Source organism: Heterodontus francisci, chromosome 41 (genome assembly GCF_036365525.1).
Source record: "Heterodontus francisci isolate sHetFra1 chromosome 41, sHetFra1.hap1, whole genome shotgun sequence".
Taxonomy (NCBI): domain Eukaryota; kingdom Metazoa; phylum Chordata; class Chondrichthyes; order Heterodontiformes; family Heterodontidae; genus Heterodontus; species Heterodontus francisci.
The window spans coordinates 33544978-33617066 of record NC_090411.1 but is presented as its reverse complement, the minus strand read 5'-3'; the positions used below and the strand labels follow the sequence as shown (position 1 = coordinate 33617066).

General features: G+C 45.4%; 1 protein-coding gene and 1 pseudogene across 5 annotated transcripts; one reads left to right on the top strand and one right to left on the bottom strand.

Annotated features, from left to right (window-relative positions):
• Positions 1-19881: 19881 nt before the first annotated feature.
• Positions 19882-70579, top strand: zgc:92360 (uncharacterized protein LOC436988 homolog). Of its 5 annotated transcripts, none has more exons than XM_068019783.1 (11): positions 19882-19954; positions 35670-35800; positions 46198-46289; positions 47060-47142; positions 50262-50374; positions 53334-53480; positions 59167-59250; positions 59842-59904; positions 65840-65911; positions 67257-67488; positions 69023-70579. In XM_068019783.1, exons 3-11 carry the CDS (start codon positions 46201-46203, stop codon positions 69049-69051), a joined length of 912 nt encoding a protein of 303 aa, XP_067875884.1. In that variant the 5' UTR covers positions 19882-19954; positions 35670-35800; positions 46198-46200; the 3' UTR covers positions 69052-70579. The 5 variants fall into 5 exon arrangements, with proteins under 5 accessions (XP_067875884.1, XP_067875882.1, XP_067875880.1 ...); XM_068019781.1 differs by lacking the exon at positions 19882-19954 and adding an exon at positions 27964-28197; XM_068019779.1 differs by lacking the exon at positions 19882-19954 and adding an exon at positions 27964-28362.
• On the bottom strand, positions 60482-60624 carry LOC137354852 (5.8S ribosomal RNA; annotated as a pseudogene).
• Positions 70580-72089: the final 1510 nt, after the last annotated feature.

Here is a 72089-nt window from a genome sequence, read left to right as displayed (position 1 = left end):
TGTCAAAATAAATGGAAAAACCCTCCTTTCAGTCTCAGTCTCTCCCTCCTTGCAACAGTTGCACAGCTTCCTGCCTCAACACTCAGCACACAGCCACAGTCAGCTGAGCTTCATTATACACTCAGCAGTCCTCAATCAGGCAGCAGCTAAACCCAGTGCTGGAAGTGTTTGAAGGGACAGTGTCGAGGGAGCTTTACTCTGTATCTAATCCATTTTTTTTTTGTGTAGAGGGAACTTTACTCTGTGTCTAATCCCGTTTTTTTTTTTTGTTTTTTTTTGTTTGATGGGGGAAAGTGTAGAGGGAGCTTTACTCTGTATCTAAACCCCGTGCTGTATCTGTCCTGGGGAGTGTTTGATGGGGACAGTGTAGAGAGAGCTTTACTCTGTATCTAACCCTGTATTTTTTTTTTTCCACAAGGTGACCTTTATACCCCAGGCCCCTTTTATATTTTTCACATCGAGGGGGCCTTTATTCCTCAGGCCCCCTTTATGTACATATTTACAGTTTAAAAAAATCTTTATTAAAACCAGATAAATAAACAAAAAACTCAAATTAAAATGCCATTCTCGGCGTCAACAATGCACTCCAGTCCCTGCGGTGCCCACCGGTCGCGGAAGGCCTCAAGCGTACCGGCGGACACCGCATGCTCCTTCTCCAGGGACACCCGGGCGCGAACGTAACCGCGGAAGAGGAGCTGGCAATCGGGGAGGATGGACCCCCCGACGGCCCGCAACCTGGGCCTGTGAATTGCCACCATGGCCAGGCCCAGGAGCAGACCGACAAGGAGATCCTCCTCCCAGCCCACGCCCCTCCGCACCGGGTGCCCAAAGATCAGGAGCGTGGGACTGAAGTGCAGCCAGAATTTGAGGAGCAGCCCCTTCAGATACTCAAATAGGGGCTGCAACCTCGCACACTCCGTATAAACGTGGAACACGGACTCGTCCAGGCCGCAGAAAGTACAGGCGGCCTGGGAGTCCGTGAACCTACTTAAAAGCCTATTGCTATCTAACCCCGTGCTGTACCTGTCCTGGGAGTGTTTGATGGGGACAGTGTAGAGGGAGCTTTACTCTGTATCTAACCCCGTTTTTTTTTTATTGTCCAAAACTATTTTATTTATAAAAATGGCACAAAGTGACTGCACAGTCTATGCTCATGCACATTTCAATCACCTTGAACATACAACAGCCCTAACCTACGAATCTTTAGTTAATACCATTCAGAACTGCTAGAGGCACAGTAATTATAACTTGAAATACATCCAGGAGGGCTATATCAGAGTGGACAAATATTGTCCAATTAACAGACATTTAAATAGGTTTAAAGCTCTTAAGTATCTAACCCCGTGCTGTACCTGTCCTGGGAGTGTTTGATGGGGACAGTGTAGAGGGAGCTTCACTCTGTATCTAACCCCGTGCTGTATCTGTCCTGGGAGTGTTTGATGGGGACAGTGTAGAGAGAGCTTTACTCTGTATCTAACCCTGTGCTGTACCTGCCCTGGGAGTGTTTGATGGGGACAGTGTAGAGAGAGCTTTACTCTGTATCTAACCCCGTGCTGTACCTGTCCTGGGAGTGTTTGATGGGGACAGTGTAGAGAGAGCTTTACTCTGTATCTAACCCTGTGCTGTACCTGTCCTGGGAGTGTTTGATGGGACAGTGTAGAGAGAGCTTTACTGGAGAAGTGATTGAAAATCTAACATTTGTCAGAGTTGCTGGTGACTGCAGAATATGCTGAGCCTGGAAGCTTTTGTCATTTTTTTATATATAATTCTGTCACCTGTTCAAAACAATCAGACGAAAAGGATTTGGAAAATTAATTTTTTAAATCTTATCTTAATCAATTACCTTCATTGCCACGGGGAGTTTGTCAATGGCCTGGGGAGAATTTCAATTGTTGAAGATTGTTTCTGTTTTATTTTGTCTGATTGTTTCTCTTCAGTGTGTCCATCTCTTTTCAATCATAGTGCAATGATATAGCACAGAAGGAGGCCATTTGGCCCATTGTGCCTGTTCTAACTCTTTGAAAGAGCTAAGCAAATAGTTCCACTCCCCCATCCTTTCCCCATAACCCTGTAAATCTTTGCACTTCAAACATTTATTCGTTCATTTGTATAGCCCCTTTAAGGTGATTTCCCGATAAGTTGGATAGCACTCTCTCACCTCTGAGGCCAAAGGGCATAGGTTCAAGTCTCCACTCCAGAGAAATGAGTACAAAATCTATGTTAACACTTGCAGTGTAGTATTAAGGAAGTGCTGGACTGTCAGAGGTGCCAACATCCGATGAGATGTTAAACTGTGGTCCCACCTACCCTCTCAGGGAGATGTAAATGATCCCATGGTACTATTTCAAAGAAGAGCTGGGAAGGTCTCCCTGGTTTCTTGGTCAATATTTCATGCTCAAACATTACCTCTAAAACAGATTACCTGGTCTGTATCATGCTGCTGTTTATGGGATCTTGCTGTGCACAAATTGGCTGCTGTGTTTCCTACAGTGACAATGCTTCAAAAGTACTCAGTTGGTTGTAAAGCATTTTTGGACATCATGAGATTGTGAAAGACGCTATAGAAATGCAAGTTCTTTCTTCCTTTACAAAGGCACAAATGGACAATGAGCAAAGGAGATGATATTAGGACGGGGATGACCAAAGGCTTAAAGAAGAGACGGAGATGGCGAGGCTTAGAGACTGAATTCGAGTGTGGGGTCTGGGCAGCTGAAGACGCAGCCATCAATGGTAGGGCAAATTGAGGGGTGATGCGCATAGTCTGGAGTCAGAGAGTTTGGGGAGGGGAGGAGAGGTAGCAGTGGAACAGATTACAATGATAGGCCATGAAAGGAGTTAAACATGATGACCATTTTATATTTGAGGCATGTGTGGAACGGGAGCCAACATAGGCCTTTGAGTAAAGAGGTGATGGATGACAAAGGCTCATTGCAGAACAAGACTTCTCTTTTCCCATTGTGCCATGTCCCTTTCTCTCTTCATCTCCCCTGTCAGTGATTCATCGCTGGCATACCGTTCATCGGCTCTCAGCTTCCTCCAGTACTTTAGCTCAAGGTCACACTATCAGTAAAACATGGCAGCCAAGCACAATTCTATCCTTACTCAATTCATCTCCAATTCTTGTACACCTCCAAAGCTGGTTGCTGGATACCGTGCAGGAGAGGAGCCTGGCTGATTCCATTCTCCTTAACTCTGAGGAACTGAGGCCAGTTGCAACACTTTCACCGCTACAGCAGCCAACTCAAGCACTGATCAAGGATTGGTAAAGCTCAACCACTCATTGGATAACTATATTTCTTCCTTTGCATGTCACTCTTTTTGAATCGAGGAACAGTCAAGAGCATTTGCTAGTCCTTCTAGTGTCTATCCCAGCTTGGAGAAAACCTCAACTCCCTTTGCTGGTCTGTTTAGTTTGTTTTCAGCTGAAACACTTTGATCAGGAAACAGAGACTAACATTACAGTAATAAAACAGTCCAACAATAAGGAATTGTACGCTTAGAATATTACAGCATGGAAACAGTTTATTCAGCCCTCACTCCCCACAACTCAAGCATAACCCAACCTCACCCCCCCCCCCACTCAGCCTAACCCAACTCACGCAACCCAACCACACCCCCAGCCCAACCCAACCCAACTCACACAACCCAACCACCACCCACCAACCCAACCCTACCCAACTCACACAACCCAACCAAATCCCACTCAGCCCAACCCAAACCAATCACACAATCCAACCAAATCTCACTCAGCCCAACCTAGCCACACTCAACCTGACCCAATTCACCCCAAACAAACCCCACCCAACCTAACCCAACCCCACTCATCCCAAATGACTCCAAGTCAACTCAACCCTACTGCAACCCAAATGAAATCAACCCAATTCACACAGTCCAACCAAACACACACAATTCAATCCAACTCACCCAACCCAGCCCAACTCACCCAGCCCAACACATAACCAAACTTACCCAACTTAACCAAACTTATCCAACCCAACCAAATTCACCCAAAACAATCCAACTCACCAACACAACCCAACTCACTCAATGCAACTACCCCAACCCAATCCAACTCACCTAACCCAACACACCCAACCCAACTCACCTAATTCAACCCATCTTACTCAACGCAACTACCCCAACCCAACTCACCTAACACACCACTCCCAACCAAACTCACCCAGCTCAACGCAATCGACTGAAAACAATTCACCCAACCCAACCTAATTCACCCAACCCAACCCAATTCAGCCAACCCAACCCAGCTCGCAACCCACTGCACTCCAGGCAAGGTAAGATACTCGCTGTCTAGATACCTTCCTATCATCTCCAGACCACTTCCACTCAACTCCAGAGAGTTAGGGTGTCAGTGTACATCTGTGTAAACATGGAGTAAGCAAAATGTACAACAGCGAGTTCAATATATGAAATACTGACATAGGAACATAGGAGCAGGAGTAGGCCATTCAGCCCATTGAGCTGCCCCGCCATTCAATACCATCATGGCTGATCATCACTTCAATGCCTTTACCCCACACTACCCTCATTTCCCAAGTGTTTGACAATCATGCTGCTGATAATTATTTCTATCCTATATAATTCTTTCGATTCTGTTGGACAAATTTATTTTCTGATAATGACAGCAAGTCAAAAAGAAAATGTAGACCTGGCTTACCATTGACCTCAGCCAGCCATCACGCAGAGTGTTCCGTCTAGCAAGCTCCACCTGCTCGCGTTAATTCGCTGGATTCGGGAGAGTCTTAACAACCTGTCAGAGGCAGTGGCCTCGAAGGGGCAGCTCAAAGGGGGGACCAGGTGTTTCATGGTGACTAACGAGGCACAGGTACCAGGAGGAGTTCAAAGGTTCCCAAAAAAATGACACGATTAGATCAGAACATCACAGACTGCTGTCAGAACTTAGTTACCAGAAAAAAATTCCCATTGTAAAACAGAAGGTGCTTTCAACTGATTTTTAAAGGACTAATGAAAGACAGCCTGATAAGACATGCTCAGCAACAATTTTATATCTGTCTCATAATCTCTACTGACTCTATTTTGCTTTTACTTTCAATAAATCTTTTTAAATGTAAAAACAGGCTCGGCCGATGTGATTTTACTGCTGTTTGATACTGTATGGCTTGGTATGTGCCTTACTCAGTTCAGATCCCAGCAGAGACCAGCTCTTACCACAAAGGAATGGTGATTGAAATTAATGGTTTGATATTGCTACTTGGAAGGCTGAGGTCACACAGCAACAGTAGCGAGAACTCTAAAGAGAGGACCATTATTAAGGCAGAAGAAATGCAGTTTATCTCAGATTTTAACTGATGCTCTGCCTAACCTGGGAGTCCGTGATGGTCAGTGTAAAGGGTACACTAACTCCACGAACATACAAACATACGAATTAGGAGCGGGAGTAGGCCACTCGGTCCTTCAAGCCTGCTCTGCCATTGAATAAGTTCAGGCTGAACTGATTTCTCCACATTTCCACCTACCCCCGATAACCTTTCACCCCCTTGCTAATCAAGAATCTATCTCCCTCTGCCTTAAAAATATTCAAAGACGCTGCTTCCACTGTCTTTTGAGGAAGAGAATTCCAAAGACTTACCACCCACTGAGAGAAAGAATTTCTCCTCATCTCTGTCTTAAATGGGCGAACCCTTATTTTTAAACAGTGACCCCTAGTTCTAGATTCTCCCACAAGGGAAAACATCCTTTCCACATCCACCCTGTCAAGACCCCTCAGGGTCTTACATGTTTCAATCAAGTCGCCTCTTACTCTTCTAAATTCCAGCGGATACAAGCCTAACAGCCCAATAGAGGCAAAAACAAACTGATATGACAGATAATATGGGTGAATGCTACCAAAGAATTATGACCATACACAACCCTACGCCAAAAAAGTATCCTAACCCCGTTTTTTTTTAATTGATGGGGGAAAGAGCAGGGGCTGTACCTGTCCTGGAAGTGTTTGAAGGGACAGTGTAGAGGGAGCTTTACTCTGTATCTAACCCCGTGCTGTACCTGTCCTGGGAGTGTTTGATGGGGACAGTGTAGAGGGAGCTTTACTCTGTATCTAATCCTGTGCTGTACCTGTCCTGGGAGTGTTTGATGGGGACAGTGTAGAGGGAGCTTTACTCTGTATCTAACCCCCGTTTTTTTTTTTTGATGGGACAGTGTAGAGGGAGCTTTACTCTGCATCTAACCCCGTTTTTTTTTTTTTTTTTGAGCTTTACTCTGTATCTAATCCCGTGCTGTACCTGTCCTGAGAGTGTTTGATGGGGACAGTGTAGAGGGAGCTTTACTCTGTATCTAATCCCGTGCTGTACCTGTCCTGGGAGTATTTGATGGGGACAGTGTAGAGGGAGCTTTACTCTGTATCTAATCCTGTGCTGTACCTGTCCTGGGAGTGTTTGATGGGGGACAGTGTAGAGGGAGCTTTACTCTGTATCTAACACTTTTTTTTTTTCTTTTTTTTTAAATCCCCGTGCTGTACCTGTCCTGGGAGTGTTTGATGGGGGACAGTGTAGAGGGAGCTTTACTCTGTATCTAACCCCGTGCTGTACCTGTCCTGGGAGTATTTGATGGGGGACAGTGTAGAGGGAGCTTTACTTTGTATCTAACCCTGTGCTGGCACCTTTAGGAGATGTGGGGAGGGGATGTGTCGAAAATGTATCAAACTGATGAATGCAACAAATGGTCCTTAATTATCCAGAGTAAGGATGGAATGTGAGTTCAGTCCTGATCTTCCAAAACTCTTCAGTTTTTGGAGGGTTGCTGCTTGTTTATCTTAAGTCCCTTCTGGGGAAGAGAATACACACTGGAGATGGGGAGAGAAAATGGAATGTCACAAGTAATATTGCTTAAACAGCCCAGAAAGCACGAGATCCTGATTAAAGCCGACCATGTCGGTGCAGAGATGAGTAGACTTGAGTACCGTATAAAAGCTTTCTTTCTGTCACAGTGTCTGTGAACTGTCATTTGGGCAAGACAATGTGAAAAAAAAATAGAGACACAATCAATGCTCCCAAATCCCAACCAGAGTCTTTCTGCACATCTGCTCCCCTCCCCCACACCGTCCTCTCTTCCCCCCCACTGTCCTCCCTTCCCCTCCCCCACACCGTCCTCCCCTCCCCCATACTCCACTTACCCCCTCTACCCACACCACCCTCCCCCTCTCCCTCACACCACATTCCCCTCCTCACACCGCTCCCTCTTCCCCACTCTGTAGTCCCAAGGACAAAGCAGCCCGCTTGATTGGCACCCCATCCACCACCTTCAACATTCACTCCCTCCACCACCGATGCGCAGTGGCAGCAGCGTGTATCATCTACAAGATGCACTGCAGCAGCGCACCAAGGCTCCTTCGACAGCACCTTCCAAACCCATGACCTCTACCACCCAGAAGGACAAGGGCAGCAGATGTATGGGAACACCACCACCTGCAAGTTCTCCTCCAAGTCACACACCATTCTGACTTGGAACTATATCACTGTTCCTTCACTGTCACTGGGTCAAAATCCTGGAACTCCCTTCCTAACAGCACTGTGGGTGTACCTACACCCCAAGGACTGCAACGGTTGAAGGAGACAGCTCACCACCACCTTCTCAAGGGCAATTAGGGATGGGCAATAAATGCTGGCCTGGCCAGCGTCCCCCAAAGGAATAAAAAGGATGTTGAAAAATTGGTAACATTGTTTTCAGGTATGAACATTTTTGGAATGTTTTTGTCTGTTTTCTGAAGACAGCATTTTAAGTTGGACACTGAGTTAGAGGAACACACAGGAGGTTTGTACAGTGTATACTCACACTGATCTCTCCAAAGTAACCATCCAATCAAAAAAAATTTCAATCTCGGATTATTGCAGAGAAGTTTCCTCTGAAAGGAACACGATCCCGGATCCTTTATCACTGCATTGCTGATCAATATGGTGTTGTTTATGCTCAACCTACCCGCTTGTGATGTACATTCAGAGTCACCGTCCGTATCCCCACATTAGCAAAAATGGCTGCGATGTTTCAAAGCCGCGATGGCAAGTTTCAGAATCGTGGATGACACAAGGAAAAAGGCCTTACTTCTCCACAATGGAGGTGAAGAATTAGAAAATATCTTTGAGACACTTACACCTGGGCAAAATGACTACAACTCAGTAAAAAATGCACTGACAACCTACTTTATACCCAAGAAAAACACCATACATGAAACCATTGCAAGTAGCAAACAAGACAATTGACCAATATTGCACCCGATTGAGGCAACTAGCAACCAAATGTGACTTTGGTGATGTTGAACATGTTGAACGGGAAATCAAAACATTAATAACCAAAGGCTTTCTCTGGTCAACTACGCCTAAAAGCACTCGAGAAAGTCAGAAAACTGTCAGAACTGCTGGAGTTAGCAAGATCACTATCGCTCTCAGAGTCCAGAGCTACTGAACTACAGGCCACTAACACTAACTACCACACTCCAATCTCAACTCCTGTGAACACTTCGTCGCTCTTGTGCCAGGAAACCACCTGCAAAGCAACAACAGCCGTCTCACAAACAGAGCTGCAACTCATCCACAGAATCTTTCCACTGTGGTGGTGCTTACCCACACTGGACAGAGTGTCCTGCTACGGGTAAACAAGCCTATGGTCATGTTCGTCACTCACCAGCAAAACCAACTAATAAGACCACACAAAATGAAGGGTGTCACGTATGTGTAGCACAGCAAAAGGTGACAGAATTTAGCTAATGTACAGGTAGATGTCCCTGAACATACTTTTGTCTCTCTCTCAGACACAGCAAATAGCCACATGTGACAGTGACTATTGGCTGTTTAGACGTAGATACTCTCATAAACACAGGAGTTTTTTTCTTATTCATTCATGGGATGTAGGCGTCACTAGCCAGGCCAGCATTTATTGCCCATCCCTAATTGCCCTTGAGAAGGTGGTGGTGAGCTGCCTTCTTGAACTGCTGCAGTCCATTTGGGGTAGGTCCACCCACAGTGCTGTTAGGAAGGGAGTTCCAGGATTTTGACCCAGCGAGTGTCTGTCATTGTCATGGGAGACAAAACATTCAACAAAATTCAGGATTTCCCCACTCTCTGCAAACCAAGGAAGATGAAAATTTTCCTTTACAACAGTGACAAACCGCTGAAAATCCTCAGGAGGTTTGAAACACTAGTCTCATTCAAAGACACTAGAACGAATGCTCCATTCTATGTCATATCTGGAGAATGTGGCATGCTTATCAATCTCCACACAGCAACAAATCTGCCCATGATTGCTGTCACATACGCGATTTCTTTGCATAACAAAAACATTCTCGATCTGTAAGCTGAACGTTTCACTGGTAGCGGAAAATTGAAAGGTGTTACGTGCAAGCTGCAAGTTGACCCTAATGTGTCCCCAGTTGCACAGCAACAGCAATGAATACCATTTCATATCAGGAAACAGACAGAGAAAGAACTTGGTTTTATTCTTGCAGGAGATGCGGCATCACTGGCAAGGCCAGTATTTGTTGCCTTTCCCTCATTACCTTTGAATTGAGTGGCTTGTTGGGCCAGTTCAAAGGGGAGTTAAAAGTCAGTCACATTGCTGTGTGTCTGGAGTCACATGTAGGCCAGACCAGGTAAGGACGGCAGATTTCCTTCCCTAAGACATTAGTGAACCAGATGCATTTTTACAACAATTGATGATAGTTTCATAGCACCATTACTGAGACTAGTTTTCAATTCAGATTTTTATTAATTAATTGAATTTAAATTCCACCAGCTGCCATGGTGGGATTTGAACCCCAGTCCCCAGGGTATTAACCTGAGACACTAGATTATTAGTCCAACGACATTACCGCTACACCACCATCTCGGACTTACCATTATTGAGAAAGTTAGGGATGAGTCTACCCCTTGAGTCTCACCAATACAAGTTGTCAAGAAACCCAAGAGCAAGAATTAGATTAGAATCTGCACTGATATTCGATCACCAAACCAAGCCATACAAGGAGAAAGACATGGCACTGACAATCGATGATATTATAGAGAAAGTGAATGGTGCTAAACGCTTTGCTAAACTTGACCTCAATGCAGGCTACAATCAAACTGAGCTTGCAGAAGAATCAAGATATCTTACTGTATTCTCTACTCACATCAGACCTTTCCGACACAAGAGGTTCAGCTTTGGAGTCAGCTCAGCAGCTGAGGTATTTCAGCACTTGATTCAAGCTGCACTTCAAGGACTTGAAGGCACACTGAACATCAGTGATGACATTCTCATCTACGGTCGCACTGAAGGGAACTTGAGACACGACTACATGCATGTCTAAAATATCTCAAAGCATGTAACCTTACCTTGAACAAAGACAAGTTCTTGTTCAATAAAAGCAAAATTGAATTCTTCGGTCATGTGTTCAGTGCTGAAGGAGTATCATATGATTCGTGGAAAGTTGAAGCCATTGCAAGCACTGCAGATCCTACAAATGTACAGGAAGTCTGGAGTCTGCTCGGACTCGTCGTGTACTGCAGTCGCTTCATTCCAGACCTCGTCACTCTATCTGCCCTCCTATGTGATCTGACAAAAGAGATGACCAATTGGGATTGGACTTAATCACTAGTCATTATCATATTCCTGTTTATGGGAGCTTGCTGTGCGCAAATTGGCTACCGTGTTTCCTACATTACAACAGTGACTGCACTTCAAAAAGTACTTCATTGACTGTAAAGTGATTTGGGTCACCCTGAGGTTGTGAAAGGTGCTATAGAAATGTAAACCATTCTTTCATTCTTTGATAATCTTCGGTGCTACTTGAACCGTCCGGTCACATACAGGACGGTGAAGGGGTCTGTTCTGGTTGTCTAGAGGTTGAGTCTGGCCTAAACAAGGTTTGCAAGGACACAGTTAAGCAGCTGAATCTCTGCTCTCTGTTCCTTGCGGTCATCTTACAAGTCCCTCCTTATTGGACCTCAACTTGTTACTCCTCTCGTCTGAAAGTACAGCGCCTCCAACGAGGTAGCACTCTCTTCAGCCCTGTGCTGGAAAACCAACTGAGGTTGAACTGTGGTGTGCAGCCTCATACTGCAAACATGTGGCTCATAGTCCAATGTGATGCCAAGTTAGTTACTCAGACACATTTAATCATTGATGGCAAATTAAACAGCAAAAATAAAATTCACTGCTGTTCTAAAAGGGATAGGCACCATCTAGTGGTCACCAACAATGGAACCCACTCACATGACAAAAAGTAGCATTAATGTACCGGAGACAACGAAACAGCTGCAGAAATACCTAAGCCCCAATCTAGGAAGCTAAAGGTAAAAGAGTGACATTCAGGGAGAGGTAATATATGGAATGGTGAAAGGAAATGGAGGGGATGTTAGACACATATTTTTGTTATCTATTGAAATATAAAATTCTTAGTAGCCTTGGCAGGGTCGATGCTGGGAGGTTGTTTCCCCCGACTAGAGAGTCTAGATCTGGGAGTCACAGTCTCAGGATAAGTGGTCAGCCATTTAGGACGGTGAGGAAAACTTTCTTCAATCAAAGGGTTGTGAATCTTTGGAATTCTCTACCCCAGGGAACTGTGGATGCTCAGTCGTTGAATATATTCAAAGTTGCGATCGATGGATTTTTGGACACTAAGGAATTAAGGGATATTGGGACCAGGCCGGAAATTGGAGTTGAGGCAGAAGATCAGCCATGATCTTATTGAATGGCGGAGCAGGCTCGATGGGCCGAATGGTCTACTCCTGCTCCTATTTATTGTGTTTTAACTGAAGGGACAAGGCCCAGGCACTTTCTCCAGGAAATCTATCCACAGTTTAGGAATATTAGGGAGAAGGTGAAGTATTTCAGTGACATCAAACATTGATTTGAACAGTCTGTGGGAAGATCGAGGGCAGTTTTGAGGTGGCAGGAAAGAATAATTTAGATGGTGGAATTGACCTAGTAAAGCAAGCAAGAGAAAAGGGAGGGAGGAAAGTGATGGGATTGGTATTTGTATATTGTTTACTGGACACTGATGGCAGTAAGCACATCATGGCAACCACACACCAAGGTCCCTCTAGTGTTGCTTCTGTTCTTCTTTTATGGAAAGAGAGACTGGAAATAAACAAAAGCGTCTAGTTATTATCGCACCAACTTTAGTGTTTATTCAGATAAAACAGCAAGCTCAGACAAGCACTGACTTTAGTGCAATTCACGAAAGAGAGAGAGATCGGGAAGATTGCAATTGAGAGAAAAGTTGGAGACCAGAGATGGGAGAGGAATCAACTATCAGACGAAAAGCTTTTCCTTGTAATTGATGATTACACAACAGGGTGAAGGGAAGTAGGAGGAATAGCGGGAGGAGATCAGCTTTGTCAAATACTCAGAATTTAAATTTAAGGTTGTCTATAACAAAACAGCATTGAAAACAACAACAACTTTCATTTATATGGTGCCTTTAACAGAGTGTAACGTCCCAAGGTACCTCAGGAGCGATTATCAGACAAAATTTGACACTGAGCCGCATAAGCAGATATTAGGACAGGTGACTTAAAGCTTGGTCAAAGAGATAGGTTTGAAGGAGCATCTTAAAGTAGGAGAGAGAGAGAGAGGTGGAGAGGTTTAGCAAGGTATCTGAAATCACGGTCACCGATGATGGAGTGATTAAATTTGGAGATGTACAAGAGGCCAGAAATGAAGGAATACAGAGATCTCTGAGGGTCGTAGGGCTGGAGGAGGTTACAGAAATAGGGAGTGGCGAGGCCAGGGAGAGGTTTGAAAATAAGAATGAAAATTTTTAAACTTGAGATGTTACTGGACTTCGAGTCAATGTTGGTCAGAAAGCACATGGGGTGATAGGTGAATGGGATTTAGTGCAAGTTAGCATACAGGCAGCAGAGTTCTGGATGAGCTGAAGTTTAGAGAGGGTAGAAGCTCATAATGTGCTGTGTGATGACAAATGAAGGTATCTATCCATCTACAGTTTATTAACGGTCTTGCACATAGAAGGCACTTCAATTTAAATCATATTTATTTGCATCAGACTTTACCTGTCAGACCTTAGCATATTCTCTGACTTACTATGAGCAGAGTTAATGTACTTTTTTGAAATTCATTCATGGGATGTGGGTGTCGCTGGCCAGGCCAGCATTTATTGCCCATCCCTAATTGCCCTTGAGAAGGTGGTGGTGAGCTGCCTTCTTGAACCGCTGCAGTCCATGTGGGGTAGGTACACCCACAGTGCTGTTTGGAAGGGAGTTCCAGGATTTGGACCCAGCGACAGTGAAGGAACGGCGATACAGTTCCAAGTCAGGATGGTGTGTGACTTGGACAGGAATCTGCAGGTGGTGGTGTTCCCATGTATTTGCTGCCCTTGTCCTTCTAGTTGGTAGAGGTCGCGGGTTTGGAAGGTGCCGTCGAAGGAGCCTTGGTGCATTGCTGCAGTGCATCTTGTAGATGGTACACACTGCTGCCACTGTGCATTGGTGATGGAGGGAGTGAATGTTTGTGGATGGTGTGCCAATCAAGCAGACTGCTTTGTTCTGGATGGTGTTGAGCTTCTTGAGTGTTGTTGGAGCTGCACCCATCCAGGCAAGTGGAGAGTATTCCATCACACTCCTGACTTGTGCCTTGTAGATGGCGGACAGGCTTTGGGGAGTCAGGAGGTGAGTTACTCGCCTCAGGATTCCTAGCCTCTGACCTGCTCTTGTAGACACAGTATTTATATGGCTTCTCCAGTTCAGTTTCTGGTCAATGGTAGCTCCTAGGATGTTGATAGTGGGGGATTCAGCAATGGTAATGCCGTTGAATGTCAAGGGGAGATGGTTAGATTCTCTCTTGTTGGAGATGGTCATTGCCTGGCACTTGTGTGGTGCGAATGTTACTTGTCTCTTATCAGCCCAAGCCTGGGTATTGTCCAGGTCTTGCTGCATTTCTACACGGACTGCTTCAGTATCTGAGGAGTCACGAATGGTGCTGAACATTGTGCAATCATTAGCGAACATCCCCACTTCTGACCTTATGATTGAAGGAAGGTCATTGATTAAGCAGCTGAAGATAGTTGGGCCGAGGACACTACCCTGAGGAACTCCTGCAGTGATGTCCTGGAGCTCAGATGATTGACCTCCAACAACTACAACCATCTTCCTTTGTGCTAGGTATGACTCCAGCCAGTGGAGGGTTTTTTTCCTGATTCTCATTCACCTCAGTTTTGCTTGGGCTCCTTGATGCAGTACTCAGTCAAATGCTGCCTTGATGTCAAGGGCAGTCACTCTCACCTCACCTCTTGAGTTCAGCTCTTTTGTCCATGTTTGAACCAAGGCTGTAATGAGGTCAGGAGCTGAGTGGCCCTGGCGGGACCCAAACTGAGCGTCACTGAGCATGTTATTGCTAAGTAAGTGCCGCTTGATGGCACTGTTGATGACACCTTCCATCACTTTACTGATGATTGAGAGTAAGCTGATGGGACGGTAATTGGCCAGATTGGATTTGTCCTGCTTTTTGTGTACAGGACATACCTGGGCAATTTTCCACATTGCAGGGTAGATGCCAGTGTTGTAGCTGTACTGGAACAGCTTGGCTAGGGGTGCAGCAAGTTCTAGAGCACAGGTCTTCAGTACTATTGCCGAAATATTGTCAGGGCCCATAGCTTTTGCAGTATCCAGTGCCTTCAGTTGTTTCCCGATATCATGCGGAGTGAATTGAATTGGCTGAAGTCTGGCATCTGTAGTGCTGGGCACATCAGGAGGAGGCCGAGATGGATCATCGACTCGACACTTCTGGCTGAAGATTGTTGCAAATGCTTCAGCCTTATCTTTTGCACTGATGTGCTGTGCTCCCCCATCATTGAAGATGGGAATATTTGTGGAGCCACCTCCTACAGTTAGTTGTTTCATTGTCCACCACCATTCATGGCTGGATGTGGCAGGACTGCAGAGCTTAGATCTAATCCGTTGGTTATGGGATCGCTTAGCTCTGTCTATCGCATGCTGCTTACTCAGTTTGGCACGCAGATAGTCCTGTGTTGTAGCTTCACCAGGTTGAAACATCATTTTGAGGTATGCCTGGTGCTGCTCCTGGCATGCCCTCCTGCACTCTTCATTGAACCAGGGTTGGTCTCCTGGCTTGATGGTAATGGTAGAGTGGGGGATATGCCGGGCCATGAGGTTACAGATTGTGGTTGAGTACAATTGTTCTGCAGATGGCCCACAGCACCTCATGGATGCCCAGTTTTGCATTGCTAGATCTGTTCGAAATCTATCCCATTTAGCATGGTGGTAGTGCCATACAACACGATGGAGGGTATCCTCAATGTGAAGGTGGGATTTCGTCTCCACAAGGACTGTGCGGCGGTCACTCCTACCAATACTATCATGGACAGATGCATCTGCGGCAGGCAGATTGATGAGGATGAGGTCAAGTATGTTTTCCCCTCTTGTTCATTCCCTCACCACCTGCCGCATACCCAGTCTAGCAGATATGTCCTTTAGGACTCGACCAGCTCATAGTGGTGTCAGTAGTGGTGCTACCGAGCCACTCTTGGTGATGGACATTGAAGTCCCCCACCCAGAGTACATTCAGTGCCCTCACCACCATCTGTGCTTCCTCCAAGTGCTGTTCAACATGGAGTACTGACTCATCAGCTGAGGGAGGGCGGTAGGTGGTAATCAGCAGGAGGTTTCCTTGTCCATGTATGATCTGATACCATGAGACTTCATGGGGTCCAGAGTCGATGTTGAGGACTCCCAGGGCAACTCCCTCCCTACTGTATACCACTGTGCCGCCACCTCTGCTGGTTCTGTCCTGCCGGTGGGACAGGACATACCCAGGGATGGTGATTGCAATGTCTGGGACATTGTCTGTAAGGTATGATTCCGTGAGTATGACTATGTCAGGCTGTTGCTTGACTAGTATGTGGGACAGCTCTCCCAACTTTGGCACAAGCCCCCAGATGTTTGTAAGGAGGACTTTGCAGGGTCAACAGGGCTGGGTTTGCCGTTGTCGTTTTCGGTGCCGAGGTCAATGCTGGGTGGTCCGTCCGGTTTCATTCCTTTTTATTGACTTTGTAGCGGTTAGATACAACTGAGTGGCTTGCTAGGCCATGTAAGAGGGCATGGAAGAGTCAACCACATTGCTGTGGGTCTGGAGTCACATGTAGGCCAGACCAGGTAAGGACAGCAGATTTCCTTCCCTCAAGGACATTAGTGAACCAGATGGGTTTTTACAACAATCGACAATGGTTTCATGGCCATCATTAGTATGGCTTTTTATTCCAGATTTATTAATTGAATTCAAATTCCACCTTCTGCGGTGGGATTTGAACCCATGTCCCCAGAGCAATACCCTGGGTCTCTGGGTTACTAGTCCAGTGACAATACCACTACGCCACCACCTCCCCAGAGCAGTAACTTATTGCAACCAACGAGTTAACAGTCAAGTGGCTCTGACTCCAATAAGTGCCAAGGCTCGGAAAATATATTCTTCTCAGACACCATCATTAGAGACACTGCCTTAATTACTCAACACCAATATCCCCAGCCCAGCCTATTAACTCTGACTTGTCCCCAAAAACCTCTCAGACAATCAGCAGCTGAATTATTTAAACTTTAATCTTTTCAATCCCTGAGATAGAATGTTCTCAGACAGCTAAATATAACAAGTGTAATTATGATCCTCTAATTTTCCTTCTAGCATTGATAAAAGATTATCAATTTTTTGTGAATTTTTTTTAAGAGCTGAGAGATATAATTTAATGCAAACTTGCATTGAATTTTTAAACTCTTTGCCATTTAAGGGGCACAGTGTTCAGGGTTCGTGCAATGCCTCTGCAATGATCTGTAGGTGCCTCATAAAGTTACCATATATTTTTCTCAGTGAGCTCCATATTGTATTCATTAAGTTAGCAGTCAACAACATCAAGTCAATATACTCCAATTCAAAAGGGCACAATCGCGGCTTCTCTGAATCTTTCCCCTGAGGACTAAGAACAACACTGCAAGAGTCTTGCTCATATAGCTCCCTGGTGTAATCATTGTAATTGTATAGGCAAGTCACAATATTGTCTATCGACTTGTTCTCAGGATGTAGGTGAGGCTGGTACCTTTCATCACCCCAAGCCCAGTGGCCCTGTGCTACTGATGGCGTTGCCTCCTCGTGTGTTCCCTGACTACTTCAGCAAGATGTTAAAGTCAAACACATATTGTTGGATAGGGATAATATGCTAGGAGAGGCAGGTTCCCGTCCCTGAAGGACATTAAAGCAACTAGTTGGTGTTTGACAATTCAGTAATTGGGGAGGGCACCAGTAAATGGAGGCAATTGGGGAGGGCACCAGTAAATAGGACATTGTGGAGGACACCAATTTATTTATTTAGAGATACAGCACTGAAACAGGCCGTTCGGCCCACCGAGTCTATGCCGACCATCAACCATCCATTTATACTAATCCTACACTAATCCCATATTCCTACCACATCCCCTATATCTCCCTACCTATACTAGGGGCAATTTATAATGGCCAATTTACCGATCAACCTACAAGTCTTTGGCTGTGGGAGGAAACCAGAGCACCCGGCGAAAACTCACACAGACACAGGGAGAACTTGCAAACTCCGCGCAGGCAGTACCCAGAATTGAACCCGGGTCGCTGGGGCTGTGAGGCTGCAGTGCTAACCACTGCGCTACTGTGCCACACCAATAAATAAGGGAATTGGGGAGAGCACCAGTAAATGGGGCATTGGGGAGGGAACCAATAAAAGAGGGAATTGGAGGAGGAGTCCAATAAATTGGCTCTTTGCACCAAAATAGGGAAGACTGATAGAGATGTTCCAACTGATGATGGGGCGGATATAGGGATGGTTCCATTGGTGGGAGAATCCAATCACTAAGGTATTCAGGGAAAAGTTTATTACCCAGAGGGTGGTGAGAATGTGGAACTTGCTACCACAAAGTGTAATTTGGTCAAATAGCATGGATGCCGTGAAGGGGAATCTAAAGTACATGAGAGAGAAAGGAATAGAAGGATATTGTGGTGTGAGATCAAGTAATGGGGCATGAGGCTTATGTGGAGCATAAACTCTAGCAAGGACCATTTGTGCTGAATGGCCTATTTTTGTGCTGTAAATTCTATGTAATTCTCTGCTTTAGGTCCCAGTGACATTCCCAAGCTATATATCGGAATGGTGATGTAGTGAGTAATAATCCAGAGAAGCTGAAATTACAGCATGTCAATTTTAGAATTTGAATTCAGTTTAAAAATATCTAGACACAGTAAGCTGGTATCAGAGGCTGTCGGATTATACCAACCAGTTCACTATTGTCCTTCAGGTCAGGAAACCCAGTCTGGGCCTATAAATGACTCCAGTCCCACACCAACATGGTTCACTCTTACCTTCCCTCTAAAGGGGTCTCGCTGTACCTGTCCTGGGAGTGTTTGACGGGGACAGTGTAGAGGAAGCTTTACGATGTATCTAACCCCATTTTTGTTTGAGGGAGCTTTACTCTGTATTTAACCCCGTGCTGTACCTGTCCTGGGAGTGTTTGATGGGGACAGTGTAGAGGGAGCTTTACTCTGTATCTAACCCCATGCTGTTTATGTCCTGGGAGTGTTTGATGGGGGACAGTGTAGAGGGAGCTTTACTCTGTATCTAATCCCGTGCTGTACCTGTCCTGGGAGTGTTTGATGGGATGAAATGGTTGGTTTTCAAGTGCATGCTCCTTAGCAGAAGAAAATACCCCCAACAGAAAAATCATGAAACATGAACCTTTTCAAACAAGACTGTAAATAGTGACAGTGGTATAATTTTCCCAGGTCAGTAAGAGTGTTCCTACACAGAGTGGAATGAAGCAGGTGATTATAATAATCAGTTTCAAAGTGATCTTTTTTGCAACCTTGTGCATTCAACCTGGCTGTGTAGGATTCAGCTAACAACAGGGTAGAGTCACAGGCAGAAAGACTCTAATCATTCCATTACCCGTAAAATAAACAGCACTAAAAAACAAACGGATGTTGCGATATTGCAGTTCCTTGTTACCCTCCTTTGTGCCATCCATCAGAATGACAAAACGTAGATACACAACTGATGAATCCCTGAGTTTCTCAATCTCAACCTTTGTTTGCAGGGGAGGATTGCCAAATGATAAAAGTCAACCCAAAGCATTTGTGCATTGTGTCAGTTCAGCTCGGTTGGTAGCTCTGTCATCCTGTGAGTCTGAAGGTCATGGACGCAAGTCCCACTCCAGAGCTTGTGCACAAAATCTACTAGTGAAATGTGCTGCCTGTCAGGCGACATATTACACTAAGGCCCCATCTGCTCCCTCAGGAGGGCCTATAAGATCCCACAGCCACTGTTTTGAAGGTAGAGCAACGGGGTTATCCTTATTGTCCTGAGCAACATCAACCTGCATCACAGAAAACAGGTTATCTGGTCATTACAACATTGCTGTTTGTAGAAGCTTGCTGTGCACAAATTGACTGCCATGTTTCCTATATTACAACAGTGACTGTACTTCATTGGTCATCGAGGCAGCGTATGTGCAGGTACTTTCCCACCTAGCTTCCCATTCAATGCAATTTTTCTATTTGTCATGGGGTAGTGAGTTCCACATTCTCACCATTCCCTGGATAAAAAAATTTTCTGCTGAATTCCTTTCAAAATTTATTAACGACTACCTTATATTTATAGCCCCAAGTTTTGGTTGCTACACAAGTGGAAACATCTTCTCTGCGCCTACCCTGTCGAATCCTTTCATAATCTTAAAGACCTCTATTAGGATACCTCTCAGCCTCCTGTTTTCTGAAGAAAGCAGCCCCAAACAGTTCAGTCTTTGCCAGTAGTTATAACCTCTCAGTTCAGGTATCGTCCTTGTAAATCTTTATTTTTAACATGAAGTTATTTTGTTACATGCTGAGGTCACGGCCTTAGAGACTGGTTTACCATCAAATCTGTCAACTTGTGAAGTGAATTCGCTCCCAAGGGTGGGAAAAGGTAAGAAAAATTAAATTAAAATTACAGCAACCAAGAATGTACTTGCTAAAAGAGGATTTGATAAATAATTTTTTGATTAATCTTGGGCTGTCTCTCAGGAAATCAGTCTAGGCAAGATCACTAGACCTTTGTAATTCAAATTATATGAACCACTTGCCTGCAGTAATACATAACATTCATCAATGCTTTTTAGTTAACATTGAGTGTCATCCTTTACAATAGAGTCTAAAGGAATAGTGCCATTCTCTACATACCCTTATGTAGATTTACAAATATTGGTGGGTCGGGGCAGAGTGAGGTAGGGGCCAGAGGACGGGTTGAGAGAATCATAGAAATAATGGAAAGTTATGGCACAGAAGGAGGCCATTCAGTCCATCATGTCTGTGCAGGCTGAAGTACAGAAATCCAGCCTAATCCCTCTTTCCAACTCTTCGTCTGCAGACCCTGTAGGTTATGGTATTTCAAGTTCTATAGTTCTTCGGGCTAATGGGATCAAGGGATACGGGGAGAAAGCGGGAACAGGTTACTGAGTTTGGATGATCAGCCATGATCGTATTGAATGGCGGAACAGGCTCGAAGGGCCGAATAGCCTATTCCTGCTTCTATTTTTCTATGTTTCTATGTTCTAAGTGCATATCCAAGTGTTTTAAAGGCAATGAGGGTTTCTGCCTCTAACACCCTTTCAGGCAGTGAGTTCCAGACCCCCACCACCCTCTGGATGAAAAAAATACGCCTCAACTCCTTGCTAATCTTTCTACCGATTACTTTAAATCTATGCCCTCTGGTTTTTGACCTCTCTGCTAACGGAAATAGGTCCTTCCTATCTACACTAACTGGGGACCTCAGAATTTTATACACTTCAATTAATTCTCCCCTCAGCCTCTTCTGTTTCAAAGAAAACAACCCCAGCCTATCCAATCTTTCCTCATAGTTAAAATTCTCCAGTCCAGGCAACATCTTTGTAAATCTCCTCTGTATCCGCTCTAGTGCAATCCCATCCTTCCTGTAATGCAGTGACCTGAACTGTACAGTACTCTAGTTGTAACCTAATGAGTATTTCATACTGTTGTAGCACAGCCAGAGTGTGAGAGGTAGCATTTCCTCTCCAGTGTCAGGGTGAAAGGGATTGGCAAAGCAGAAAGCTGCTGTATCAAAAACACAATTTTCTGCGACTCGCACAAACCTTATTTAAAACGCCATAGCATACATGGCTACAGGCCAAGTGCTGGAAAATGGGACTAGAATAGATAGGTGCTTGATGGCCAGCACAGACACGATGGGCCAAAGGGCCTGTTTCTGTGCTGTATAACTCTATGACTCTAAAATCAGTAAGTGTTTTTAGGAGATCGCAGCCTTGTCAACAATAACTCACATTTATATAACACGTTTAAAACAGTAAAACGTCCCAAGGTGCTTCACAGGAGCGTAATCAAATAATTGACACCAAGCCATATAAGGAGATATTAGGAAATGTGGCCAAAAGCTTGGTCAAAGAGGTAGGTTTTAAGGAGCCTCTGAGAGCAGGAGGGAGAGACAGAGAGGTTTGGTGAGTGAATTCCAGAACTTAGGGCCCAGGCAGCTGAAGGCACAGCCGTCAATGGTGGAGCGATGGGAATCAAGGATGCACAAGAGGCCAGAGTTGGAGGAAAACAGAGGGTTGTCGGTTCGGTGGAGGTTACAGAGATAGGGAGAGGTGAGGCTAGGGTTGGACTTAAAACAAGGATGAGAATTTTTAAATTGAGGCATTGTTGAACTGGGAGCCAATGTAGGTCAGCAAGCACAGGAGTGAAGTGGGAATGGGACTCAGTGCCAGTAAGGATGCGGCAGCAGAGTTTTGGACGAGCTGATGTTTACGGACTGTGGAGGGTGGGAGGCTAATTAAGAGTGTGTTGGAAAAGTTGTCCAGAAGTAACAAAGGTACGGATGAGGCATTTTGAACACCCGAGAGACCCTTACAGGAGTCACATTTGGTACCTTCAGGGTGGGGGGGGTGGTGTGTGTGGGGAGGGCGTGGTGATAGGTGGGCAATAGAAGGGAAGGGCAGGAAAGCGGAGTTCTCCAGTTTCATGGTTAATATTATTCAGAGAACCTCCACCATGATGAGATCAGAGTAGGTTCAGCAAACCTAATAATCTCGGTGAAATAGAAACGATGTCAGTAATTTAAAAGTGTGAAGTGTGACAGTTACTGTAAACTAGGTCAATAGAGAGAGCTCAGTCCAACAGAGCAGATCGTCTGCAAGTTACTGCTCATCCACCTTCACAGTACCTCACCACTGATAGTCTCACCCCTATTAAAGAAAGGATTTAACCATCAAGATCCTTCCACTCTGCTTCCCCTCCCTGTCCTCAAGGCATTGACTCATACTAGGCCACAGCTCCATGAGTGTTCTGCACCCATCAGATTCCCACCACTCCCCTCTTCGAGTGGTTGTCCTGGAGTCTCCTGGCATTGAAGATTAGTCTCCAGGGGACACTGGTGCAAAAAGCTCTGGCAGAAAAATCCTAGGGGTGTTAAAAAATAAAGTTTTTCTGTAAAAAGGCTGTTTGACAATCAAGATAAATGCAATTGAATAACAAACAGTCTGCTATATTTCCACCAATCACGGGAAGGGCCAATGGCAAGGGTGTGGAGGCTGGGCTGAATGAGGCAGGCGATCATGTAATGAGACCTCCAGGAATAAGGCCAGCCAGAGTTGGCAACCCTGGTGTTGACCAATCTCAGGAGGGTATCACAGCCCAGCTGAATTCTGTCATTACCCAATATGTAGGGCTGGATTATTCCAGCTTTTTAAGCAGCAGAGTGCACACCCGGGATTTGCCCCGCTGAGCCACAACGATATTTAGCGCGGCGGCTCATTTACATGGAGGGGGCGGAGCACCCGCCCCCAATAACGTAGAGGGGACGGGCACTCCATCCCTGGCGACGGTGTCCGGCACCACTCCGCAGGCGCCATTTTTAAAGGACTTCAAACCCTTCAGGTCAATTTAAATGTTTAAAGGTACAGGTCGGAAAGAAATAAAATTAAAACTTTATTGTCAGGTTCAATCCCCTTTTTCACCCACCCCCCACCCCCATGACTAATCAATCTATAAATAGCCCTCTCCCCCCCAACAAATTTAATGTCTCGATCCTGACCTTGCCCCCCGAACTTTCTCCATTTTTACCTTGAACCCCTTCTCACCGTCCCCTCCACCAATCGCGTTAGTTCTTGCCGTTCCCCCCTACCACCCCCCCCCCCCACGCCCTGAAAACTTCACTCCCCCCCCACCCTACCCACCAGTGTTTTGCCTCAGATCTCCGAACAGAGATCCGAAGACGTGGGGCCTCCGGCAACCGGCCGGAATATCGGAGCAGGACGGCTGGCGGGACCAGGTAAGTGATTAATTCCTTTATTAACATAAATTAACATATTCTAATTAGGTCCCCATCGCCAAATGGCGAGGAGGCCGCCCTGAGACCTCACCGCTGGCGGTAATATGGGGCGGGGCCTTCCGACATCGAGGCCCATGGCGGGCCTTTCCCAGAGGTATTTTCTGGGACCCCCGGCCACGACCCCCGACGTCGGGGTGTGGGGCTGGTAAAATCCAGCCTGTAGAATCAGCCACTTTCTCATGCAGGTTGCTGGATAGTGATCAAGAGAAGGAACTCTGGTAATTCTGCTCTTCGTAGTCCAGTGGGACAGAGCCCAATCATTGCACTCCAACTGGTGCTCTGGCTGAGATTCACTATCTCTGCACAGAGCTCTTGATTTGGATGGCTCAATACTGCACCTTTAATCTCTACATGATTGAAGGTGATTCAGATCCATGTAAATGGTGGCTCTCTACACTCAACATCCCTTTTAATGCTTTCAATCAGTTTAGGGAAACTCCACCAACAAAAAATTGCATTTATGATAGTATCTTTAAATGCTTCAAGGTGCTTCACAGGAGCAAGTATGAAACAAAATTCGACACCGAGCCACATAAGGAGATATTAGGACAGGTGGCCAAAAGGAGTGTCTTGAAGAAGAAGGGAGAGGCAGAGAGATTTAGGGAGGGTATCCCAGAGCTTAGGGCCCAAGTAGCTGAAGACACAGTCGCCAATGGTGGAGCAATGAAAATCGCAGAGGCGCAAGAGACCAGAATTGAGGACCACAGAAATCTTAGAGGGTTAGGATCATAGGTTAACTGGCTTTGTCTGTTTTTAGATAGACATCTCAACATAGAAACAATCACAAATGTTACAGTAATAAAACAATTCAAACATTATCAATGGATTCATTACAGAATATTAACCCATTGAACATCTACAACACCACTTTAAGTTAATCATGTTTTCTAGGTGCTGGTTTATCAGGACACTGGGATAACTTCCCTTCTCTTCTTCAAAATATTGCATCTTTTACATTTTGACACAGACAGGGAATCAATTTAACTTCTCACCTGAGAGGCAGCACCTCCAGCAGTGCAGCACTCCCTCAGTATTGCACTAGTTGTATCAGCCTAGATTTTGTGTTGGAGTGGGACTTGAACTTTCCGACTTAGAGGCAAAAATACTACCCACTCAGCCATAACCGAAAACTAGCAAGTGGTGAGAGAAAATTAATTCAAATGTGTTGAGTGTTTGAACAATAACATCGCTCAACAACTTCCAAGTGTGTCTTTCCCCTCTGATCTCAGCCCACCGCTGAAGAGTAAAATGAGCTGTCAAAAAGCCAATGAATATCCACTCCAACAGTAACACGTTTCTTAAGAATCGGAAGCAGTCAGTTCATCTAAAATACAGGATTTATTATTTTTAAAGCTGAATTATCATACAGAGAAACCAGAACAATTTACCCATGCAAAATGGAATATCTTGTTGGCTGTCAGGGATACAAAAACACTTTATACCATAAACTTCACGAAAATGACTGTTGACTCTGAGATATGGTTTGGAAATAGACTGGAGGTGCTCAGGTGGTCTAGGACCAATGCACAGTGTATCTTTTAACAGAGAAAGTGAAACTCAATTTGAATTTCATTTAGATATCCAATTCAACCCTGCCAACCACTTGCATTAAATCACAGCCCAGGCTTCTTTGTAAGATCAGATCTGTAGACTGACAATGCAAAAGAGACAAATCCCATTATAAAGTCATTACGTTGGTGCCAATATTCCAAACGCTTGGCTCTTGATGGACAGATGGGGGAGGGGGTGCAGCAAATTTATATATTAATCTTTGTCAACAAAATATACATATCATTGCGGAGGTCACGTTCAGTGGAGTTGCTGTAGTTTTAAGGGACTGAGATACTGGCTCTGTATCGTGTCAGTGTTCACTCAGTGGGTAGCACTCTTTCCTCTGTCAGAAGGTTGTGCAGTTAATCCCCACTCCAGAGGCTTGAGCACATAATCCAGGCTGACACTCTTAATGCAGTACTGAGGCAGTGCTGCACTGTTGGAGGTGCCATTTTCAGATTATACATTAAACTGAGTGCCTGTCTGCCCTCTCAGGTGGACATTAAAGATCCCATGGTCAGTATCTCAAATAAAAACAGGGAAGTTCTCCCTGGTGTCCTGGGCCAATATTTATCCCTCAATCAACATTCCTAAAAAAGATGATCTGGTCATTATCACATTGCTGTTTGTGGGATCTTGCTGTGCACACATTGGCTGCTGCATTTCTTACATTGCAACGTGACTACACTTCAAAAATACTTTCATTGGCTGTAAAGCACTTTGGGACAGCCTGAGGTGGTGATGGAAGCTATAGAAATTCCCGTTCTTTATCAAAGCACAGTCATTAGTTGTGGGACCAATAATCCAGAGATCAAGAGTTGACATCCCACTGTGGCAGTTGGTGAATTTGAATTCTGGTTTAAGTAATTGGAATTAAAAAGCTGGTATCGGTAAAAGTGACCATTAAGCTGTCCGACCGCCATTGCAGTTCCTTTGAAGCTTAGTCGCTGATGAAAGATAACTTCCAAAATACTGGAAGTGTTCCACATTTTCCAGGCACTCATCATGACTCCTAATAAATAGGGCTGGGGCGTGTGCCTTCGGAGCTTGCTGATGGAGGACTTTGGTCTTCTGAATGTTCAGTGTAAGTCCCATCTCCTCATAAGCCTCAGTGAATACGTCAACAATTCTCTGAAGATTCATTTCCAACACAACACTTACTGCAGGGTCATCAGCATACTGGAGCTCAATGACTGAATCCGGGATGGTCTTAGTGTTTGATTGGAATCGCCTGAGTTTACTGTCAATTCGATAAATAAGCTGGACTCCAGCAGGGAACTCGTCTCTAGTCAGATGGAGCATGGCTGCTAGGAAGATCGAAAAAAGAGCTGAGACGATGACACAAACTTGTTTAACTCCTGTCTTAACCTCAAAGGGGTCTGTAATGGATCCATTGCTAAGGATCATGGCTCACATATCATCATGAAGCAGGTGAAGTATGGTGACGAATTTTGGAGGACATTCACACTTCAACAGAATCTTCCCGAGTGTCTCACAATTTACAGAGTCGAAGGCCTTTGTCAAGTAAAAAAATGCTATGTAGAGAGGTTGATATTGTTCATGATATTTTTCTTGTAGTTGGCGAGCTGTGAAAATCATGTCAGTAGTGTCTCTTGATGTCCTGTCACAGAAGACTGACATTGACGAAGAAATCCAGCATCGTCTGAAATTGGCCGGTGAAGACTTTGGTCACCCGAGGACGAGAGTGTTTGATGATCACGACATCAAAACTGAAACTAAGCTCATGTTTCACCATGCAGCCGTGATCCCCCCATTACAGTACGGGGCTGAAACATGGACAACGTACAGGAGACACCTCAAAGCACCAGAGTCATTTCATCAATGCTGCCTGCGGAAGATCCTACATATCAAGCAGGAGGACAGGTGCACAAACATCAGTGTCCTCTCACAAGCAGGTACCACAAGCATTGAGGCTGTGATTATCCGCCATCAGCTTCGCTGGGTTGGTCATATAGTTCAGGTGTCAGATACCAGGCTCCCAAAGCAGGTTGTCTTCTCCCAGCTCAGTCAGGGGAGATACACCAGAGGAGGACAGAAGAAAATCTTCAAGGATGTACTGAAAGCCAACATGAAGAAATGCAACATTGACATCAACTCCTGGGAGACCATCACCCTGGACCGATCCAGATGGAGGCAGAGTCTGTGGGAAGGATCCCAGCATTTTGAGACCCAACGACAACAAAATGAAGAGGAAAAGCGAGAGCCGCAAAAAGAACAAGCCATGACTCAAACTAATGATACACGACCAGACATCCCACATGACAAAAAAATGCCCTACGTGCCATAAAATCTGTAGATCCCGAATTGGCCTCATCAGCCATCTTCGGACTGACGGAAGACAATCATCCTTGCCTTCGAGGGATAGCCAATAATAATAGTCGCTGGTGTAATGCAGGAAACATGGTAGCCAATTTGTACACAGCAAGCTCCCACAAACAGCAATGCCCAATGCCCCCAAAACAATTCATCTCATTTGTTACTGTGTGTAAATGTGTCCGTGAAGTAACAGTGACTAGGCTTCAAAAACACGCTGAAAGGTCATTGACCTGAAACATTAATACAAGAACAGAAGAATAGAACTAGACCATATGGCCCATCAATGTTTCTCTCACCACAGATCCTGTCAGACCTGTTGAGTGTGATCTCCTCGGGACTGGAGTGAGCTTTAGCTGAGTTTAGTATGGGATATGAGGCAAAGATGGAGAGACAAAGACTGCAGGCTCCTGAGCATAAAGGCTTCTCCTTTATTCTGTGTTGAGAGTCACTTTCTCTCTTGCTAGAGTGTGTGTTCTACAGCAGTCTCTAGAATGCACAATGCAATTGCAATTTCAAAAGACTACACCACACTGAGTATTCCCAGCATTCTCTGTCTTTCCTTGAGGTTTGCCCTGAGTTTTGGGTAAAGATAGCTGCAGTTTATGTAGCAGCCTCGGGGAGGCGATGATGGGCCATTCTTCCCAATTGCCATTGAAAGTGACGAGCGCTCTGCCCTGTGTAATTGACGAATGCGGAAAAGCAGATCTTGCAGTCTGTTTCTCACTCACCTCGCTTGCTACTTCCTACAATCCCAGCTTTTACTGCACACCATTATTTTCCAAACAGAGAGAGGGGGAAAAGTAGTAGTTGTTCCTTCCCTGCAGAGATCCTGGACTACTGAATACCAGAGAGGTGAAAAGTCAAGGGCTGAATATAAGGGTTCGGCAGGGGATCTTTGTGTGTTTACTCAGGTCGTCAAGGCAAGTTTGCGCTTCAAAGAAAGGACTCTCTCGTTTTATTTAAGCTTTGTTTTCGGCGCAATTGAGAAGTTATGGCAGCTGTTGGAAAGGAACGGATTTTCAGAGCACTTAAGGATGTGGTGCAGAAACCTGGGAATGGGATCTGCTCTGATTGCGAGCTGCCAGGTAAGTTCCAACCTTTTACCTGTATTGGAATGAAGGAGTGACAAAGGCCAGTTCCTGCTCTCTCTCTCACACACACAGTGAGGCAGACCCAAGTGAGCAGCAGATCACTGAAAAGCTGTTAAAGTAAGTTTTTATGCGACTGTCGCTTTCACCCAAAAGGGGACTCAGACCCTGAACTGCGGTGGGGGGAGACTTGGGTGATTACAATGAGGAGGCTCCTGTCGAGAAGGAGCGGTCCGGGAGCAGAATTCCAGACGGAGAAGCTGTGCTGGCTAAATCAGAATGTTCCTGGGGTTGAGTCCCATTGTGGAGATCTGAGCTCAAAATCCAGGCTGACACTGCCAACGAAGTACTGAGGGAGTGCTGCACTGTCAGAGGTGTTAGGTTCGTAGAATCATACAACATAAAAGGCCATTCTGCCCATTGAGCGAATTAGTCCCACTTTTTCTTTCTCCTTTTCAAGTATTTATCCTCTTCCCTTTTGAAAGTTATTATTGAATCTTCTTACAAGCAGTGCATTCCAGAAAATAACAACTCACTGGGGAAAAAGTGTTTTCCTCAGGTCACTCCCTGGTTCTTTTGCTAATGACCCGAAATCTATACCAACCCTTCTACCAATGGAAACAATTTATCCTTATTTACTCCATCAAAACCCTTCATAATTTTAAACCCCTCTATTAAATCTCCTCTTAACCTTCTTTGCTCTCAGCAGAACAAGCCCTGTTCTCTGGTTGCTTAGATGAATATTGGCAGGTTCAAGGGGTTCATTTACAAGAACAGAGCATTGGACTCCTTTCTGTCACATCACTGAGCCAATTGTCCCATTGTCCCAGAGGTTGCAACTGGGGAATTAATAATGGGAAACAAGGAAATGGCAGAGACTGTGAACAAATATCTTGCATCTGTCTTCACAGTAGAAGGCACTAAAAGTATCCCAATAATAGTAGAAAATCAGGAGCAAAAGGGAGGGAGGAACTTAAAACAATCGCTATTACTAGACAAAAAGTCCTAAGCAATGGGACTAAAGGCTGACAAATCTCCTGCATCCTCGATTCTTTAAAGAAGTGGCTGCAGAGTTCGTGGATGCATTGGATGTAATCTTCCAAAATTCCCTAAATTTCAGAGTGATCCCAGTGGATTGGAAAATTGCAAATGTCTTATTCAAGAAAGGAGGGAGACGGAAAACAGGAAACTATAGGCCAGTTAGCCTAACATCTGTCACTGAGAAAATGCTTAAGGAACTAGTAGCAGGACATTTAGAAAATCATAATACAATCACACAGAGTCAACATGGTGATATATTAGCATGGCTAACTAACAGGAAACAGAGTCGGGATAAATTTTTAGGTTGGCAAACTGTAACTAGTGGAGTGCCACAGGGATCAGTGCTGGAACCTCAACTATTTACAATGTATAGTAATGACTTGGATGAAAGGACCGAGTGTATTGTAGCCAAATTTGCGAACGATACCAAGATAAGTAGGAAAACAAGTTGTAAGGAGAACACAAAGCGTTCTGCAAAGGGATATAGATAAAGTGAGTGGAAATTGGCAGATGGAATGTAATGTGGGAAAATGGGAGATAATCCACTTTGGTAGGAAGAATAGAAAAGCAAAATATTATTTAAATGGAGAGAGACTGCAGAATGCTACGGTACAGAGGGACCTGGGTGTCCTCATACATGAAACACAAAAAGTTTGCCTGCAGTAGAGCAAGTAATTCAGAAGGCAAATGGAATGTTGGCCTTTATTGTAAGGGGGATAGAGTATAAAAGTAGGGAAGTCTTGCTACAACAGTGCAGGGCATTGGTGAGACTGCACCTAGAGTACTGTGTACAGTTTTGGATTCCTTATTTAAGGAGGGATACAAGGACAGTGAAGGTTTACTAGGTTGATTTCTGGGATGAAGGGGTTGTCTTATGAGGAAGGGTTGAGGAAGTTGGGCCTATGCTCACTGGAGTTTAGAAGAATGAGAGGTGATCTTGTTGAAACATATAAGATTCTGAGGAGGCTTTACAGGGTAGATACTGAGAGGATGTTTCCCCTTGTGGGGGAATCTAGAACTAGGGGAATGTCTTCTCGCATGATCGAGAATCTTTGGAATTCTCTACCCCAGAGAGTATTGGAGGCTGTGTCATTCAAGGCTGAGAAAGACAAATTTTTGAACTATAGAGGAGTCGAGTTATGGGGAACAGGCAGGAAAGTGGAATTGAGACCAAGATCAGATCAGCCATGATCTTATTAAATGGGGCAGCAGGCTTGAGGGGCTGAATGGCCTACTCCTGCTTCTATTTATTATGTTCAATTTTAAAATTCCCATCCTTGTTTTCAAATCTCTCCTTGGCCTGGCCCCTGTATATCATGTCACCTCCCCCAGCCCTACAAACCTCTGTGCTCCTCCAATTCTGGCCTCCAGTGGGTGGGCCATTAACGTACACCAGAGAACTCATTCTGCATGACAACAACAGCAACAACAACTTGTGTTTAGATGGTGCCTTTAATGTAGTAAAACATTCCAAGGCGTTTGCCTCAGCACTCTTGCCTCGGAGTCAGAAGGCTGTGGGTTCAAGTTCCACCTAATCCAGGTTAACACTCCCTATGTGGTGCTGCGGGAGTGCTGTACTATCAGAGGAGCTACCTCTGGGATGAGACATTAAACAAAGGCCCCATCAAGTACATGGAAGTGCTTATGCAGAAGAGTAGGGTGTTCAGTAGCTGTGAATCTCTTTGGCTTCTAGAAGACCTAAAAAGCTATTTTCTAAACATGTTCTTTTTTAGTACAGTGCACTCATAGTGATAGAGGACTGTGTTCAAAATAACTGCTGACCAGCGATACTGCATAGCTTGGTTGAGTGTACGATACAAACCACATCATACCCAACACTGAACTGAGCTGTTTAATTTAGGTGCAAAGTTTCTCACAAAGCAAAAGGTGCAAGACGATTCGCAGTAGTTCAAGTTTACACTTATATATTGAATGGTACATAAATATATATATAAGCTCCCTCTGACATCAAACATTAACCAGCATTTGGATGGGGGTTTAGTTTCCCATCAACTTCAACTTTTACAGCTGAATGTTTCATTTCTGTAGCAAGCTTTAACACAAACCAGACATCAAAGTATAATCTCCACTTGGTTTTCCAAGCTGTACAACAACAACTTGCATTGATATAACGCCTTTATTGCAGCAAAATGTCCCGAGGCATTTCACAAGAGCGATTATTAGACCAACTTTGACAACAAGCCACATAAGGCGACATTAGGACAGGTGGCCAAAAACTTTGTCAAAGAGGTAGGTTTTAAGGAGGAGAGAGAAGCAGAGAGGTTTAGGGAGGGAATTTTAGAGCTTAAGGCACAGGCTGCTGAAGACATAGCCACCAATGGTGGAGCAATTAAAACTGGAGATGCTTGAGAAGCCAGAATTTGACTGCAAAGGTCTGGGAAAGTTGTGGGGCTGCAGGAGGTTACAGAGACAGAGAGGGGCGAGGCTATGTGTATCCCTAGTGCAGAGGCCACCATCTGAGGAGTAGGGTGATGCATTACATCATTGGTAAGCCACCCCTCTTCCTGATGGCATTACCTTCTCCTCCCTGGTGTCAGCTGTGGCTCAATGGATGGCACTCTCTCCTTTGAGACAGAAGGTTGTGGGTTCAAATCCAAAGACTTGAGCATGAAATGTAGGTTGACACTCTCAGTGCTAGGACTGAGGGAGTGCTGTACTGTTCAGAGGTGCTGTCCTTTGGCTGAAATGTTAAACCCAAGGCCCCAACTAGGTAGATTTAAAAGATCCCATGGCCACTATTTTGAAGGAGAGTTTTCCCCAGGTCCTGATCTCAATAATTATCCCTCAATGGGATAATTCAGAGCCCCTAGGCTAGGGCAGGGGGAAATTTAAAAAAAAACTCTGGCTCCTGTTTGTTATCCAGTTACCCCTTACTTGAAGATATGAGCATAGAAACATTGGATGAGGCCAAGATCGGACACAGCTGTTGTCAAAATGCCAAATAAACTTTATGCCTCAGAGAAATGAGCCCCACCTTGTCTGAGTCAACACAGGTAGAGATAAAGGGAGCAGAAAACAGCTGGTGAAACTGTGCTCAAACAAGAGACAGCACAGAGGGAGAAAGAAATAGCATATAACAGAAAGAGCAATGCCTAAACTCAGGTAGGAACAGGAGGAGGCCATTCTGCCCCTCGAGCGTGTTCCATCATTCAATTAGATCACAGCTGATCTGTATCTTAACTCTACTAACCCACCTTGGTTTAATACCCCAGCCTAACAAAAACATCTATCAAGCTCAGCTTTAAAATATTCAATTGACTCTCCCCAGCCTCAACAGCTTTTTGCAGGAGATAATTCCAGATTACCCCTCATCTATGTGTGAAGTGCTTTGTGACATTACGCTGACTGACTGACGGACTGACTGACTGACTGACTGACGGACTGACTGACGGACTAACTGATGATGTCTCAAAGCACTTTGCAGCCATTGAAGTTCTTTTGAAGTGTTGTCACTGTTGTAATGTTGATAACTGGTCTTGCTCTAAATTTAAGGTTGTGGGGTCCTACTTCTAGGCGCCTCACTCAGGAAAATGAATAAATCACTGGTTCAAGCTGCTCCTTTGAGGGAGTAGATATTCGAGGGAGTAGGAGCCAGTAATTCTTATCATTCCTGCAGATTTGTGCCTGTGTGTTCCAGGCTTGTCCACTTGCCCTGACACGCCAGTAATGTGCACATGGCAATCAGATGAGATAAGGTGGGGTCCACTCGTCTGTACTCACAAGTGTTCATTTCAAAGCAGCACGACCTGTGACGAAGCTTCAGGCCAATTGTTTCTCCAACGGTTTAAGGTGTCCCTGTTGAGGGGTAATAACTGCAAGCCCTGCCCCTCCCTGCATGACTCTTTTCATAGTTGCTGGTTGCTGAAATGGTCTTGCTGTTTTTTTCTTGGTGGGGACAGTGTAGAGGGAGCTTCACTTTGTATATAACCCCGTTTTTTTTTCCAAGGTGGCCTTTACACCCCAGGCCCCTTTTATATTTTTCATGCCGAGGGGGCCTTTATTATTCAGGTCGCCTTTATATACATATTTACAAAAATAACTTTATTAGAAACAGAAAAAGAAATCAAAACTCAAATTAAAATGCCATTCTCGGCGATGGTCCTGCTGTTGTGGTTTGGGCCTGTTGTGAGGTGTGTTTATTCACAAATAAACAGTGAATTCTATTGCTCATCAAAGTGGCAACAATTAAAATTGGGGAATATAACATTTGCCATTTTCAGACCCTGAGAAGCATCAAACTCTGCAGGATAGGTACAGCACGGGGTTAGATACAGAGTAAAGCTCCCTCTATACTGTCCCCATCAAACACTCCCAGGACAGGTACAGCACGGGGTTAATTATAAATTGAAGATTGAAACAGCTAAAGAGGTTAATGTATTTGCCTTGAACTTGAGTACTCATTTATATGAAATGTACAATGCATTTTTACGTTTTAAAATGTAATTGGTCAGTGAGCAGTTCTTGTGCTTTTAACAAGTTACTCCCCTCGATCATACAGGATATCAATTGTGCAACTACAGATTGATGTGAACATCAATCTTTTGATGTCACAATTTAGTTACTGTATTGTATGTTCTCAACCTGATGAATCTTGATCTGCATAATTTCAGTAATATACAAGAGGGATTAAACTCAGTCTTGCTACTTCTGGTTACTATGCTATCTTATGTATGTCAGGAATTAAACTGAAAAATAAAATTTGCCAACTTGCTTAAAAAAAAAAACGGGGTTAGATACAGAGTAAAGCTCCCTCTACACTGTCCCCATCAAACACTCCCAGGACAGGCACAGCACGGGTTTGATACAGAGTAAAGCTCCCTCTACACTGTCCCCATCAAACACTCTCAGGACAGGCACAGCACGGGTTTGATACAGAGTAAAGCTCCCTCTACACTGTCCTTTCAATAGGCCTTAGTTTATAGCTGAGAATGATGCCTCCTACTGCAGCAGCCTCTATGAGTGCCCCTTGTCAATAAGTGCAGACTGTGTACAATTTTGGCTGTCCATACTTATTTTGTGTAGGGCCTTCACACCTAAAACTGGTGTGAACTGGATTGAGAACTGGTTTAGGAGCTGGAATAGGACAGAATGCTAACATCCCCAGACAGTGGCAGTGAACTAAGTTAGCAAATTGCACTCTGCAATTCCATGTAAAATTCTAATCCTCAACCCCCTCCCCACAGATGCTCCAAACAACTGATGCAGCTTATAGTACTGTTATGACCCAGTGAGGAAGGTGTGTAGGGTTCCCTTTCAGCCTTCACCGTAACAGGGTTTAATTTTTAACACACCGTGTTTTTAGCTCCCCCTTGGTGAATCCTTGTTCACCACTTTCCAATTATAAGGCAAAGAAACCAGCACAAACAGGCTTTCTTAGGTTTAAAGAAGAAAAGTTGAAATTTATTAAACTTGAACTTAAACTCTAATTCGGTTAACGCCTACTGATACACAACGTGCCCACGCTAGCATGCATATGTGATACATGCAAATAGAGACAGAAAAGAGAAGAAAAATAAAGTGGAAAAGTTTGAGGCAATATCTGAAGAGTTTTTGTTATGGTTCTTCAAGCTCACTGTAGAGTCCTTGATTGTGCGTCGATCTTGCTTTCATTAGGGCTCAGTTTTCTTCTTAAACCTTTGTTTGCTGTAGAATACTTTTCTCTCTTGGGATTCATGTGTCTTCAGTGGATTCAGAGGCTTGTGAGGAAGAGATGGGAGCAGACAGGAGAGAGATCTTCTCAGTCCAGGAGCAAACAGACTTTCTCAGTTCAAACTGTTTGTACAATTCAGAAAAAACTCAGGTTGCCAAGCAGGTTAGTCATGTGTCTAACTGGTCAGACCACATCTTGGATTGTATCACCTCAGCAGTCTCTGGAATGCTCCTCTTACACACAATGCCTGGTGATCAAGGTCCATTGTGGGATGAATGTGTCAGGGACTGATCCTTTGTCCTTCCAATCACTGTCTGTTAATATGCAAATATCTTTTCCAGCCACAGCTGATCTGTTTAACAAGTCCTTTCTTCACTCCAATAACAGTTTAAAATCAATGTTCATGACAAAATTAATATACCTCATTCTTGGCAAGTGGGGGCCTAGCATGACAGTGCCTTCTTGGATATCTGCATAAATAGAGTTTGGGGCATTCAAGAGGGGATCTCTTGAACCAACCTCCCCCCCCCCCCCCCCCCACCTTGTAGAATTAAGTTTCTGATATGTGATAATTTTGGATTCTTTTCCTCAGAACCTGAATGGGCCTCGACTACACTTGGAATCTTCATTTGCCTAAAATGCTCAGGGATTCATCGGAACATTCCTGATGTGAGCAAAGTCAAATCTCTACTCCTGGACCCTTGGGACGATTCCCAAATTCAGGTAAAAGACCATTTGATAATCCCCACAAAGTGAAGAGAAAATTCATCATTTAATGTACAATCGTTCTCTCACATCTGGTTTCTTATTCAGTCTCTGGTTGTGGGCATCGCTGGCAAGGCCAGCATTTATTGCCCATCACTAATTACTCTTGAGAAGGTGGTGGTGAGACGCCTTCTTGAACTTCAGCAGTGCAAGTGGGGTAGGTACACACACAGTGCCGTTAGGAAGGGAATTCCAGGATTTTGACCCAGTGACAGGGAAGGAACAACGATATATTTCCAAGTCAGGATGGTGTGTGACTTGGAGGGGAACTTGCAGGTGGTGGTGTTCCCGTGCACCTGCTGCCCTTGTCTTTCTAGTTGGTAGAGATCGCGGGTTTGGAAGGTGCTGTCTAAGGAGCCTTGGTGAGTTGCTGCAGTGCATCTTGTAGATGGTACACAATGCTGCCACTGTGCGCCGGTGATGGAGGGAGTGAATGTTCAAGGTGGCAGATGAGGTGCCAATCAAATGGGCTGCTTTGTCCTGTATTTTCCAAAAATATACTTTTTTCATAAAATTTGTAAAAGTACATTACATAACAGTTCAAATGTGGCATTACACAAATCTTTCAATACAATACATGAGATGCCTCACCACACTTAACATTACAGGTTATATTTACAATGTACATTTACATTTCGTGTCAAACATTCTCTGGTGCATACCATCCGAGGGGTTTTACACAGTTTCCAGGCCCTCAGTAATTATGGTGGGGGGACCTTATACAGTGGCCTTTCCCCATTGAGCCTTTGCAGCAGCTGCCTCAACATCCGTGTGTCCCTCAGCCTTGGACCATGAAACGTGTCAGTCTGCAACACACAGTTGTCAACAGCTCTTTGTATTGGAAGAAAAGCAAGTTTGGGGCAGACCAAAGAGTGTTTTTCACTGAGTTCACAGAATCACAGAATTGTTAGTGCGCAGAAGGAGGCCATTCAGCCCATTATGTCTGCACCAGCTCTCCGAATGAGCAATTTACCTTGTGCCACTCCCCCACCTTCTCCCCGTAACCCTGCACATTCTTCCTTATCGGGTAACAGTCTAATTCCTTGTTGAATGCCTCGATTGAATCTGCTTCCACCACACTCTCAGGCAGTGCATTCCAGATCCTAACCACTCGCTGCACGAAAATGTTTTCCTCATGTCGCCATTGCTTCTTTTGCCAATCACCTTAAATCTGTGCCCTCTCGTTTTTGATCCTTTCATGAGGGGGAACAGTTTCTCTCTGTCTACTCTGTCCAGGCCCCTCATGATTTTGAATACCTCTATTAAATCACCTCTCAGCCTTCTCTTCTCCAAGGAAAACAGTCCTAACTTCTCCAATCTATCTTCATAACTGAAGTTCCTCATCCCTGGAACCATTTTTTTTTTTAGAGATACAGCACTGAAACAGGCCCTTCGGTCCACCGAGTCTGTGCCAACCAAGAACCACCCATTTATACTAACCCTACAGTAATCCCATATTCCCTACCACCTACCTACACTAGGGGCAATTTACAACGGCTAATTTACCTATCACCTGCAAGTCTTTGGCTGTGGGAGGAAACCAGAGCACCCGGCAAAAACTCACAATGTCATAGGGAGAACTTGCAAACTCCGCACAGGCAGTACCCAGAATCGAACCCGGGTCCCTGGAGCTATCAAGCTGCGGTGCTAACCACTGCACCACTCGTGAATTTTTTCTGTATTCTCTCCAATGCCCTCATATCTTTCCTAAAGCGTGGCTCCCAGCACTGAATGCAATACTCCAGCTGAGTATTGTGAGCTGATGGTCCTCCAGCAGCAGTTGATGTTTATCTCAGTGTGCTTTCCCTGCGAACAGCACATAGAGCACAGAGTCCTGTGTTATGGAAATTCTCAGGATGAGCATCGACAAAAACCACTGCATTGCTTTCCAGACCTGCTTTGCAAAGGCACATTCTGGAAGGAGGTGGGTGATGGTCTCTTCCCCACTGCAGCCACCACAAGCAGCATGTGGAAACAGCGAGACTCCGGGCGTGCAGGAAGGATCTGAAGGAGTGGGTCCTTCTCACTGCCAGCTAAACCAAGTATTGGTGCTTGTTTGAAAGTTCTGGCGATGAGGCAATCTGCTAAATGAGTTTGCCTGAAGTGATTTATGACTTTAACCCCTTATAGGGAATAAACCAAATCAGGAGTACATCCCTATGAATCTCCTTTAATTCAGTTCAAACCAGACAAATTCTTATAGACACTTATTTGGGTCCAAAGAATTGAACTAGCTTTCCCTCAAAGAAAGAAAACTAACAGAGAATATTACCATCTTTCGGTTAGCCTATTTTTTAATAATTATGGCTAAGTCATAAATATCCCAGATATTATAAGGGTTTGAGAAACTCTTTTTAATTCGTATCTCTCCACGTAAAGAGAGACAAAGAGGGGGTTCCTGTAGTTGTATACAGAATACTACATGAGATGATTTATTAACTTGTATATATTTATTAAAGAATTTAACATGCAATACACTTCTAAGTAGATAAGTATATTACAATATCAAATATGACTAAGAGATGTAACACATAATCTTATTTCTAACATAGAATCCAAAAGTTTTACCCTGCTAATGTTAACAGCAAAATATCTTAGAATTTCCATCAAAATTTAAAGTAAACTTTTATCTTAAATCCCCCGAGTAAGCCATGGGGTGAGAAGTATTGTTTGAGGAATTCAACACTTCTAATCTTTGCTTCAAAAACTCTCATGTTTATACTGTTTCTGAGGTGTCATATGACCTCTTAGCATATAGGTGTTACCTTTCTATGTGTGTTTTTCTTGCTTTCAAGATCCATATTTGGTAGTATCATTAACTAACTCTCTACTTAATGTTTTACTGGAATTCCTCTGCTCTTGAAATCATGAGCATTTATCTGGTCAAAATGTTTATAATTGTGTTTACTTGACCTCTTGTTCCTGTAAGTCCGTTCCATTTATTGTTTTATTATCTATAATTACCTTTTTTATGGTACCTTAAAGCAACCTTTTGAGATGATTTGTCTGCCTCAACAACCCCATAAACTAATTAAGTTTATTGCTACCTCTTACTGACGTCACACAAGATATTTCAATGTATGTGTTTATCTTCCAAGTCCCTGGCAACACAAACACTGAAATGAATTTCCCAACTTGTTTCTGGTTCATAACAGGGATCTTGAAATTTTTAACTCTACCTTCTTAAAGGGGAATGTCAGTGAGTCTTGAAAACTGATCATTTATTCAATCTTTAATTCTAAAAGGTATAATATATTAACTATATCTAAAATCTACCATACCTATATTCCAGTCTGCTCAGGGAACCATCCGACAGGATCCACCATCTCCTTTTCCTGTAGGGCCTCGAGGATGTTATGTGTGGACCATCGCCTGATGGACTTGTGGTCAAATGTGTTTTTCTGTACAAACTTTTCCACAAAGGATAGGCGGTGCACCACAGTCCAACTGAATGGAGCATTCCACGGCAACGTGGCCAGACCCATCCTCACAACACCAGGGATAGATAGCACCCCAGCTAGTAGTGACACTTGATGTTTGCACACCGAAGGTCAATGCACAGCTTGGTGCAGCCGCACACAAAGGTGGCCACCAGGATAAGGGCGACATTGGGTACATTTTTCCCCCCCTTTATCTAGAGATTTGTACATCGTGTCCCTGCAGACAAGGTTCATTTTCGATCTCCAGATAAAGTGGAAGATGGCACAGGTGACCTCCACGGTGCAGGAGCGGGGTAAGGGCCAGACCTGCGTCAGGTAGAGCAACACTGAGAGCACCTTGTACCTGATGACCAGCCTTGATGGTGTCAAGCTGTTTGAGTATTATTGCAGCTGTACTCATCCAGGCACATGCAGAGTATTCCATAACCTTTCCGGATCCTCTGTTTTATTCACTGTGCACTCCTATGAACTTTCCTCTCCTCTCTCCTGAACTGGAAATTGCTCTTCCACTCTTCCTCGTCTCTGTATCCTCAATATTTACATATCAAGACTCATTGCACGACTAGTTTTTTTTCTCTCTCTCTCTCTCTCTCCCCTAGGGGCTCAAAACTATGGAACTCCTCACTATCCTTCCTTCCACAATCTAACGAATTTTAAATTTACAATGTCAGCCGTGGCTTAATGGGTTGCACTGTCACTTGTAAGTCAGAAGGTTGTGGGCTGTGAGTTCAGAATCCAGGCTGGCACTCCCAATACACTACAGAGGGAGTACCGCACTGCTGGGAGGTGCCATATTTCAGATGCAATATTAAACCAAGGCCCTGTCTGCCCTTTGAGGGGGATGTGAACGAATCCATGGCCATCATTTCAAAGAAGAGCAGGGGGAGTTGTGTCCTGGTCCAATATTTACCTCTCAATCAAGATCACTAAAAATAGATTATCTGGTGATTATCTCATGTGGGAGCTTGCTGTGTGCACATTGATTACTGCGTTTCCTTCATTACAAAAATGGCTACACTTTAAAAAGAGTACTTCATTCGCTGTGAAGCACTTAGGGACATCCTGCGTTCATGAAAGGCAAGATAAAAATGCAAGTTCCTTCTTTCTTTTAGCTGTTTATCCAAAATACCTCCCTTAAGTGTATGAGGCATTCTCATCAAAACAAAACTCCATCTCTCCAGACACACAACTAAAAGCCCACCTGGATAATAACCTGTCATTTTGGATTAAACCACAGCCTGAAGTTTGATATCAGTGACCTGTCATAATGGTTCTGAGTGACTACTTGTGGCTTGAGCCACACTATCTGGTCAGCCCATGCAGCTCACACCACTTCACAAACCACAGCTCACAACTGGGCAGGAGCTCAACCAGGCCCTCACTTCAAATATTTCTGAAGCTCCTTTGATTGCCATTTGTTTTGCAACTATCTCTCTCTCTCTGTCTGTCTCATGCTCTGTAACTCTCTCTGTGACTGTCTCTCTCTCTCCCTCTCTGTAACTCTCTCTTTCTGCAACTGTCTCTCTCCCTCTATCTCCCTCTCTGTAACTCTCTCTCTCTGCAGCTATCTCTCTCTCTCTCTCTGTCTCATGCTCTGTAACTCTCTCTGTGACTGTCTCTCTCTTTCTCTCTCTGCAACTGTCTCTCTCTCTGCAACTGTCTCTCTCTCTTTCTGCAACTGTCTTTCTGCAACTGTCTCTCTCTCTGCAACTGTCTCTCTCTCTCTCTGCAACTGTCTCTCTCTCTCTCTCTCTGCAACTGTCTCTCTCCCTCTCTCTCTCTGCAACTGTCTCTCTCCCTCTCTCTCTCTGCAACTGTCTCTCTCCCTCTCTCTCTCTGCAACTGTCTCTCTCTCTTTCTGCAACTGTCTCTCTCTCTCTCTGCAACTGACTTTCTCTCTCTCTGCAAACTCTCTCTCTGCAAACTCTCTCTCTGCAAACTCTCTCTCTGCAAACTCTCTCTCTGCAAACTCTTCCTCTGCAACTCTTTCTCTGCAACTGTCTCTCTCACTGTCTCTCGCTCTGTCTCATGCTCTGTCTTGCTCTCTCTGTAACTGTTTCTCTCTCACACTCTCACTCACACTCTCACTCACACTATCTCACTATCTCTCTCACTCCCTCACTATCTCTCTCTGTAACTGTTTCTCTCTCACACTCTCACTCACATTCTCATTCTCACTCTCACTCACTATCTCACTATCTCTCTCTCTCACTATGCTCTGTAACTGAGCAGAATCTTATGCCCTTTAAAAATAATCGTGGAGCATGACCATTTCCACATTCCGACCGGGCACTCGCTGTCAGCACGCCCACTAGTGCGACCTTCCGGGAGGTGGCTTCCTAATCAGTGACCTCCAATCAAAGCAGACGTGGGGGCTGTTACTTCAAAGACCGCAAGGGCGCCTCCATCTTGACGAGGTATTTACTTTTTTAACGTTAAAATGTGACCACAGCTGCCAGGCCTCCTCAGGATGGCCTGTGCCCCGGCTGTGACTCCCCGGATCCCTGAGCTGCCGGTGGGCATGGGGGAGAGGGGGTGGGGGAGGGGTAACTGAAGAGGCCTCGCAGCCCCCGGCCAGTCGCCTCCAGGCACCCGCTGAGGTTTGGCCTCAACTGCGGGGTCCCTCCGCTGCCAGGATCTTCCCAGTGGCATTCCCAATCTTCCCACAATGGCCAGGCAGGTAGCTGCTGCCTTTGATGATCCACCTCTGGACTGTGATCCAACGCCCTCAGATCAAATTTTTTTCCCAGTCCCGCCTTCAAGTCCACAGAACTGGGAAAATTCTATCCGTTCTCTCTCACTCAGTAACTCTCCCTCACTCTCTCTCTCGTGCATGCTGTAACTGTTCTGTCTCATGCACTCTCTGTTACTGTCTCTCTCTCAGTAACACTCTTTTCTGCAACTGTCTCTCTCACTGTCACATTCTGTAACTGTCTCTTTCTCTCTCTCCAACTGTCTGTCTGCCTGCCTTTCTCTCAATCAGTAACTGTCTCCCTCTCTCTAGCTTTCTCTCTGGAACTGTCTATAGATCTCACTCAGTAAATGTCTCTCTCTTGTGTTTACTGTAACTGTTCTATCTCATGTGCTTTCTCTCCGTAGCTGTCTCTCTTTTTTGCTCTGTAACTGTCTCTCTCTCACTCTGAAACTATCTGTAACTGTCTTTCTTTCTCACTCACTTTTTCACAGAACCATCATTTCTTTCTCGATCTTGTTTTCTGTCACGTTTTCTTTCAGTATGTCTGTCCATCTCACTTTCTCTTTAAGTTTCTGTCCATTTTTCTGTTTCCTCTCAATGATTGTCACTTGCTCTCACTCGCTTTCAGTCTCTCTCTGAATGTCTCTCTCTCTCCTGTTGCCTATCACAACAACAACTTGCATTTATGAAGCACCTTTATCATAGTAAAACTTCCCAAGGTGCTTCACAGGAGCGATTATCAGACAAAAATTTGAGAGCGAGCCACGTAAGGAGAGAACAAATCGGTGAAATAGAAGTGATGATCTCGGCAGCCAGAACACGCTCAGACACAAGGAGACTCAGGTTACACAGGCAGCCTCTCTGTTTTGCTCTCTCACTCACAAGGGCTGATTTAACCCCTGGCGGAGGACAGCAAACCTGGGCGGGAGATTTCGACAGAGGTCGGTAGATATTAAAAGGCAGCCCTCGTTTGACCCCACACCAGGAGATGTATGCTAGCAAGGTAAAGTCCGCAGGGCTTGGAGGAAACATTCTTCTCTTCCTGGTCCCAGTGGGAATGTTCTTTGAACTTAGATCGGACGAGACCAGCTGGCCAAACCTGGCAAGGTGACCACACTCAGGAGTGGGTTAAAACCTCCCCAGTAAGTTATGGGACCCTGATTTCCATTTTATTAATGAGGTTGCCGGGGAACCCAACCCCCTCCACCACAGAAAGCAGCGAGAATGGATCAAGCAAATGGAGTCACTCTATTTTATCTGCTCAGCCCCTTTCTTGCTAGCCAGAAACAAGATAAAATTTTCCCACACTCCCTCTCTCCCTTTCTCTGTTTCAGTCTCCTGCTCACTCTCTCCCTCACAGTTTCCCTCTCACTCTCCCTCACACTGTTTCAGTCTCCCTCTCATTCTCTCACTCTTTCACTCTTTTTCATACCTTACACTGTCTCTTCCACTCACTTGTACCTTGAAATCCCCCAATGTCACATGATAAAGTCTGAAAACAGCCTGTGGGTGATCTGTAAATAAATCCAGCAGCCCTGGATGGAGCAGATGTAACCACAGACTGACTGGGCAATGCAGATTGGGGAAATGTTACATTCCGTCTGCTGTTTTAAATGTCTTAGTTCAGCAGAAGGCAGAATGAATCAAGTAGCTCATAGTCTAAGGCACCCACAGTCTGGAACAGTTACAGTGTGAATCAGCTATAGTCTGAATTAGCTAGTCTGAGCCAGCTACAGTGTGAATCAGCTACAGTTGAATCAGCTACATTCTGAATCAATTACAGTGTGAATCAGCTACAGTCTGAATCAACTCACAGTCTGAATCAGCTACATTCTGAATCACAGTGTGAATCAGCTACAGTGTGAATCAGCTACAGTCTGAATCAGCTACAGTCTGAATCAGCTACAGTCTGAATCAGCTACAGTCTGAATCAGCTACATTCTGAATCAGCTACATTCTGAATCACAGTGTGAATCAGCTACAGTCTGAATCAGCTACAGTCTGAATCAGCTACATTCTGAATCAGTTACAGTCTGAACCAGCTACAGTCTGAATCAGCTATGGTTGAATCAGCTCACGGCCTGAATCAGCTGCATTCTGAATCACAGTCTGAATCAGCCACAATCTGAATCAGCCACAGTCTGAACCAGCTACATTCTGAATCAATTACAGTGTGAATCAGCTATGTGTGAATCAGCTACAGTCTGAATCAGCTGACAGTCTGAATTAGCTGACAGTTGAATCGGCTGACAATCTGAATTAGCTGACAGTCTGAATTGGCTAACAGTCTGAATCAGCTGACAGTCTGAATCATCTACAGTCTGAATCGGCTACAGTCTGAATCGGCTACAGTCTGAATCGGCTGACAGTCTGAATCAAGCAGCTCCCAGTCTGACAGCCAAAACAACTTGGTGGGAAGATTGGAATTTTGAATTGGTTGCTACCTAAGATAATTACTGTCCCCAGTGGGGAATATGAAATTACAGAGACGAGTGTTCTCCGTTAAGGTTCATGTGCATGATTAGTATTTTTGTGTTTGTGAGCCACTGGCTGTGAGTTCATGGGATTTCAAAAGGCTAATAACACAGAAACCATCTAATTCTCTCCACTCCCTCTCCTTAAGATAGTAATTTGCATTTTTACAGCACCTCGAACGTACAATAAAACATCTAAAGGCATTTCACAGAGGCATTGGGGAAAAGGAGAAGACACCAAACCAAAAGCAGAAAGGGTAATTTACAGCTCGGTAAAAGAGGGAAGTTTCAAGGAGGGTCTTAAAGGAGGAAAGAGAGAGAGAGAGAGAGAGAGAGAGAGAGAGAGTGGAGAGGTTTTGGGAGGGAATTCTAGAACTTAGGACCCAGGCAACCTGATGACACGGCCACCAGTGATGGAATGAAGGGAGAGGGGATGCACAAGAGGCCAGAGTTAGCAGAGCAGAGAGTCTGGGGGTGGGATGAGTTGTAGGGCTGGAGGAATCTACAGAGACTCGGAGGGGTAAGGTCATGGAGAGATTTAAAGAGATGCGATTGCACAGGTATTAATGTGTATCTCATCCAAGGTCCATTCTTCATGTAAGAGCCTGGACCAAGGAGAGGTGGCATGCCAGTTGACTGTGAAAGCATCACAGCCAAACCTAATCGTGTTCTAAACAAGCATTCAGATTCACCCACTTCTGGCATAACGATTTCTCTGTAAGCAAGTGAGTACCACATCTACGTGAACCAATAAGTGACACTCTGGTTATTGCACTCATCGAAATGCCAATGCACTTGATGCACAAGTATTGAAGATTGGGAAATGAAAGACTGTTTGACCCGATAGTCAAGATTAATGCAATTGGGTAATAAAGAGTGTCTTTGCTTTCTGATTGGCTGTGGAAAGGTGGTGTGCCTGGAGGATGGGCCAATGGCAGCAGCATTGGGGGAAGGAGCAGTTTGAGGTGGGAGAACATGTGATGAAGCTGCCAGGGATATGCTCAACCAGAGTTGGCAACCAAACCTCCAAGTCACACACCTACCTGACTTGGACATATTCCACCATTCCTTCATTAGCGCTGGGTCAAAATCCTGGAACTCCCTCCCTAACGGCACTGTGGTTGTACCTACACCACACGGACTGCAGCGGTTCAAGAAGGCGGCTCACCACCACAATCTATAGGGGCAACTAGGGAAGGGCAACAAATGCCGGCCTTGCCAGTGATGCCCACATCCTGAAAATGAATAAGATAGATGAGTCTGAGTGGGCTATGTGGACCCTCTGCAATAAGCTTGCCCCTCAGAACTTTACCGCCTGCTGTCTGTCTGTATTTGAAAATATTATTTACTTTCTCTACCCTGGTAAGTCCTTTAAATCCCTTTGTAAGGATCCATCTGTCTGTCTGAGGCTGAAGAGCCTATAGTTGATCAAGTCGCTCAGCATTGCTCCTCCCATTGATGCCAGCAGTCAGCTCCACTATGGCCAGCTGCAGTCAAGCATGGCATAGTGTCCACACACCCTCCCTGGTCTTACCCATAACAGTGTGAGTGAGGCACTGGGCTCGAAGGTTGATGGGGAGAGACAGGTCAAACACTTCGCCCACAAGGAGATTTGACCTTGTGTAACCCCCCCCCCCCCGAAGGCTGAAGGTCAACACCAGCAGCTATCTGACAGCAGAGAAAAATGAAGGAGGAATTTGAGTGTCCACAGACCTCCTCGTCTTTAATGGGTTATTTCTCTTCCAGTATATGGCCCAACAAGGAAACGAAGCAGCCAAGGAGAAGTACGAAGCATTTGTTCCTGTGTATTACTACATACCAACCTACACGGACTGTCAGTGAGTACAGTACATACACCTAACACAGCTTCCATCCATCTTTCCATTGGAGTTAAGAATGAGGGAGTCATTTGGGAAAGACTTTGAGATGCCTATCCAGTTTATCTGGGACATTTATTGGCACTGTTATACTTCACTTTGTTTTGGTTTAGCTGCGGACTGCAAGGATTCAGCTGCACCATAAACTGGGCTCAAATAAAAGCAAAATATTTAGCAGGTCTGGAGAGAGAAGCAGAGTTAATGTTTTGAGTTGGATATGCACTTCTTCTGAAAAAGAGTCATATTCGACACAAAACGCCAACTCTGTTTCTCTCTCCACGGACCTGCTGAGTTGTTCCAGCACTTTCTGTTTTATTCCATAAACTGGGCTATCTGAGTTACACACTGGGCTACCCATCATTCATGGGGCCACCGAGGTCACATGCTGGGCTATCAATGTTGGACATGTGTCACTTATACAGTGGGTTGGGGAAAGGGGAGGGGAACAGAATGTTGGGAGGAGGAGGTGAATGGACAGAGCAGGTGAGCTAGTGAATGGATAGAGTGCAACGGCGACAGGAGAGGCTGGGAATGGAGAATAAGAATGAGAAAGGAGAGGGTAAGATGGGAAAGGGGGATGGAGTGGAATGGGTAAGATGGGAAAGGGGGGATGGGGTGGAATGGTAGGATGGGAAAGGGGGGATGGGGTTGAATGGTAGGATGGGGAAGTAAGCTAGAAGGTGGCTTTGACAGGAGGATACAAATTGCTGATGATATCCTGTGTGCTGCAGGGTCCTGCGAGAGCAGTGGATTCGATCCAAGTTTGAGCGTAAGGATTTCATTGAGCCAAATAAACCTCTGGCATACGCTACAGGTAAGTGGGGCAGCTTGGCCCATCTCTCAACATTTCCGACACATATACGGCACAGAAACAGGCCATTCAGCCCAACAGCTCCATGCCGGTATTTATGGTTCACACGAGCCTCCTCCCACCTTTCCTCATCTCACTCTATCGCTGTAATCCCCTATTCCTTTCTCTATCATGTGTTTATCCAGCTTCCCCTTAATGTATCAATACTATTCACCTCAACCACTGCCTGTGGTAGCGAGTTCCACATTCTCATCACTGTCTGGGGAAAGAAGTTTCTCCTGAATTCCCTATTGGATTTCTTGGCGACTATCTTATATTGATGGCCTCAGTTATGCTCTTGCCCACAAGTGGAAACATTCTTTGTGACCACTCTATCAAAACCTTCCATCATTTTAAAGCCCTCTATTCCGTCATCCCTCAGCCTTTTTTCAAGAAAAGCGACACAGCCTGTTCATTCTTTCCTGGTGTGTATACCCACACATTGCTGGTATCATCCTTGTAAATCTTCTCTGCATCCTCTCCAGTGTCTCTATATCCTTTTTATAATATGGCGACCAGAACACATTGTGGTCTAACCAAGGTTCAATCTAAGTTTAGCATAAGTTCTGTACTTTTCAGTTCTGTCCAATTTAAAATAAACCCTGGTGCCTGGTTAGCATTTGTCATGGTTTTACTAACCTGCGCCACCACTTTTAGCGATTTGTGTATTTGTACTCTCAGATCCCTTTGCTCCTCTACCCCATTTACAACTAGAGACTTGGTAGGCTATTTGGCCATGGAGGGCATCGGAATGAAGTCTGATCCTGTTCTCACTCAAGGTTCACTTGGGCAGGGGTCTCTGGATAGTGATCGGGAGCAGGTACCCCTGTCCCGTTTTCCCTCTCCCTGTTGACTATGGTACCCGGAGTAGTGGGTTACGTTGCTGTACTAATAATCCAGGGAACAAGAGTTTAAATCCAACCACAGCAGTTTGTGAACTCACATTCAGTTTTTTTTAAAATCTAGAAATAAGAAGCTGGGATCAGCAAAAATGACCATGATGCAGTCTCGATTGTCATAAAAACCCAACTAGTCTTTCAGGGAAGGAAACCTGCCGACCTTACCTGGGTTTGGCCTATACGTGACTCCAGTCCAACGAGGTTGAGAGAGAGTCTCAGTTGTATCAAACCACTACATCAGTGGTTCACCACCGCCTTCTCAGGGCAATTAGGGATGGGCAATAAACTCCAGCCTAGTCAGCGATGCCCACACTATGTAAATAAAAAATAGCATTTTAAAAATCTGCTCACCCAATGTAGAGCAGTGATCCAACCTAGAACCTTCTTCTCTGATTGGCTGAATCGAACACTGGCTAAAGCAACTGACCAATCTCAGGAGCCAGATCAATGATTCTGATCAAGGTTTTAAGACCCAGAGTATTGTGAGTTGTCCAATTCTGTTCTGTTCTTGTGTTTCAATTGAGTCTTCACAGCTGAATGAATGACTGACTGACAATGCTTCAAAAGCTATCCATTTTTAGTTAGAGTTCTTAGAAGCCACGTCTTATCAGTTAATCAGCCCGCCCAACAATATTACTGAAATTAGTGCAGTTTTCATAAAGAGGAACTGCATTCCTCAGCGTTACCACATCGAATTTAGAGAGAGACAAGTTATCTATGCATTGCCTACTGCCTCTCAATGCCTCTCCCATGAAGAGGCGTTGGTCGGGTGTTTTCATTTTGATCCAATCGAAACCAAACTCAGCACATTCTGGACAGGACTTGGTGCTGCCCTTGGGGACAGGCATGGGTGCAGAGAGGGCAAAACAAAATGCCAAGGGGTGCCATTCCTGAAGTTGTCCGGCCCCGTGCCATTTTGTCCGGGGCGGGGAAGGCCAAGGATGGCCTTCCCACTCCAGGCCAATTGAGGTGCCCACCGCCACGTGGAGGCACCGCCAAGTGAGACCCAGCGGCCTCCTAGAGGGATTGGGTTGGGGTCCTTCCTTTGGAGGCACTCCATGGTCCCCAGATAGCCCTCAGAAAAACCTTTGCCACCCCCCCATCCCCATCCCCATCCCATCACTAGGTCCTACCTGACTGATCCCGGTACCCTGACCCCACTCACCTGTCCTGATGTCTCCAATGTCTTCATCTTGGTACTGCTGGTACTGCAGAGCCGCTGGCCTTCCGTTTGGCTGGTAGTTCTGGAGGCGGGAGCTGGTCCCTTAAAGGGACAGTGGGCAGTTAATTTGCTGCCTGTTGTGAAATTGCAATGGGGGTCTGACAGAGGGCCAAGGCGGGTTCTCGCCCGCCTTCTGCTGGGACCCCTATCACTGGGATAAAATCCGGCCTTCTATCTCTCTCTGTAGGGATAAGCCCCACTTACCCAAGACCAGAAGACATTGACCCACTTTGGTCCAGCTGAGGTTTAGAGACTCCCAACCAGCAGGGTGACAGGACAGCTGGTTTGGGAAATGGAAAACAAAGGCCACACTGAGGTAGGAGGGCATCCTTCTGAGGCTGGGGTTTAGACACACATAAACACGCTTGTGTGCACATAAACATGCATACAGACGCACACATGCATGTGCAATGCACACACATACGCTTGCGTGCACTGCACACATACTCATACGCATGTACGTTTTCCAGCTGCAGTCACAGGATAGCAATCAGGAGGAGGAACCCTGGGTCATTCGTCTCCCTCTGCTGCCCTAAGTCACAGACACCAAACGTAACATCTCCGCTGTTGCCCTAGCCAAGAGCGCAGACTGGGAATTGAACCCAGTACCTTTTAGCTCCTTCTCCCCTAATTTACCCCCATTGCTAAAACATCCATAGGAAACCTTACACCGTAAAGAGAAGGGAGTGTGTTTTCACACAGGAATTACGCGTTGATAATGCTTCTGTAAAAGGAAAGAAACTGCACACAATGTCTGGATGTCCAAAGGACCTTCACAGCCAATGGAGTACTTTTAAACTGTTAAAAAAAAAGACTTGCATTTCTATAGTGCTTTTGATGACCACTGGGCGTCTCAAAGTGCTTTACAGCCAATGAAGTAATTTTGAAGTGTAGTCACCGTTGTGAGGTACGTTTACTGTCACATAAAATAAACCTTTTCTGCCATACGTTTTCTTCCTCAGGTTACAGAGAAGGGTTTCTATGGAAACGTGGTCGGGATAACGGGCAGTTCCTCAACAGGAAGTTTGTCCTGTCGGAGGCCGATGGAATCCTGAAGTACTTTACGAAGAATGACGTAGGTTCAGCCTTGTTCTGGGTTTATTTTGACTTAATTATCCAACTTGTTGGGGGTTCAGTTGGGTGTGGATGGGGATGGGCCCCACAGACTGACAAAATGCAGAAGAGCCCAACAGAACACACATGAGGTTCTTTTGTTCCATTGATTTTAAACGTATGATGCTTAATGAAGGTTTTGTTAGAATCGCGAGCAGGAGGACTTCATCTCAATTACATTCATTACTCACATGGCATGGAATAATTTCAACCAAAAACTCATGCATCTTTCACAACCTCGGAATGTCTCAAATTCACCTCTGAGTCAGAAAGTTGTGAGTCCAAGTCCCACTCCAGACACTTGAGCATATAATCCAGGCCGACTCTCCCAGTGCAGCACTGAGGTAGTGCTGCACTGCCGTAGATGCCATCTTTTAGATGAGACATTAAACCGGGGCCTCCAGCTGCCCTCTCAGGTGGAGGTATCAAGAAGTGATATCAAGAAACAGCTGAAAGCACTGGATACAGCAAAGGCTCTGGGCCCTGACAACATTAAAGCTTTAGTACTGAAGATATATGCTCCAGAACTAGCTGCGTCCCTAGCCAAGCTGTTCCAGTACAGCTACAACACTGGCATCTACCTGACAATGTGGAAAATTGGCCAGATATGTCCTGTCCACAAAAAGTAGCACAAATCCAACCCAGCCAATTACCGACTATCAGTCTACTCTCAATCATCTCAAAGTGATGGAAGGGGTCATTGACAGTCCTATCAAGCAGCACTTACTCAGCAATAACCTGCCCACAGATGCTCAGTTTGGGTTCTGCCAGGTCCACTCAGCTCCTGACCTCGTTGCAGCCTCGGTCCAAACATGGACAAAAGAGCCGAATTCCAGAGGTGAGGTGAGAGTGACTGCCCTTGACATCAAGGCAGCATTTGACCGAGTATGGCATCAAGGAACCCTAGCAAAACTGGAGTCAATGGGAATTAGGGGGAAAACTCTCCGCTGGTTGGTGTCATACCTAGCGCAAAGGAAGATGGGTGTTGTTGTTGGAGGTCAATCATCTGAGCTCCAGGACCTCACTGTAGGAGTTCCTGAGGGTAGTGCCCTAGGCCCAACCATCTTCAGCTGCTTCATCAATGATCTTCCCTCCATCGTATGGTCAGAAGTGGGGATGTTTACTGATGATTGCGCAATGTTCAGCACTCTTTGCAACTCCTCAGATACTGAAGCAGCCCATGCCCACAAGCAGCAAGACCTGGACAACATTCAGGTTTGGGCTGATAAGAGACAAGTAACATTCGCGCCACACAAGTGCCAGGCAATGACCATCTCCAACAAGAGAGAATCTAATCATCTACATTCAATGGCATTAGCATCTCTGAATCCCCCAATATCAACATCCTGGGGGTTACCATTGGCCAGAAACTGAACTGGATCAGCCATATAAATATTGCGGCTACAACAGCAGGTCAAAGGCTGGGAATTCTGCGGTGAGTAACTCACCTCCTGACTCGCCAAAGCCTGTCCACCATCTACAAGACACAAATCAGGAGTGTGATGGAATACTCTCCACTTGCCTGGATGGGTGCAGCTCCAACAACACTCGAGAAGATAGACACCATCCAGGACAAAGTAGTCCACTTGATCGGCACCCCATCCAAAAACATCCACTCTCTCCAGCACCAACGCACAGTCTCAACAGTGTTTACCATCTTCAAGATGCACTGCAGCAATGCACCAGCACCTTCCAAACCCGCGACCTCTACCAACTAGAAGGACAGGGGCAGCAGATGCATGGGAACACCACCACCTGCAAGTTCCCATCCAAGCCACACACCATCCTGACTTGGAACTATATCGCCGTTCCTTCACTGTCGCTGGGTGAAAATCCTGGAACTCCCTTCCTAACAGCACTGTGGGTGTACCTACCCCACATGGACTGCAGCGGTTCAAGAAGGCAGCTCACCACCACTTTCTCAAGGGCGTGAGCAACAAATGCTCATCTTGCCAGTGACTCTCACATCCCACGAAAGAATAAAAAAAATCCCATGGCACTATTTTAAAGAAGAACAGGGGAGTTTTCACTGGTGTCCTGGATAATATTTATCCCTCAACCATCAATAAAAATATTACCTGGTCATTTTCACATTGCTGTTTGTGGGAGCTTGCTGTGCACAAATTGGCTGTCACATTTCCTACATTACAACAGCAACCACGCTTCAAAATTACTTCATTGGCTGTAAAGCGTTTTGGGATGTCCTGAGGTCGTGAAAGGCGCTATTGAAATGCAAGTTCTTTCTTTGTTCCTGAATTATTTCAAAGATGATATAGCTTTTACTTCCCTCATTACTGTATAAGGAAAATGAATGAGTCATAGTTCCTTGAAGCGATGAGTGAAGGAGAATGGCAGACAGGAACTGACAACACAATGGTCCAATTATAGCAACTGTTACTGGCATTACCCGACTTACCATTCTCTCCGTCACCCACCCCTAAAGGAACTGTGTTATTCTTACTTGGGCGCATTAACAACATTAATATAGCACATAGGAAAATGTCGCCAAGACAAAAGATCAATACCAAGCCAAAATAAAGGGACATTAGGACAGGTGACCAAAAGCTTGGTTAAAGAAGTAGGTTTTAGGAGCGTTTTAAAGGAGGAGAGAGGCTGTGAAGTTTAGGGAGGGAATTCCAGAGCTTAGGGCACTAGGCAGCTGAAGAGGCAGCCGCCAATTGTGGAGCCTTAAAACCAAGGATGAGCAAGAGGCCAGAATTGGAGGAGTGCAGAGATCTCAGAAGGCTATAGGCCTGGAGCTGGTTATGGAGAGTGGGAGGACCATTCCACACGTAATGAATCAATGTCCCATCCTTGAACTGTACATTTGTGCTTGCTGGTGAGTGCATCCCTTGTGTCTTTGGTTAACATTGATTTGGGCGATGAATTGGAGAATTATGTTCTCCCATCTCTCTTCACAGGCTAAAGAGCCCAAGGCTGTGATTAAAGTAGACAATATCAATGCAACTTTCCAACCAACCAAGATCGGGAACCCCAATGGCCTTCAGATCACTTACCTGAAGGACAACAGCACGCGGAATATATTTGTCTACCATGAAGAGGGAAAGGTGAGCAGGACGGATGTGAAGGTAGTGATGCAGCTCAACACTGTGCATTGCTTCATTGTGTGACTGCGAGTTCCAATTCAGATATATAGCTTTTGTGCCCATTGTACATTTTGATTACATAGTGTTCTGGTGTTAGGTGGTGGGCAATGTACATTGATGAGTTAAGATGGATAGGGTTTGCTAACCATGCAACAACCTGCATCTATATAGCACCTTTAACATAGTTAACCATCCCAAAATGCTTCACAGAGGTGTAATCAGACAAAAATGGGCTCCGAGCCAAAGTGGGAGATATTGGGAGGGATGATCAAAAGATCAAAGAGGTGAATTTTTAGGAGGGTCTTAAAGGAAGAGTGACAGAGGCGGAAAGGTTTAGGAAGGGAATTCCAGAGCTTAGGGCCTAAACGGCTGAAGACCTGGATACCAATGGCCAGGCAAAGGGAATGGAAAAGGGGCGCGAGTCAGAGAATGAAACATTCTGGAGAGGGTTAGTAGGAGATTACAGAGGTAGGGAAGGGAAAGGCAATGTAGAGATGCAAACACAAGGAGGAAAAGTTTTACTTGGAGACATTGGGAGCAGGGACGGGAGTGACGGGTGAGTGGGATAGGATTCAGGCAGCAGAGCTCGGCTCAGCTGAAGTTCAGCAGAAAATAGATCCATATTTTCCTTGGTGTATTTAAGAAAAAGCGCAAGTTGTGAGACTTGAAATATTTATTAGGAATTTGTGCTAATTGGACAATTTACATTAACAAATTAGGTCCATTAAAAAGCAGAGTTAAAGGCTGCAGATAAGATCAATCCCTCATGAGGAAATAAGATGCATATTAAAGAGACTGACTAATTCATCCCAGCTAGTCTGAATTTAATGAATCTCCCATGCCTCTTAGTTTCCCTGCAATTTAATGTAATCATATTTCTCTCTCCCTCCACATATCTGTATTGTAGATATACTCTCATTTACTTATGAGACTCCTGTGGAGTATAAACAACACAGACTGGCTGGGCCGAATGGTCTGTTTTTGTGCTGTATATCTATGTTATATGTGCATTCACATATCTATTACATATCTGTCAAACTTTGAAAGTATTAAAACATTCAGCCGTTTCCTGCTGGGGATTCTTGGCCTCACCCCAAGGGCAGGATCTGGGGTTTTATTGATCCAGTGAGATACCCTTTCGAGGTTCATTCCAAAGTGACCACTTCCCTTTAATGGCGGTCAGGTTAAATGCAGCTCTGTTTGGGCCCCAGATTACCCTGAGGGACGACATGGGAGAGATGTATGGTGTCAAAATGAGACCTTTCGTATTGGAAGCTACCAAAGCAGTTCACACGATGAATTAGTTTGTGGATTGCGATGATCATCATGAAGCAAACTTGGCAGTCACACCCAGCCAGAGATTTCCACCAAGCAATGATAGCCAAGGGCTCTGCAGAGGAATTTTCCAGAGTTTCTCCAGCTCCTTTTTTCTGTCTATCCCAGGAGATTAGATAGCTTGGGATGTAGGGGAGGGGGGGTTGTTGGGGGAGGAAGTGTCCAGTTAGGATGCTCTGGCCAAGGACAGGCTAGCTGGACCCCCTGATCCCTCCTGCCCATCAACTTCAGATGTTCCAAACAGCAATGAGATGAATCAACAACTTATCGTTAAAGTTGGTCGGTTGAAGAAGGAGTGTTGCCATGAGACTGGGACAACTCTTTACTCTTCCAGTGATCTTGAACACCCAGCAGAGCCACACCACCAGGAGAGGTCTCCAAGGAAACCCTGCTCTTCTTCGAGATCATGGCCGTGGGATCTTTTACGTCTACCTGAGAGGGCAGACAAAGCCACAGTTTAATAGTGCATCCGAGAAACGGCAATTCCAACAGTGCAGCACTCCCTCAGTACTGCACTGGGAGTGTCAGCCTAGATTATGTTCTCAAGTCTCCAGAGTGCAACTTGAACCCACAACCTCACAGAAATTTCCAGATGAAACAAGAATGAAGTCTATCGCATTCTTTCTCCCATCCTGGTAGTAACAAGATACAACGATAATGGAGTTGTTGACTAATCATAGCGATCCATCTCCATCAATGAGTTGATACAGAGCCAGACAGGAGGTGAGGAAAACCCCCAGTGCTGGAGAGCTTTGGGAACCATCGGTCCAAAGTCACCTGTTCCTCCCAAGCGCTATTCAGCACGTTATGTCTCGAATTACTCGTACACTGGATTCCCAAAATGCTATTTCCAGAAGAAATCTATTTGTATTTGAATGAATCAATATTAACTACTCCCTGGGGAAGATGTTCTACAGATTCATCACTTGCTCACTGAAATATTGAGCTGAATTTTATTTTGGCGATGGAGACCAGAAGGCTGGGGGTGGGGTAGATCCCACCTCGGCCCTGTATCGGACCCCCGGTTGAATTCAGGGCAGGCAGCCAGTTAACTGCCTGCCATCAGGGACACCATCCCTTTAAGGGGCAAGTTCCCGCCTCCAGAGCTGCCGGCCAATCGGAGGAGCGGTAGCTGAGCAGTACCAGCAACGCCTCCAGGAGCGCTGGCCACTGCCAGTACTGCAGGAGGCCTGCAATGGCGAAGATGTCGTGGACCCCGGGATACAGATAGGTGGGATCGGGGTCACCGGGGCCAGTAAGGCAGGCCCTGACAAAACAGGGGAGGGGTGGCAGGGTGAAGGGGGGCATTGAGAGGGTGGGGTGGAGGGAGGGGTGGACGTCTTGCTATGTGGTGGTCATCACTGCTGGGGGTGCAGGGGATCTGGTGGACCATGGGACCCCCTGAGCCCAAAAAGATGCTGCCAGTTCCCATCTGGCCATGTCTCCGTGCGGCAGCGGACCCCTCTGATGTCCGTGAAATGGCAGTGGAGGCAGGAAGCTTCCCGTAAGTTGGTCATTAATTAGCTGCTTAAGTGGTTCAATTGGCCTCGGCCAGGAGGGCTGTCCTCCAAACTTCCTGCTGCGGACAAAATGGCATGGGGACAGGACAATGTCAGGCACGCTGCCCAATGCCACCCAATGCCATTTTGTGTGCCCCCTCTCCCACCCCCGGCCTCCGTTCTCATCTTCATTGTTTCCTCAGATTAGTTTTGAATTTTTCCCCTTCTGGGTGCTCTGGCTCTGTTGTTCCAAACAAGAGGAACCAGCTCGTCACTCTCAACACTACCCAGTCCATTTAGGATTCTAAAAAACAGCAATCATATCACCTCTCAGCCTTCTCTTTTCCAGTGGGAACATGTCTAATTTACATAATCACTCCTCGGAAAATTGTGTCTCACACACTGCTTAAATTAGTCAGTCTAAACTAGAGATAGAATAGCTTGTAGCTGACACTTGGAGCAGGATCCAACTTGTTTGCTAGAGAGATGAGTAATTACAGGATGCTTCATTCGAGTCAGTACAAAGCAGTCCCATGTAGATAGAATGGGAAAGTAGCTTAACATTCTCTCAAGAAATTCCACCAGTTGGGCTGAATAAACTGATCCACAGGATCCAGTAAATTCCAGATTAGATCCCCGAGCTGTGCTGATATTTCTCATCCACGTTATAGTCACCTCGAGGCTACATTATTCCAATGCTCTCCTAGCTACCTCCCAGCTTCTACCTCCCATAAACTGTCGTTCCATCCAAAACTCTGCTGCCCAGATCATAACGTCACTCTTCACTCCCTGTGCTTGCTGATCTACACTGGTTCCCTTGGGACATTTTTCTATGTTAAAACACTATAGAAATGCAAAGTGTTAATTGACCTCAACTTGTGTCATTTGGACTCAGTGACCACAGGCTGGAGAAGGTATAGGCAAAGTCACCAGCTCAAGGACTAGCTCAGTGTGCGAGGCAGTTGGGAGGTAATGACCTGGAACTCGCTGCCCGCGACCCTGGTGGAAGCAAAGACAATCAATGACTTCAAGGGGAAGTTGAAAGAACACTTGAAGGAAATAGACTAGCGGGGCTAAAGGGATCGAGTGGGGGAGTGGGACTGATAGAATAGTTCCATGGCATGGGTTCAATGGGCCAATTGGCCTCCTTTTGTGCCACAAATAATTACATGACTACGAGGATAAGGAAGTGATTGGCTGTGATGCTTCCCTGGGTTGAATAGCCCTGCACCAACTGTGCAGACCACTTGAGGAAGGTACTGGCGATGCGCTGGCACAATGGAGCAGCCTGCAGGCTGCGAGGGGAGAAGATTGAGAGGTAGGATAACTGGGTTTTGCACTTGCAGTGACTCTTAGTTACATTGAATTCATGTCAAGTCATTTAATACCAGTGCCAGACTAAACTGCTTAATGAGTACATTTCTGTGTGAAGTGAAGCATCCCAATTTGTTCCTAATAAGCTGATCGCATTCTGCAAACATCCCCCATCAAACTCTCAACAGCAGAACAAAGCTTAACCACAGAGGAACAGCACAGACAGTTCTTGACACCATATTCCAGTTATAGGTTTGGCAATTCTTATTCAATACTATTTTTCCTCACGGAAATGACCTAACAGCTTCTGCAGTGAACAAAATGTTTTAGTCACTGAATAAGGACAAATGAATCAAATCTGTTAAATATCTTGCCCCATTTTCAAAGCCCATGCAAACCCTTTCTGTGTCAGCCATGGCTCAGTTGGTAGCACTCCCACTGGAGACCAGAAGGTTGGAGGTTCAAGTCCCAATCAAGGTCAACATTCCCGTGCAATACCGAGGGAGTGCTGTGGTGTCAGAGGTGCTGACCTTCAGATGAGACATTAAACTGAGGTCTAATCTGCTGTCTCAGGTGATGTAAAAATATTCCATGGCACTACTTTGAGGAAGAGTAGGGAATTCCTCACTGGTGGCCAATATGTATCCCTCAATCAACATCACATAAAACACATGATCTGATCATTATCACATTGCTGTTTATGGGAGCTTACTGTGCACAAATTAGCTGCTGTGTTTCCTACATTACAACACTTCAAAAGTACTTCATTGGCTGTAAACTGCTTTGGGTCATTCTGAGGTTATGAAAGGTGCTATAGAAATGCAGTCACCTTGGTCCTATTTCACCAACCTATTGCATCACTTCAGTATCCTGTTACCCACAGTGAGGAACCAGGATTGGAATCAGTGAAATTTATGCCAGTCTATTTACTATATTGAAAGTAGTCTCGGTAGCCATGGCAACAACCAGGGGCTCAAGTGACTGGTCAGTGTAGTGTAAAATTTAAGGTAAGTATCGCATCTGGTGTCATTAGCACTTTGGGTTACCAACACTGATTGGCTTTATTCCTGGAGGTTTTATCACATGACCTCCCACCTCAAACCACCCTGCCGCCATTGGTTCACCCAATTGATTCACCGTCTTCCCACAGCCAATTGGAAAGGGAACAGACTCGTTGTGACCCAGTTGGGTTAATCTTGATTATTAATGAAACGGCCCTTTTTTTCTCCCATCAAATGTTGCTTTATAACACTCCTTGGCATGTTTTATTGCATTAAAGATGCTATTTGAATGCAAGTTGTTGTATCTCCTATACTTTTAGAACTAATAAATGAAATTGTTCAAAGAAACACAATCCCTTTGATTTTTCTTTCAGGTGTTGCTCACAACTGTGGCCTGGAGACTCGCGGGTATTAATGGACAGTTAGCAACCCAACTCGCACATTATTCAAAGGCTGGGTCCTAATCTAACTGGACCTATTTTTTGTTTTCCCCCACAGGAAATTGTAGACTGGTTCAATGCCATTCGTGCCGTCCAGTTTCATTATTTAAAAGTCGCTTTCCCGGGAGCAAGTGACAATGAGGTGAGCTCCACTAATGTTAGCGTTTGAGGACTGAAATATCAACCCAGTCGGCAGCTCTGAGCTTAATGAGCTCATCGTGTACCACTGAAAAACACTCACTCTCTCAGCCTCTCTGGAGACAAGCTCCTAACTGGGTCTGCATCTGGGTCTGTGTGCGCGGTTTGAGGTGGAACATGTGCGTGCGAGTGTGCTCAGAGAATGGTGAGAATGTGAAGCTCAAGGATTGGTTGAAGCAGGTATCATTAATAGATTGAAGGAGAGTCTTGGTGCACACTGAGGGAAAGATAATAGAGGGATGGGGCAGTGGGGGAGGATGAGGAGTTGTAATTATAGTGGGAGGAGGTTCATGAGGAGTAAATACACCAGCATGGACCAGTTGGGTTAAATGACCTGTTTCTATGCTGTTGATCCGATGTGTCATCTGATTCAGCCCAAGGCAGGGACCAGGTGGTGTAGCGTGTAGCATGCAACACATGGTGACATGGAGGTAATTAAAATTAGATGTATTTTTTGGCACTAATAATGAGTCTGAGTGCCCGTGCCTGTTAATGTTTGATTAATATATTTACCAGCTCATGTTTCCATTCACAGCTAAAGCACAAACTGACCAGGAATTTCCTGAAGGAAGGTTACATGGAGAAAACAGGCCCTAAAGTAAGAGAACAACATCCCATTTTCATTCAAAGCTACAGCTGCAAAATGGCTCTGAGCCAACACACACGCACACCCGCCTAGCCACGGGTGGGGGGCAGGGGGGAGAGGGTGAGATGGGGCGATGGCGGGCAGAATATAATCACCATCAGTACGCTCAGAGACACCAATTACCCTGATTGGTTTTTATTAACATTTATTGTTTCAATTGGGAGCATGACTTTTCCTTTAGAAATTTGCAGTTCAGGTGGAGAACTGGGCACACTTCCTGTCACCAATGGGGTCACTTCCTGTCACCACCCACAGTTGCCTTCTGTACATTGAAGAAGGCCTATAAAATCCAATGGCACTATTGGAAAACAGGGAGATTTCCTAGGATCCTGACCACTATTCCTTCCACAGCCAACACCACGCAAAAAAAAAAACAGGCATTCGTCACAGTACTGTTTCTGAGACGTTGCTGTGTACAAAATGGCTGCCATGTTCTAGAATAAGAACAGTGACCACACTTCAAAGATGATTAAGAGATGTGCCAAGGGGCTATAAACTCCAACTCTTCTTAAGAATTCTTTTCGAACTCTATCCCTTCTCTAAGGAGGAACCCAGGGCCACAAAGTGCATTCAAAGCGTCAATGATCAACGTGTCCTGCAATTCACATTCATTCTCGCAGTTAGCTGCATTCTTCATCGACGCACGAGCTAAGTGATCCACCACTAAGAGTTGTCTCATGGTTTCGGTTTATCCCTCCCTCGAGGCTCCACAGGCAGCACCTTCCAAGCCTGCAACCTCTACCACCTAGAAGGACAAGAAGGCAGCTCACCACCACCTTCTCAAGGGCAATTAGGGATGGGCAATAAATGCTGACCTTGCATTCGATGCCCACATCCCATTAACGAATAAATAAAAAAGAGCAGGGTTAGGTTGGCACCTGGCCAGAGGCTGGATCAGGTATTACATCGTAGTTGGAGCTCAGCAGCCAACAAATCGGACTCGGGCACACAGCAGGTCTGCTAGGATTCAGTGTTGTCTGGTGAAATGAGGAAGATACATTTGTGACCTTGCACAACTATTGGTGAACATTGCAGATGGATACACAGAGTCACACAAACTGAATGTGGAATGAGGTTCTGAAGAAAATTCCTTTTAAATTCCTTTCCCTTCAACATATATTAAGCACCTTAATGAATAAGAGCATTACTTCCGTGACTATCACCCTCTGTTAGGTACATATGAAAATACTTAACATACAAGCTTAAAACACTGCAGTTAACCTATGTATTTTACATGACACACAACTATGTCACAAGTACAGAAGAAAAGAAGGATAGATCTTTCATTTGTATAGCACCTTTTATGTTTTCAGGCCAACCCAATTATCCAGCACCATTAATGACTGAATGTGGCAGGACTGCAGAGCTTTGATCTGATTCATTGATTGTGGGATTGCTTAGCTCTGTCTATAGCATGCTGCTTCTGCTGTTTAGTATGCATGTAGTCCTGTGTTATTGCTTCACCAGGTTGGAACCTCATTTTCGGGTATGCCTGGTGCTGCTCTTGGCATGCTCTCTTCCACTCCTCATTGAACAAGGCCATGAGGTTACAGATTGTGATTGAGTACAATTCTGCTGCTACTGATGGCCCACAGCACCTTATGGATGCCCAGTTTTTAGCTGCTAGATCTGTTTTAAACCTATCCCATTTAGCACGGTGGTAGTGCCACGGAACACGAGTAAAAAAAATAGTACTAGAGAAATGAAAGGGACTTTCTTTTGGGCCTCCTTATCTCGAGAGACAATGGATACGCGCCTGGAGGTGGTCAGTGGTTTGTGAAGCAGCGCCTGGAGTGGCTATAAAGGCCAATTGGACTTATAACCCGTAACTGCTGCCTTCCGTGTTGTTTCAGTCGCTGTGAGGCAACTATGGAGTGACCTCTCCATGGCGCATGCCTGGGCAAATTTATGGAGGTTGAGAGTTGCCCAGTCGTCAAAACCCCCCTCTCGGCCTTTCTGGTGGGGTCCAAAGGAGTGCAGGACACGACGTTTGGCACCAGTATGGCTGCAGGAACTGCCGGAAACATGCCAAAGGTGACACATGACCGCTGACGGGGTTCCGCTCCGGATTTTCTGTTAGGGTTTACTCCCTTAGCCTTGGTCTCTCCCGAGACGCCCACAAGGCAGTGGGGTTGTTGGGGCCCCTACAGAGGTGTAGGATGGTGCCGGTGGGAGGAGGGGATGCAAGGGGGAGGGGTAGAGGGAGGGGGTGGGGGGGTGCAGGGGAAGGGGGTGCGGGGTGAAGATGGTGCGAGGGGGGGGCGGGCTGGGACGGGGTTGTGAGGGGGTGAGCTGAGAGGGTGGAGCAGGGAAGGGGACGGGGGTGGAGGGGGGTGGAAGGGGGGTAAAGGGGGGGAGGGGGGGTGGAATCTGGTGCAGGTAATAAGCCATTTCCTCAGTGCCCACCATCGACGTCCGGAAAGCTCATCCACGTCCTTCGGGAGGTGAAGCATCATTTGGCAGACTTAGAGGTGATTACATTTGCTAAGGGTTTTTTTTTGCAGTGGTTTAAATAAAGGCATGCAGCATTGCCGACAGTGCGCTGCAGATGCTCTCCGAGCCATCTCCCGCGGGCGCTTTGAAGTTGCGGCCGGCGGGGCCGTTCGTGGATGCCTTGGGTGTTCGGGGCACCTTTTCACAGGACTTCTCTCGGGTCCCGCAGCTCCTTCTTCACCTCAATGGACTTACCGCACGCCGTGGCTGCAGACACTCTGGACTGTGAAGACAGCAGGATCGGAGATTGAAGTATCGGCAGCTGTTCTCGTCAGCTTCATCCGGATCAATAAATCCCCTGGACCTGATGATCTACATCCCAGAGTGTTGAAAGAGGTGGCTGCAGAGATAATAGATGCATTGGTGGTCATCTTTCACAATTCTATAGACTCTGGAATGGTTCCTGCAGATTGAAGGTAGCAATTGTAACCCCACTATTTAAGAAAGGAGGGAGAGAGAAAACAGACCTGTTAGTCTAACATCAATCATAGGGAAAATGCTAGAATCTATCATAAAGGATGTGATAACAGGGACGTAGAAAATAACGGTAGGATTGGGCAGAGTCAACATGGATTTAAGAATGGGAAATCATGTTTGACAAACCTGTTGGAATTTATTTGAGGATGTAACCAGCAGAATAGATAAGGGGGAACTGGTGGATGTGGTATATTTAGATTTTCAGAAAGCTTTTGATATGGTCCCACACAAGAGGTTAGTAAACAAAATTAAGAGCATATGCGATTGGGGGGAATATACTGGCACGGATTGAGAACTGGTTAATGGACAGAAAACAGAGAGTAGGAATAAAGGGGTCATTTTCATGTTGGCAGGCTGTGACTAGTGGGGTACCACAAGGATCAGTGCTTGGGCCCCAGCTATTCACAATCTATATCAATGATTTGGATGTGAGGATTAAATGTAGTATTTACAAGTTTTCAGATGACACAAAAGTAGGTGGAAGTGTGGGTTGAGGAGGAGGATGCAAAGACGTTTCAAGGGGATTTGGAGAGGCTAAGCAAATGGGCAAAAATTTCGCAGATGGAATACAATGTGGAGACATGTGAGGTTATCCACTTTGGTAGGAGAAACAGAAATAGAGTATTTCTTCAATGGTGATAGGCTGGGAAGTGTTGAACATCAAAGGGTTTTGGGTCTCCTTGTTCATGAGTCACTGAAAGCTAACATGCAGGTAGAGCAAGTAATTAAGAAGGCAAATGGTATGTTGGCCTTTATTATAAGAGGATTTGAGTATAGGAATAAAGAAGTCTTACTGCAATTATGTAGATGAGCAAAAAACTGTGGATACTGGAATTCTGAAATGAGAACAGAAAGTGCCAGAAACACTCAACAGGTTTGGCAGCATCTGCAATGATATAGAGTCATAAAGCACAGAAACAGGCCCTTCGGCCCATCAGGTCTGTACCAGCCATCGAGCACTTAACTATTCTAATCCCATTTTACAGCATTTGGCCCATATCCTTGTATACCATGGCACTTCAAGTGCTCATCTAAATACTTCTTATATGTTGTGAGGATTCCTGCCTCTACCACCGCTTCAGGCAGTGTGTTCCAGATTCCAACCATCCTCTGGGTGAAAAAATGTTTCCTCTAATCCTCTCTAACCTTCCTGCCCTTTACCTCAAATCGATGCCCCCCTGGTTATTGACCCCTCCGCTAAGGGAAAAAGTCTCTTCCTATCTAACCTATCAATGCCCCTCATAATTTTGTACACCTCAATCATGTCTCCCATCAGCCTTCTCTGCTCTAAGGAAAACAACCCTAGCCTTTTCAGTCTCTCCTCATAGCTGAAATGCTCCAGCTCAGGCAACATCCTGGTGAATCTCCTCTGCACCCTCTCCAGTGCAATCACATCCTTCCTATAGTGTGGTGCCCAGAACTGTACACAGTATTCCAGCTGTGGCCTAACTAGAGTTTTATATAGCTAGCGCCTTGGTGAGACCATACCTGGAGTAATTTTTGCAGTTTTGGTCTTCTTACCCAAGGAAAGATTTACTTGCCATAGAAGGAGTGCAACGAACGTTCACCAAACTAATTTCTGGGACGGAGGGTTGTCCTATGTGGAAAGATTAACTAGACTGGGCCTTTATTCTCTGGAGTTTAGAAAAATGAGAGTTGATCTCATTCAAACATACAAAATTCTTACAGGGCTGGACAGGGTAGATGCAGGAAGGATGTTTCCCCTGTCTGGGGAGTCTAGAACCAGGAGACACAGTCTTAGAATAAGGAGCAGGCCATTTAGGATTGATTTGAGGGGGAATTTCTTCATGCAGAGGGTGGTTAATCTGCGGAATTCTCCGCCCCAGAGGGCTGTGGAGGCTCAGTCATTGAGTATTTTCAAGATTGAGATCGATAGATTTCTACATATTAAAAATATCAAGGGATATGGGGATAGTGCAGGAAAATGGTGTTGAAGTAGATCAGACATGATCTCATTGAATGGCGGAGTGGGCTTGAAGGGCTGAATGTCCTACTCCTGCTCCTATTTCTGATCTTATGTATAGTGGTGTGCTATATGAGTATGGTGAACTCAGTGTGAAGTTGGAACTTGGTCTCTAGGACTGTTTGGTGGTCATTCTGACCAATACTGTCATGGATAGATGCAGCTGGAACAAGGAGAGTTGTGAGGATGAGGTCAATTAGGTTTTCCCTTGCGTTGATTCTCTCACCACCTGCCACAGGCCAAGTATGACAGATATGTCCTTTAGGACTTGGCCATCTCGGTGAGTGCTACCAAGGCACTTAGTGATGGACATTGAAGTCCCCACCCAGAGTACATTCTGTTCCCTTGCTGCCCTCATTGCTTCTTCCAAGTGGTGTTCAACATGGAGGAGTATTGATTCATCAGCTGAGGGAGAGCAGTAGGTGGTAATCAGCAGGAGGTTGATGTTGGTTGAGAGATAAATATTGGCCCGGAACACTGGGGAGAACTCCCCTGCTCTTCTTCGAAATTGTGCCATGGTATCTTGTACGTCCACCCGAGAGGGCAGACTGGGCCTCGGTTTAACATCTCATTTGAAAGACGGCACCTCTGACAGTGCAGTGCTCCCTCAGTACCGCACTAAAATAGTCAGTCTGGATTATGGGCTTAAGTCTTTGGAATGGGGCTTGAAACTACAACCTTCTGACTCAGAGGTTGGTGTCATTTCCACTGTTGAGACCAAGAAGATTTTGCCCCTTGGTTACACCCTTGCCCTCCTAACACTGACCCACAAGCCTGTAGCACCAATACCTAACATCAGCAGAGTCAGTCCAGTAGCCTGTGTGACTGTTAGTTCTGTGTGAGTAACACCTAGTGCTCCTCCAATATGTGTCAAACACTGATAAAAATTAAACTGCTAAACTGAAGCATTCACTCACTTTTTCTTGCTCAAAGCAAACTGAAGGGTTCAAGAAACGATGGTTTACACTGGATCACCGACGCCTGATGTATTACAAGGACCCCCTGGTACGTACGTTCTAAACTGGGCCTCAAATCCGTCCAGGAAGAGCTGGAAGAGGTCCCTCTCTCACACATTCATTCTCACACTCACTTTCTCTCACATTCTCAATCTTACACTCTCGCTCATCATTGTCTGTTGCACTCAACCTCTCAATCTTTTTCTCTTCATTCAGACTCGTTCTGTCACTTGTTTACATACTCACTCGCTCACACTCTGTCACTCTCGCTTTCTCTCACACACGCTAGTTTTCATGTTCTCGCTCTCTCACGTTCATTCTCACTCTCTCACGTTCATTCTCACTCTCTTGCGCCCTCACACTCATTTTCTCTTACATTCTCTCTCACACTCTTTCTCTCATACACTCACTCTGTCAATCTTTTTCTCGCTCTTCACTCTCTCACACTCACTCTCTCACCCTGGTTCTCTTTCTCACAAACTCACTTTTTCTCACACTCTTTCTCCTGATTATAAGGGTCCTGTGTGAAAGATTTGGAAATGCTCTCAATACAGCTCTTAGTGGGTTTGGGCTCACCATACAAGTCTACTGACTTGGAAAACTCGCACGGGGGGCGACACAATTTCTGGTGCAGGAAGCGAGTTGTGCAATGGAGAGCAATTCTTTTTGAGACTCGGCTATATTGTTGGGACATTGTAGAGGGATGTGAAGCAGATGAGAAAGAGGTAGTGGGAGGGGAAGGACGCTCGTGAGGGGTAGAAACAGCAGCAGCAACCAATTGGGCCGAATGGCCTGTTTCTGGGCTGTAGATACTTTATAATTCTATATAAGTGAGCAAATTGAAAAGAGAATGTTTTTACAGTAATTCAAATAGTGAGAGAGGCAAATACTGAGGATGTCAAGGCCTTGGAAAGGGTGAGGAGGAGATTTATTAGAATGGTACCAGGGAGGAGGGACTTCAGTTATGTGGAGAGACTGGAGAAGGTGGGATTGTGCTTCTTAGAGCAGAGAAGGTTAAGGGAAGATTTAATAGAGGTGTTCGAAATGAAGGGCTTGGTAGTGTAGATTGGGAGTAATTATTTCCAGTGGCACGAGGGTTGGACATAGATTTACGATTAATGACCAGAGAGGAGATGAGAATTTTTTTTTACACAGTGAGTTGTTGTGATCTGGAATGCGCTGCCTGAAAGGGCGGTGGAAGCAGATTCAATAGTAACTTTCAAAAAGGAATTGGATAAATACTTGAAGGGAAAAAATTTGCAGGGCTGTGGGAAACGAGTGGGGGAGTTGGACTAATTGGATAGCTCGTTCAAAGATAATGTGCTAACTCCTAAAACCTCCTGGCCCCACAGTTAGAGAGCATTAAAGGACCGCAGTGTATGTTGTTTCCGCAGGATGCGTTTGCCAAAGGAGAAGTCTTCATTGGCAGCAGTGACAACGGATACCTGGTCAAAGTGGGGCTTCCCCCAGGCGCCCAGGGAAACCCAAGCTGGCAGTATGGCATCACCATAGTAACACCGGACAGGGAGTTCCTGTTCACATGCGAAACGGAAAGCGAGCAGCAAGGTTGGATGGTGGTGTTCAAACAAGTGATGAGTCAACAGATGTCACCCCAGGAATACACAAGTAGGTTTCGCAGTCTCTCTTTCACATGCTCTCCTGGCTTGAGTTGACCATGAAATTTCCCCTAGCGTTGGAGAGCTACTCTGCAGCTTACGAACACTGTTGGAACTCCGTCACTGGCCATTGTAGCCACACAGAACAGGAAAATCCCAGGTCCCATACTACAGCCTCTGCTCAGTTAGCAAATTGCAGAGTCAGGCCAACTATTGGAGCATTAGTCTTGGCCTCAACAGTCTGGACAAGGGGAGGGGGTATGAAATCAGCCAGGGCTGATCAATGTCTGGCCCTTGGGTGTTTTTTATTCACAGGATATAGGTGTCACTGGCAACACCAGCATTTATTGCTCATCCTTCATTGCCCTTGACAACTGAGTGTCTTGCTAGGCCATTTCAGAGGGAAGCTAAGAGTTAACCACATTGCTGTGGGTCTGGAGTCACATGTAGGCCAGACCAGGTAAGGACAGCAGATTTCCTTCCCTAAAGGACGTTAGTGAACCAGATGGGTTTCTGTGACAATCGATGATAGTTTCGTGGCACCATTACTGAGACTAGCTTTCAATTCCACATTTTTAAAATTAATTGAAATTATTAATTACTTGAATTTAAATTTGGTGAGATTTGAACCCATGTCCCCAGGGCATTAGCCCGGGTCTCTAGATTACTAGCTCAGTGACATCTTCACTCCCTCCACCACCGACGCACAGTGGCAGCAGTGTGTACCATCTACACGATGCACTGCAGCAATGCACCAAGGTTCCTTAGACAGCACCTTCCAAACCTGCGACCTCTACCAACTAGAAGGACAAGGGCAGCAAATACGTGGGAACACCACCACCTGCAAGTTCCCCTCCAAGTCAAACACCATCCTGACTTGGAACTATATCGCTGTTCCTTCACTGTCGCTGGGTCCAAATCCTGGAACTCCCTTCCTAACAGCACTGTGGGTGTACCTACCCCAAATGGACTGCAGCGGTTCAAGAAGGCAGCTCACCACCACCTTCTCAAGGGCAATTAGGGATGGGCAATAAATGCTGGCCTGGCCAGTGACGCCCACATCCCATGAATGAATAAAAAAAAATCACCACTATGCCACTGTTCCCAGGCGAGGGATTGGATGTGAAGCCCTCCTTGGCGGAATAGCCTGCCAATATACTCACACACGAAGAATGGATAGTTCCTCAATGACAATCCATAGAACCCATAACCCAGCAAGAGTCAGGAGATTGGGGGAGGAGCTACACTGGAGGGAGGAGCTGCAGTGGAGGAGGAACTATACTTGGGGAGAAGCAATACTGGGGAAGGTACTACACTGGGGGAGAGAAGCTACACTGGGGGGAGGATTTACACGGGGGAAGAGGAGTTACACCACACCCTTGTCCCTCACACCAACACCAGTCCATCTGGCTTGTCATTTCCTCAAGGAAGTTGGAGAGGAGATGGGACAGAGAGGGGAAGAGCAAGAAGTGATTGCAGGGCTACTCACTGTCCTGTGTAGGTTTCTTCCTCAATTTAGTTAATGATTTTCCTTTCCCTTTCAGTGGAAGCCTATTTCAAGCACAGACGATAAACGTCCAACGAGCTGACCTCCAACCTCTGACCTCGGCTTTACAGATAAACATGACACAATGCCATAAAGATGCTGCTGGAAGGTTAACAGGTTCCTCACGTTTACCAATGATACCAATTATTACTGATGGAAGTGGAGCCATTTCCCCTGCGGTCTTGGCTTCGTAAACCTGTGGCTCACGTTTTAGAACGTTCTAGAACAGAAGCAGGACATAAATCGTTAGGCTGTATTAAGCAGGTGCTGAGGGTTTTCATATGACAGACTAATCCAAGGTGACTCAACATCTGGGTTTGAAGCGGCAATTCAGGAATCAGATCGTAGGTTAAATGGACATTAAAGGGTAGATTGTACAGAGATTCTACAGCTTCGTGTTCCTTCTGAAGAGTTCCATGTGCTGGGAGTGTACTCTGCAAATCCCGGCACGGAGACCAGTACACTCAGCAGAATATTTTATTCATTGTTATCAATTAGGGAAATGAAAAATTGTCATACTGGAGCAATAAAGGAATGTTCTTTAGAGGATAGAGCTGAGACACATTGATGGAACAGTGTAAAGGGAACTTTATATCTAATCCCTTTTTTTTTCCACACATTGGTCAAGCAGACATTTGCCACATCTGCAGTGTCAGCCAGTCTTTGACTATTGAGGAGTCACAGCTGACTGACGTCCATTCAACAACCCTCTCCCCTCTCCCCAGTCCCCCACCACCCACGCTCTCCCCCATTGCCCCACTCGCGTGCCACTGGCCAAGTCTCACTCACAAAGAGCTGCTCAATTCAATGGCTCACCACCACCTTCTCTAGGGCAATTAGGGATGGGCAATAAATGCAGGCCTAGCCAGCGAAGCCCATATCACGTGAACAAATAAAAAAAAATCCTGGGAAGTTCAATGTCATTACCTGGTGGACACAGAGAGAGTGCTTGATGGGACAGTGTAGAGGGAGCTTTACTCTGTATCTAACCCCCGTGCTGTACCTGTCCTGGGAGTGTTTGATGGGGACAGTGTAGAGGGAGCTTTACTCTGTATCTAACCCCCGTGCTATACCTGTCCTGGGAGTGTCTGATGGGGACAGTGTAGAGGGAGCTTTACTCTGTACCTAATCCATTCTGTACCTGTTCTGGGAGTGTCTGATGGGGACAGTGTAGAGGGGGCCTTACTCTGCATGTAACTGTATTTAACCAAGCTAATACTGGTTGTCTAAAACAGGAAAGTGTTCGATTCCACTGTACTGACATCCCTCACCTTGATCAATAATAATATCCTGCCAAAAGTGAAATGTGTGATCATTCCTGTTTCTATTCGAGATTGCTGCACCCTTGGAAAAAAGAGAGGTCCTTTGGGCAGATATATGGATACCTCACAGTTGATCCCACCATGGTCTGCAGGCATGTGTCAGTCACACAGAGGCCGCCCTCAGGGGAAATGCAGCCCTGTGGCTGCTCAGTGAATGGTGAACACTCTTTGTTAAAATGTTAAATGTTAAATTAGACAATTTCTAATGTTCAATTAAAATAAAGGAAAACAATGGAAAGAAAACTGATTTTGTTTGAAAACTGGTAGCCTCAATGTGGCAAACCAACACACTCCAATATAGAATGTCACCTAGGTAGAAACCTGGGCCAACAACATCTTGCATTTATATAGCACCTGGAACTTTTTTCTGGTTTGGTAATGTTCCTGTCACATGCCTTGGGACGTTTTATTATGGTGAAGGCACTATGTAAATGTACATTGCTGTTGCTCACACACAGAGGAACAGAAAACAGGACTGGGAAAGGCTGTGCAGTCACACAGTTAACTCTCTCAATCGCCCACTCACTCAAACATCTCTCCAAGTTTCCCTTGAATTTTCCCACACTATCTGCCCGCCTACAAAGTCTATTCCACATGCTGGCCTCCCTCTGAGTACAGCAGTTAAACTGTCTTTTCCCCTTTCATTTTCTCAGGTGGAGCCCCTGCCCCTGCTTCTAGACTTAGTGACAATCAGTAACCAATTACCAGGTTCCAATTTCTCGAAATCCTTCAGCGTCTTGAGTACTCTCTACCCATAATCTTTCTCAACTCTGGAGTAAATAATCCAGGGCCCTTCAGCCTCTCCTCAGCCATGGCTCAATGGATCGCTCGCCCACCTGAGTCAGAAGGTCCTGGGTTCAGTCCCACTCCAGAGACTTGAGTCCATAATCCAGGCTGACACTTGCAGCAAAATACTGAGGGAGTGCCTCACTGTCAGAGGTGCCATCTTTCGGATGAAACTTTAGGCCATATCTGCCCTGTCAAGTGGATGCGAAAGATCCTACGGCCACTATTTTGAAGATCTGGAGAGTTCTCCCTGGCGTCCTGGGACCAGTGTTTATCCCTCAACCAACATCACTAAAAACAGATGATTTGTTCATTATCTCATTGCTGTTTGTGGGAGCTTGCTGTGCGCAAATTGGCTGCTGCATTTCCTACATTACAACAGTGACTACACTTCAAAAAGTATGTCATTGTGAAGTGCTTTGGGACATCTGAGATCAAGAAAGGTGCTTTATAAATGCAAGTTCTTCCTACCTTTTCTCCACAGGATCAGGAGTTGTAATCTGGGCCTCGGTTGCCCTTTTCTACACTGTCTCCAATACCTGGTCGAATAGTTCCAAAGATTAGAAAGCCACTGAAATGATTGAGATCAGAAATAACAGATCAGAGAGGAGTACCCCGAACAAACCAATTGGTACGGTATCAGCGGGTGAGCTTGAATTTGTGCAGACCAGCAATTCCTGGGTTCTGGCTCTGCTGTGTTAGCTGTTGGAGTCAGATGAGGACAGGGTGGAGCTCTCATGTGATCCCTCCATGACTAAATAACCTTCCAGAGCTCAGATCTAGGGTTGGACTTAAAGATTGACCATTCGGTTAACATATTACAGCTTCAAGCAACAAGCACAACTTGGATTTATGCTGCACTTTTAACGTAGTAAGACATCTCAAGCTGCTTAACAGCAGCGTTAGCAAACAACGTTTGATATTGAGGCACATAAGGAGATTTTAGGTCAGGTGATC

Coding starts and splice junctions, on each gene's coding strand:
- zgc:92360 (XM_068019779.1), top strand. CDS start 28,269: ATGGCAGCTGTTGGAAAGGAACGGATTTTCAGAGCACTTAAGGATGTG. Junction 53,481..59,166: donor TCTACCATGAAGAGGGAAAG/GTGAGCAGGACG, acceptor TTTCCCCCACAG/GAAATTGTAGACTGGTTCAA. Junction 65,912..67,256: donor TGTATTACAAGGACCCCCTG/GTACGTACGTTC, acceptor TTGTTTCCGCAG/GATGCGTTTGCCAAAGGAGA.